The following is a 72,089-nucleotide window of genomic DNA, read 5'->3' as shown; positions in this document are numbered from 1 at the left end:
GAAGTCTCAGTTGCACCATTACGCCTGACAGTAGAATAGGATTTTTGAAAATCCCTAAGGTGCTTGAGAGGCTCTTGAGCAGGTAAGCCATGAAACTTTAGCAGTAGATTGATTAGCGCAGTCTTCAATTCAACATCTGCACCCAGATTTGGATGACGCGCTTGGAAAAGTGGTAGTGTAAAGTTCAGAGCTCCTGCTTCTAGGAGAGTAATCCTCCTGAGAGCTACCATGTTCTCTGCGCGTAAATCAACCAAATCAGTAGAAATAGAGCTTATTTCTTCCTTAAATGACGTTTTAGATTCACCCTCAGAGAGGACTAACCGATGCCGAGCTTGCCTTGTACGTGGAATAGTTCTTTCATACTCAGGATCAAATGTGGGTAAGCTCGGATCAGGTAGCGAACGCGTCATTCAATGAAAGAAACATACAGCTCATAGTAGCAAAATAAAATAAATTTCAACCAATAAATTAGCACACTGTTGCAATTCCCCGGCAACCGTGCAAAAAATTGACGTACAGAAAAATCACCAATCAAGAGTTTATAGAGAAAACAACGTTGCAAGTATAGCTCTTAACCAATGTTAATTCCGCGTATCAATTTAGAAGGGATTGTCACAAAATTTAGAAATAAAATACTGGGAGTATGAATCCCAGGTCGTCTCCCAACGATTTGCGGAAAGAGTGCTATTTTATAAATCAAAGATTTTCCAAGAGATTTTTGAGTCTGAGAAATAGAGCAATAAATGATTGAGAATTTATGTAATTTAAATAAGAGCCTTGACAAGGAGAAGATTAAATGGAAGTTCTATCTCGGTTGAACTCTCTCAAGTGTAATAATAAAAGGGTTGTTATCCTACTTAGTTATCCCTTATATAATAAAGGAAAGTCAAGTACTCTCAAACTAATCCTATCGCTTGCATCCTAATCCTTTCCTAAGAAGGGATTAGAGTCAAAGACAGGAAAATTAGCCAACAACTTCCAATTAATATTAACAATTGAGTATTCCAACTCAAGGTTTTCCTTTTAATCAACTCCCAATCAAGTTAGGGAACTACTCCATTATCATGAATATAACTTTCACAGAATTAAGAGAGGAATAAAAGAAAGACATGATAACTAATAACTAAAATTCAATTAAAAGAAAAATGGTTCTTTTCATTAATAAATCCCAAAATCATGAACATACTTATCTAAACAGAGTCAATGGGCAATAAAAGAGTAAATAGTAGAGAGACAAACTAGAATGAGGAAGCTCCAACAAAGGTAATAAATCTTCTCAATATCCAAAGCAAAGCACTAAAACTCTACAACTATGAATGTGAGGAAAACCTAAAAGAAGAAGCAGAATTCTCTCTAGATTCCCAAAACAAAAGTAAAACTATGCTAATGAGAATGTGTGTTGAGTCTCTGCATGTTCCCTTGCGTCAGTCTGTGTTTCTGGGCCAAATATTAGGTCAAAACATGGCCCGAAATCGCCCTCGGCATTTTTTGTTAATTCTGCAGATCACGCATATCACGCGTATGCGTTAGTCATGCGTTCGCGTCGCTGGTCGTTTTGGCGTGTCACGCGTTCGCGTCAAGCACGCGCTCGCGTCATATTGCAGAACTCCAATCCACACGTACACGTCAAGCACGCGCACGCGTCACTACAATTTTCTCCATGTCATGCGCACGTGTGAGCCATGCGTGCGCGTCGCTGCTCGCTGGTTATCTCCTTAGTTTCTTGTGTTCCTTCCATTTTTTTGCAAGCTTCCTCCCCATCCTCTAAGCCATTCCTGCCCTATAAAGCCTGAAACACTTAACACATGGATCACGGCATTGAATGGTATAAAGGAGACTTAAAATACACAAATTAAAGACTTTAGGAAGCAAGTTTTCAATAACAGAACAAAACTAGGAAGGAATTGTAAAACCATTCAAATCATATGAATAAGTGGGCAAGGATTTGATAAAAACCACCCAATTGAGCACAAGATAAACCATAAAATAGTGGTTTCTTATTGCCTCAACACAGAACACTAAGCTTCAATAAAGAATAATGCTGAGCGGATATTTTATACGCTTTTTGGGGGTAATTTCATGTAGTTTTTAGTATGTTTTAGTTAGTTTTTAGTATATTTCTATTAGATTTTAGGCAAAATTTATATTTCTGGACTTTACTATGAGTTTGTGTATTTTTTTTTGTGATTTCAAGTATTTTCTGGCTGAAATTGAAGGATCTGAGCAAAAATCTAATTCAGGCTAAAAAAGGACTGCTGATGCTGTTGGATTCTGACCTCCCTGCACTCGAAATAAATTTTCTGGAGCTACATGAGTCCAATTGGGGCGCTCTCAATGGCGTTGGAAAGTAGACATCCAGGGCTTTCCAGCAATATATAATAGTTCATACTTTGCTAAAAGATAGACGATGTAAACTGGCGTTCAACGCCAGTTCCATGTCCCATTCTAGCGTAAAACGCCAGAAACACGTTACGAGTTGGAGTAAAACGCCAGAAACAGCCTAGCCACGTGGAAAGCTCAAGTCTCAGCCCCAGCACACACCAAGTGAGCCCCAGAAGTGGATTTCTACACTATCTATCTTAGTTTACTCATTTTCTGTAAACCTAGGTTACTAATTTAATATTTAAACAACTTTTAGAGATTTATTCTGTACCTGATGACATTTTAGATCTGAACTTTGTATTTCTGATGGCATGAGTCTCTAAATCCCATTGTTGGGGGTGAGGAGCTCTGCTGTGTTTCGATGAATTAATGCAATTACTTCTATTTTCCATTCAAGCACGCTTGTTTCTATCTAAGATATTTATTTGTACTTAACCATGATGAATGTGATGATCCGTGACACTTATCACCATTCTCAACCTATGAATGCATGCTTGACAACCACTTCCGTTCTACCTTAGATTGAATAAGTATCTCTTGGGTTCCTGGCTCACAAGTCTGATTGCCTCTCTTGACAACAGAGCATTCAGATCCGTGAGACCAGAGTCTTCGTGATATAAGCTAGAATTCATGGGCAGCATCCTTGAGATCTGGAATGTCTATACCTTGTCTATGGTATTCCGAGTAGGATCCGGGAAGGGATGACTATGACGAGCTTCAAACTCATAAGTATTGGGCGTGTGACAGACGCAAAAGGATCGATGGATCCTATTCTAACATGAGTGAGAACCGACAGATGATTAGCCGTGCGGTGATAGCGCACCTGGACCATTTTCACTGAGAGGATAGATGGTAGCCATTGACAACGGTGACCCACCAAACATACAGGAAGAAAGCAGAGATTCAGAAGACAAAGCATCTTCAAAACTCCAACATAGTCTCCATTACGGCATAACAAGTATTTATTTCATTCTCTTTTGTTCATTTGCAAGTCAACTAATAATTATAATTGATATCCTGACTAAGAGTTACAAGATAACCATAACTTGCTTCAAGCTAACAATCTCCGTGGGATCAACCCTTACTCACGTAAGGTATTACATGGACGACCCAGTGCACTTGCTGGTTGGTTGTGCGAAGTTGTGAAGAATTGTAATTTCCAATTTCGTGCACCAAGTTTTTGGCGCCGTTGCCGGGGATTGTTCGAGTTTGGACAACTGACGGTTCATCTGGTTGCTTAGATTAGGTAATATTCTTTTCAAAAAGTTTTCAAAAATCTTTCAAAATTTTTTTATTTATTTTCGTTTTTCCAAAATTTATTTTCGAAAAATCCACAAAAATAATAAAGTCATAAAAGTAAAAAATATTTTATGTTTCTCGTGTGAGTCTAGTGTCAATTGCATCTTTTTAATTTTCTAAAAATTTTTCGAAAATTCATGCATGTTTTCTTCATGATCTTCAAGTTATTCTTGATAAATCTTCTTGTTTGATCTTCATATTTCTTGTTTTGTGTCTTTTGTTGTTTTTCATATGCATTTTTTTATCCATAGTGTCTAAACATTGAAAATTTCTAAGTTTGGTGTCTTGCATGTTTTCTTTTCTTGAAAATTTTTCAAAAATAAGTATTGATGTTCATCATGATCTTCAAAGTGTTCTTGGTGTTCATCTTGACATTCATAGTGTTCTTGCATGCATCATTGGTTTTGATCCAAAATTTTCATGTTTTGGGTCATACTAGTGTTTTTCTCTCTCCTCATTAAAAATTCAAAAATAAAGAAAATATCTTTTCCTTATCTTACTCATAAATTTCGAAATTTTTAGGTTGACTTAGTCAAAAATTTTTAAAATAGGTTGTTTCTTGTTAGTCAAGTCAAGATTTCCATTTTAAAAATCTTATTTTTTCAAAACTTTTTCAAAAATCAAATCTTTTTCATTTTTCTTTTATATTTTCGCAAATTTTTTAAAATTGATTTTCGTAATTTTTTTCTTAATTTTATTTCATAATTTTCAAAAATTTTACTAACAATTAATGTGATTGACTCAAAAATTTGAACTTTGTTACTTTCTTGTTAAGAAAGATTCAATCTTTAAATTCTAGAATCATATATTTTAGTTTCTTGTTAGTCAAGTAATCAATTTTAATTTTAAAAATCAAATCTTTTTAGTTTCCTTTTCAAATCTTTTTCAAAACAAATTTCAATCATATCTTTTTCAAAATCAATTTCAAAAATCTTTTCTAACTCCTTATCTTTTCAAAATTGATTTTAAAATCTTTTTCAACTAACTAATTGACTTTTTGTTTGTTTTACTATTTCTTATCTTTTTCAAAACTACCTAGCTACCTTCCTCTCTCTAATTTTCGAAAACTCCTCCCTCTCATCTTCTTCTATTTATTTATTTATCTACTAACACTTCTCTTCTACTCAAAATTCGAACCCTCTTCTCCCCTCTACCTGTGTTCGGATTTTCTTCTTATTTTCTTCTACTTACATAAAGGAATCTCTCTACTGTGATAAAGAGGATCCCTATTATTATTTTTTGTTCCCTTCTTTTTCATATGAGCAGGAGCAAGGACAAGAACATTCTTGTTGAAGCAGATCCTGAACTTGAAAGGACTCTGAAGAAGAAACTAAGAGAAGCTAAAATACAACAATCCAGAGAAAACCTTATAGAAATTTTTGAAAAAGAAGAGGAGATGGCAGCCGAAAATAATGACAACAACAATAATGCAAGGAGGATGCTTGGTGATTATACTACACCTACTTCCAATTTTTATGGAAGAAGCATCTCAATCCCTGCCATTGGAGCAAACAACTTTGAGCTAAAGCCTCAATTACTTTCTCTGATGCAACAGAATTGCAAGTTTCATGGACTTCCATCAGAAGATCCTTTTCAGTTCTTAACTGAATTCTTGCAGATCTGTGATACTGTTAAGACCAATGGGGTTGCTCCTGAGGTCTACAGGCTTATGCTTTTCCCTTTTGCTGTGAGAGACAGAGCTAGAGTATGGTTGGACTCTCAACCTAAAGATAGCCTGAACTCTTGGGATAAGCTGGTCACGACTTTCTTAGCCAAGTTCTTTCCTCCTCAAAAGCTGAGTAAGCTTAGAGTGGATGTTCAAACCTTCAAACAGAAAGAAGGTGAATCCCTCTATGAAGCTTGGGAGAGATATAAGCAACTGACCAAAAAATGTCCTTCTGACATGCTTTCAGAATGGACCATCCTGGATATATTCTATGATGGTCTGTCTGAATTGTCTAAGATGTCATTGGACCATTTTGCAGGTGGATCTATTCACCTAAAGAAAACACCTACAGAAGCTCAGGAACTCATTGACATGGTTGCAAATAACCAGTTCATGTACACTTCTGAAAGGAATTTTGTGAATAATGGGATGCCTCAGAAGAAGGGAGTTCTTGAAATTGATGCTCTAAATGTCATATTGGCTCAGAACAAAATGTTGACTCAGCAAGTCAACATGATTTCTCAGAGTCTGCAATGGCAAAATGCGTTGAATAGTACTAAAGAAGCATCTTCTGAAGAACAGGCTTATGATCCTGAGAACCCTGCAATGGCAGAGGTGAATTACATGGGTGAAGCCTATGGAAACACATATAATCCTTCATGGAGAAATCATCCAAATTTCTCATAGAAGGATCAACAAAAGCCCCAACAAGGCTTTAATAATGGTGGAAGAAACAGGTTTAGCAATAGCAAGCCTTTTTCATCATCTTCTCAGCAACAGACAGAGAATTCTGAGCAGAGCCCCTCTAGCTTAGCTAACATAGTCTCTGATCTATCTAAGGCCACTTTAAGTTTCATGAATGAAATAAGGTCCTCCATTAGAAATTTGGAGGCACAAGTGGGCCAGCTGAGTAAAAAAGTCACTGAAACTCCTCCTATTACTCTCCCAAGCAATACAGAAGAGAATCCAAAAAGAGAGTGCAAGGCCATTGATATATTCAAAATGGCCGAATCCAAAGAGGAAGGGGAGGACGTGAATCCCAATGAGGAAGACCTCATGGGACGTCCTCCAGACAGAAAGGAGTTCCCTATTGAGGACCTAAAGGAATCTGAGGCTCATATAGAGACCATAGAGATTCCATTAAACTTTCTTCTGCCATTCATGAGCTCTGAGAACTATTCTTCCTCTGAAGAGGATGAAGATGTAACTGAAGAGCAAGTTGCTCAATATCTAGGAGCCATCATGAAGCTGAATGCCAAGTTGTTTGGTAATGAGACTTGGGAATATGAACCTCCCTTGCTCATTAGTGAACTAAATACATGGGTTTAGCAAACTTTACCTCAAAAGAAACAAGATCCTGGTAAATTCTTAATATCCTGTACCATATGCACCATGACCTTTGAGAAGGCTCTGTGTGACCTGGGGTCAGGTATAAATCTTATGCCACTCTCTGTAATGGAGAAACTGGGGATCTTTGAGGTACAAGCTACAAGAATCTCATTAGATATGGCAGACAAGTCAATAAAACAAGCATATGGATTGGTAGAGGACGTGTTAGTGAAGGTTAAAGGCCTTTACATCCCTGCTGATTTCATAATCCTAGACATTGGGAAGGATGAGGATGAATGCATCATCCTTGGAAGACCCTTCCTAGCTACAGCAGGAGCTGTGATTGATGTTGACAGAGGAGAGCTAGTCCTTCAATTGAATGGGGACTACCTTGTGTTTAAAACTCAAGGATCTTCCTCTGCAACCATGGAGAGGAAGCATGAAAAGCTTTTCTCAATACAGAGTCAAACAAAACCCCCAAAATCAATATCTAAGTTTGGTGTTGGGAGGCCACAACCAAACTCTAAGTTTGGTGTTGAGAAGCCCCCACATTCAAACTCTAAGTTTGGTGTTGGGAGGCCCTTATCATGCTCTGAACATTTGTGAAGCTCCATGAGAGCTCACTGTCAAGCTATTGACATTAAAGAAGTGCTTATTGGGCGGCAACCCAATGTTTATTTATCTATATTTCTATTGTTCTTTTATGTTTTGTTAGGTTTATGATCATGTGGAGTCACAAAACAATTGCAAAAATTAAAAACAAAATAAAAAACAGCAGAAGAAAAAGCACACCCTAGAGGAAGAGCTGTCTGGCATTTAAACGCCAGAAACAGACAGGCAGAGAATAGCTGGAACCGCCTTCTATAACTTTCGAACTCTGGTCAGAGGGAAGATTGTTCACCTCCACCCTGACAAAATAAGAGAGATCTTTAAGCTGCCTCAACTGCAATATGACCCAGACTCCTTTAATAGGAGAATGAAAGGAACAAGAAGAGCAAGGGCGTGAACTGAAGGAATTGAAGTGCCAGAAGCTATCTCTTGAAGGGCCAAGCACCCCACAGACTAAAGGAGCATCCACTTCCCAAAATAAATGTTGAGTCCTAATCTTAGCCTTAACTCTGTGATAATTGTTCTTATTAGGAATTTACCTTAGAAGTTATATATGAGTAGTAGTAATTAGTATCTTTATTTTGATTTTATCTCCAATTAAGCTATAATTTATTTTTCTCATCATCATTAAACATGATTAAAATAGTATATTTTTAGAATAAGGAGGTAATATTTTTTCGAGTTTTTAATAAGAAAAATTAAAATTATTTATATGTGGTGGCAATACCTTTTGTCTTCTGAATGAATGCCTGAACAGTGCATAATTTTGATAGTGGAGTTTATGAATGTTAAATCTGTTGGCTCTTGAAGGAATGATGAACAAGAAAAATGTTATTGATGATCTGAAAAATCATAAAATTGATTCTTGAAGCAAGAAAAAGCAGTGAATAACAAAGCTTGCAAAAAAAAGGAGAGAGAAGAAGAGAAAGCAACCAGAAAAAGCCAATAAACCCTTAAAACCAAAAGGCAAGGCTAAAAAGGATCCAAGGCTTTGAGCATCAATGGATAGGAGGGCCCAAGGAAATAAAATCCAGGCCTAAGGAGCTAAATCAAGTTGTCCCTAACCATGTGCTTGTGGCATGCAGGTCCAAGTGAAAAGCTTGAGACTGATTGGTTAAAGTCGTGATCCAAAGCAAAAAGAGTGTGTTTAAGAACTCTGGACACCTCTAATCGGGAACTTTAGCAAAGATGAGTCACAATCTGAAAAGGTTCACCCGGTTATGTGTCTGTGGCATTTATGTATCTGGTGGTAGTACTGGAAAACAAAGTGCTTAGGGCCACGACCAAGACTCAAAAAGTAGCTGTGTTCAAGAATCAACATACTAAACTAGGAGAATCAATAACACTATCTGTTCATACCCTGGGTCAAGCTGTCGGACTCGGGATGTTCTACAGACAAAGCAACCGACCTCTTCAGGTCAGGACAACCCGACCTCTTTCCAAATAGCTCTGCCAAGTCACCAGAAAAGCCCAAAGAAGGGCCCAAATAGAGGAACACGCCCCAAATCATAAGGCAGCCCAAGCCTACAGAGAGAAGGGCGATTCCCATGAAGATAAGCTGACCTCACCTAGAAGGTAAGATAAGATAAGATAACTAACTTATCTTATCTAAAAAGGTCACGCCTCATCACTATAAATACACTGGAGCACCCAGGTATAACTCATACTCTGATTCTACTCAATACCTGCTTAATACCCTTGCTAACTTAAGCATCGGAGTCCCTTGCAGGTACCCTCCACCCTCCGGGGACGAAGGATCAGCAGCACCGCCAAGTCCAACAAGCCGGACAAATCATCTCCGACCAGCACAAAAGATCTAATCCGAGATCGACCTACAGTTTCTGGTAACCCTCGGAACATTGGCGCCGTTTTCGGGGAACCTGGAAGTCATCCAATCACCATGGCGGACGACCATGACAACAACCACGATTCAGATCTAGAAGATAGAACGCCGCACAAAAACAATGACGCTACGCCTAAAGATACCCCCCGGCCTAGCGGAGACAAGAACGTGCCAAATCAAGAAGCTCTGGACACGCTTCAAGATCGACTAAAGCAACTCGAGAAAGATGCCCAACATCAACGAGCGGCAGAGAAGGACCTGTAAAGGGAGATAAGGCGACGTCGAGAGCTAGAAAGCAAACTCCTACAAATTGAAGCCTATCTCAAAACCAATGCTATTCGATCTCCTGGTGAAGATAACCCCTGCAAGGATCAAGATCCATTCACCAAAGAAATCATGAAGGCCAAGATCCCAAAAGACTTTAAACCCCCGAACATGACTTTGCACGACGGCACCACAGATCCCGGCCATCACTTCAGTAATTTCAGAAGTAGAACGTATCTCACCGATGCTTCAGATGCAGTTCGTTGCAAAGCCTTTCCAGCTACTTTAACAAAAATAGCAATCAGATAGTTTGACAATCTGCCTCCAAGATCCATCTCCAGTTTTGACGATTTAGCCAAGAAGTTTTCAGCCAGATTCTCTATCCAGAAAAACAAAACCAAGCACGCCCCGAGTCTGTTGGGGATTAAGCAGGGAGATCGGGAAAGTCTCCGCAACTACGTGGAAAAATTCAACAAGGCATGTCTAGACATACAAAATCTACCCACTGAAGCGGCCATCTTGGGCCTCATTAATGGCCTCCAAGAAGGGCCTTTAGCCAATCCATATCAAAAAAGTATATCACATCGCTAAATGAAATACAAGAACGAGCCGAGAAGTATATCAACATGGAAGAAAACGCCCGACTAGGAGAAGCATCAAGATCCAAATTCTCCTCCCGAGACAAAGATAAAGAGTCTAAGAAGAAGGAAGACTGACACGGGGATAAGATCAAAAAATACCACAATTACACCCCTCTCCGGGTGTCCCTAGTGGATATATACAGAGAAGTTTGTCACACTGAAAAAATACCACCGCATTAATCTGAAACATTCATTGTCCGATTATAAAGCTACAGATTGGCAAAAGTGAAAATCGAATTCACTGCACGATCACGACAGAAGACCCACAGAGATGAAAACCAAATTCATCGGAGGTCAAACACGCGAGGATTAAAACCCAATTTCTACAAAAATCGGCAAAGATGAAATCAGAATAATGCAAAAAGTTATCGAAAGTGATCCGTAGAAAGGACCTGACGAGGTCTTAAAAAAATGGATTGCTACAAAATAACTTAAAGACGGACCGACATAAAAGTCGGATAAGTCACGTCGACTAAAAGTTATCAGTAAATCCCTGGAAAGAGGTCTGGCCAACCATATAAAAGAGGATTACTATAACTTAGAAGGGCCCAACATGACGAGGTCGACCCACGACAAAGAGTTATAAAGTAATCCCTGAAAGAGACCTGAACCAGGTCCAAGAAAGAAGATTACAGAAATAACTCAGAAGATCCCGACATGACGAAGTCGGCCCAATCGACAAAGAGTTATAAAGTAATCCCTGAAAGAGACCTGAACAAGGTCCAAAAAAGAGGATTACAGAAATAACTCAGAAGAGCCCGACATGACAAAGTTGGCCCAATCGACAAAGAGTTATAAAGTAATCCCTGAAAGAGACCTAAACAAGGTCCAAAAAAGAGGATTACAGAAATAACTCAGAAGAGCCCGACATGACGAAGTCGGCCCAATCGACAAAGAGTTATAAAGTAATCCCTGAAAGAGACCTGAACAAGGTCCAAGAAAGAGGATTACAGAAATAACTCAGAAAAACCCGACATGACGAAGTTGGCTCAATCGACAAAGAGTTATAAAGTAATCCCTGAAAGAGACTTGAACAAGGTCTAAGAAAGAGGATTACAGAAATAACTTAGAAGAGCCCGACATGACGAAGTCGGCTCAACTGAAATGGATTACTAAAGATAACTTCAACAAGGAAAGAAGACCGACGCACAAGTTGAAGTCAACCTCAAAAGAAGTCGGGCTACCAGCATAAAGCAAAGAGGTCCAAAAAGGTCAGACAAAGAAAGTAGCAGACAGATATGTCGTAAAAAGCACAAGTTGCAGTAATAAATGAACTTAAGAAGCTATCTTGGTCAGCCCCAAGAGCTCGGAGACTACTTTGTTTAATGAAAATAAAAGTTGCTAAGCAAAGCAACTAAAAAGTATCAGAGTCAGAAGCATATTTTACAAACATAAAAAGTTCAAAAGCCCATAGGTCGGGCTATACCACAATATACCAAGGATAATTAAAGAGAGTTCGGAGGACCCTTAGTGGCGGCATCAATATGAGGTGAAGGAGGACGAGTTTGGAGAGGCACCGCATCCACCGTCCCGTCGCCCCGATTCAAGATCTGACAATCAGGATTTGGCTCAACTACGGTCGAGGGGGCTGAAGAGATCGGCATAGCAGAAGCTTTAAGAGACGGCGCAGGAAGAGGCTCAACGTCGTCATCATCAGGGTCATCTGGGACAATTTTGCCATCCTTTACCACATTGTCAAGGCTAAAGAGAGTCAAGTCAGCATCAGGGGTAAGAATCCAAACCTGCTCCCTCAGGTTCTCATAAGCAGCAGCTACGCTGCCTACAAGGTGACCCTGGAGCTCGGCATAATCAACCCGAGCAGTTTCCAAGTCATCTCGGAGATGTACCAACTCCCTATAAGCTGAGACATAGCTATCCTTGTGCTTCAATGCCATGTCCTCAGCCAACTTCAAGGAAGCCGCCAAGGCGACAGAGCTAGCCTTCTCACCCTCCAATTCCTTTTCTACCTTCGCCAACTTCACCTCCAACTCCTCCTTTAGACCCTTGATCCGATCAAACTCCAATTTAGCCTCCTCCATGAAGGATTTCGTAACATGAATCGGGATATCCTGAGCAGTTCGGAAAATAGCCGCACCTATATGTGCCATCTTCACACTATTTCTAGTGATGAATTCTAGGTGCTGAAGAAGGGACACATCATCCATGGAAAGTACACCATAAGGGGCAATTTGCTGGTTGACAAACTCGACAGCATCAAAATCTGGGGCATCCAGGTTAAAGGGCTCAGATGTTTTCTGCTTTTTTGAGGGAGGAGTGATGAGCGGATAATTTATACGCTTTTTGGCATTGTTTTTATATAGCTTTTAGTAAGTTTAAGCTACTTTTAGGGATGTTTTCATTAGTTTTTATGTTAAATTCACATTTCTGGACTTTACTATGAGTTTGTGTGTTTTTCTGTGATTTCAGGTAAATTCTGACTGAAATTGAGGGATTTGAGCAAAACTCTGAAGAAGGCTGACAAAAGGACTGCTGATGCTGTTGGAATCTGACTTCCCTGCACTCGAAATGGATTTTCTGGAGCTACAGAACTCCAATTGGCGCGCTCTCAACGGCGTTGGAAAGTAGACATCCAGGGCTTTCCAGCAATATATAATAGTCCATACTTTATTCGAATAATGACGACGTAACTTGGCGTTAAACGCCAAGTTCATGCAGCTGTCTGGAGTTAAACGCCAGAAAAACGTCATTATCCGGAGTTGAACGCCCAAAACACGTCATAACCTGGAGTTTGACGCCAAGAAATGCCTTAGCTCGTGGAATGATCAAGCTCAGCCCAAGCATACACCAAGTGGGCCCCGGAAGTGGATTTATGCATCAATTACTTACTCATGTAAACCCTAGTAGCTAGTCTAGTATATATAGGACATTTATCTATTGTATTAGACATCCTGGATTGTATTTTGAATCCTGTGATCACATTAGGGAGGCTGGCCATTCGGCCATGCCTGGACCTTCTGCTTATGTATTTTCAACGGTGGAGTTTCTGCACACCATAGATTAAGGGTGTGGAGCTCTGCTGTACCTCAAGTATCAATGCAATTCTATTATCTCTTATTCGGTTTCTATCTTAGTTTTATTCCAAGATATTCATTCGTACCCAAGAACATGATGAATGTTATGAGTCAGATTACCCTCATTATCATTCTCACTTATGAACGCGTGTGATTGACAACCACTTCCGTTCTACATGCAACAGAGCTTGAATGCGTATCTCTTAGATTCCCCAACAGAATCTTCGTGATATAAGCTAGATAGATGGCGGCATTTATGAGGATCCGGAAAGTCTCACCTTGTCTGTGGTATTCCGAGTAGGATCTTGGGAATCCGGAAAGTCTAACCTTGTCTGTGGTATTCCAAGTAGGATTCCGGTAATGAATGACCGTGACGTGCTTCAAACCTATAACCTGCTGGGCGTTAGTGACAGACGCAAAAGAGGGATTCTATTCCAGTAAGGGAGGGAACCAACCGGTGATTAGCCGTACTGTGATAGAGTGCGTGAGCATTAGTTTTCACTGCGAGGATGGGATGTAGCCATCAGCCATGGGTGATGCCTCCAGACTGGTTAGCTGTGCGAGTGACAGCCGCACAGGATATTTCCCCGAGAGGAAGAAAGTAGCCACAGTTGATGGTGAACCCCTATACAAAGCTTGCCATAGAAGGAAGTAAGAAGGATTGAGTAGAAGCAGTAGGAAAGCAGGCGTCCCTGGGCTCTACAGCATCTCCATCCGCTTATCTGAAATTCCCACCAATGAATCTGCATAAGTGTTCTATCCCTTTTATCATTCCTTTTATTATTAATTATTCTAAAAAATCATAAACCAATTTAATCTGCCTAACTGAGATTTGCAAGGTGACCATAGCTTACTTCATACCAACAATCTCTGTGGATTCGACCCTTACTCACGTAAGGTTTATTACTTGGACGACCCAGTACACTTGCTGGTTAGTTGAACGGAGTTGTGAAAATAAACAGTGCCCTAAGAGTAAATATATGCTAAAGCTCAAAAGATAGAAATCACAATTTCGTCCACCAAGTTTTTGGCGCCGTTGCCGGGGAACAATCAATTTCGAACAACAATTCAAACAATTGTTTCCAACCCACAATGGTGCCAAGTTTTTAATCCGGCAACAACACCAAGTTTTTGGCGCCGTTGCCGGGGATTGTTCGAGTATGGACAACTGACGGTTCATCTTGTTGCTCAGATTAGATAATTTTCTTTTCAAAAACTTTTTCAAAATTTTTTCTTTTCTTTTTCGTTTTCTCCAACTTTATTTTCGAAAAAATTCATAAAAATACAAAAAAATTAGAAAATCATAAAAATCAAAAATACTTTGTGTTTCTTGTTTGAATCTTGTGTTAATTTTTAAGTTTGGTGTCAATTGCATGCTTTTAAAATTTTTCTTGTATTTTTTCGAAAATCCCATGCATTCATAGTGTTCTTCATGATCTTCAAGTTGTTCTTAACAAGTCTTCTTGTTTGATCTTGATGATTTCTTGTTTTGTGTCTTTTGTTGTTTTTCATGTGCATTTTTGCATTCATATTTTCCATGCATTAAAGATTTCTAAGTTTGGTGTCTTGCATGTTTTCTTTGCATCAAAAATTTTCAAAATTATGTTCTTGATTTTCATCATGATCTTCAAAGTGTTCTTGGTGTTCATCTTGACATTCATAGCATTCTTGCATGCATCTTGTGTCTTGATCCAAAATTTTCATGTTTTGGGTCATTTTTGTGTTTTTCTTTAAAAATTCAAAAATCAAAAAAATATTTTTTCCTTGTTTCCCTCTAAAATTTCGAAATTTTGGGTTGACTTGGTCAAAAATTTTCAAAATTAGTTATTTCTTACAAGTCAAGTCAAAATTTCAATTTTAAAAATCTTATCTTTTCAAAATCTTTTTCAAAAATCATATCTTTTTCATTTTTTTTATAAATTTCGAAAATTTCAAAAATCTTTTTCAAAATATTTTCAAAATCTTTTTCTTATCTTTTTATCAAATTTTCGAAAATTAAGCTAACAATTAATGTGATTGGTCCAAAAATTTGAAGTTTGTTACTTTCTTGTTAAGAAAGGTTCAATCTTTAAATTCTAGAATCTTATCTTGTAGTTTCTTGTTAGTTAAGTAATTTTTTAAAATTAAATCTTTTTCAAAATATCTTTTTCAAATATATCTTTTTATCTTTTATCTTATCTTTTTCAAAAATTTTATCTTTTTCAAAATTTGATTTCAAAATATCTTGTCTAACCTCTTATCTTATCTTTTTCAAAATTTGATTTCAAATCTTTTTCAATCAACTAACTAACTTGTTGTTTGTTCATTATCTTTTTCAAAACCACCTAACTACTTTTCCCTCTCTAATTTTTGAAAATTCTCCCTCCCTTTTTCAAAAATTCTTTTTGTTTTAAATTTTAATTTTAATTATATTTTGTCTTTAATTTTCGAAAATCACTAACCTGTTTTCAAAAATTATTTTCGAAAATCCTCTCCCTCTCCTCTCTTCTTCTATTTAATTATTTAATTACTAACACTTCTCTTCACCCCTCTTCATCTACAGATCCATCCTTCTTCTTTCTTATACCCCTATCTTCTTCTGCTAACAGAAAGGAATCTCTATACTGTGACATAGAGGATTCCTCTTTCTTTTCTTGTTTTCTTCTCTTTCATATGAGCAGGAACAAGGATAAAGGCACTCTTGTTGAAGCTGATCCAGAACCTGAAAGGACTCTGAAGAGAAAATTAAGAGAAGCTAAATTACAACAATCCAGAAATAACCTTTCAGAAATTTTCGAACAGGAGAAGGAGATGGCAGCCGAAAATAATAATAATAATAATGCAAGGAGAATGCTTGTTGACTTCACAAAGCCAACGTCCAAGTTTGATGGAAGAAGCATCTCCATTCCTGCCATTGGAGCCAATAACTTTGAGCTGAAACCTTAGCTAGTTGCTTTAATGCAACAAAACTGCAAGTTTTATGGACTTCCATCTGAAGATCCTTATCAGTTCTTAACTGAGTTCTTGCAGATCTGTGAGACTGTAAAGACGAATGGAGTTGATCCTGAAGTCTACAGACTCATGCTTTTCCCTTTTGCTGTAAGAGACAGAGCTAGAATATGGTTGGATTCACAACCTAAGGATAGCCTGGACTCCTGGGATAAGCTGGTCACTGCCTTCTTGGATAAATTCTTTCCTCCTCAAAAGCTGAGCAAGCTGAGAGTGGATGTTCAAACCTTCAAACAAAAAGATGGTGAATCCCTCTATGAAGCTTGGGAAAGATACAAGCAGCTGACCAAAAGATGTCCATCTGACATGTTTTCAGAATGGACCCTATTAGATATATTCTATTATGGTCTCTCTGAATTTTCGAAAATGTCACTAGACCATTCTGCAGGTGGATCTATTCACCTGAAGAAAACGCCTGAAGAGGCTCAAGAACTCATTGACATGGTTGCAAACAACCAGTTCATGTATACCTCTGAGAGGAATTCCGTGAACAATGGGATACCTCAGAAGAAAGGAGTTCTTGAAATTGATGTTATGAATGCCATATTGGCTCAGAACAAAGTGTTGACTCAACAGGTCAACATGATCTCTCAAAATCTGAATGGATTGCAACATGCATCCAACAGCACTAGAGAGGCAGCTTCTGAAGAAGCTTATGATCCTGAGAACCCTGCCATGGCAAAGGTTAATTATATGGGTGAACCATATGGAAACACCTATAACCCATCATGGAGAAATCATCCAAATTTCTCCTGGAAGGATCAACAAAAGCCTCAACAAGGCTTTAACAATGGTGGACGCAATAGGCTGAATAATAGTAAGCCATATCCATCATCTTCTCAGCAACAGACAGAGAACTCTGATCAAAATAATTCTAATTTAGCCAATATAGTCTCTGATCTGTCAAAGGCCACTTTCAGTTTCATGAATGAAACCAGATCCTCCATTAGAAATTTGGAGGCACAAGTGGGCCAGCTGAGTAAGAAAGTTATTGAAACTCCTCCCAGTATTCTCCCAAGCAATACAGAAGAGAATCCAAAAGGAGATTGCAAGGCCATTGATTTAATCAAAGTGGCCGAATGCACTAGGGAGGAGGAGGACGAAAATCCTAGTGAGGAAGACCTCCTGGGACGTCCATCAAGCAAGAAGGAGTTTCCTATTAAGGATCCAGAGGAATCTGAGGCTCATCTAGAGACCATAGAGATTCCATTAAATCTCCTTCTGCCATTCATGAGCTCTGAAGAGTATTCATCCTCTGAAGAGGATGAAGAAGTGACTGGAGAGCAAGTTGCTCAATATCTGGGAGCTATCATGAAGCTGAATGCCAAGCTGTTTGGTAATGAGACTTGGGAAAGTGAACCTCCCTTACTCATTAGTGAACTGGATACTTGGATTCAGAAAACTCTACCTCAAAAGAAACAAGATCCTGGCAAGTTCTTAATACCTTGCACCATTGGCACCATGAGCTTTGAAAGAGCTCTATGTGATCTTGGGTCAGGGATAAATCTGATGCCACTCTCTGTAATGGAGAAGCTAGGGATCATTGAGGTACAACCTGCTTTGTTCTCATTACAATTGGCAGATAAGTCAATGAGACAAGCTTATGGGATAGTAGAGGACGTGCTAGTAAAGGTTGAAGGCCTTTACATCCCTGCTGATTTCATAATCCTAGACACTAGGAAGGAAGATGATGAATCCATCATCCTAGGAAGACCTTTCCTAGCCACAGCAGAAGCTGTGATAGATGTCAACAGAGGAGAGTTAGTCCTTCAATTAAATGGGGAATACCTTGTGTTTCAAGCACATGGCCATCCCTCTGTGACAAAAGAGAGTAAGCATGAAGAGCTTCTCTCAGTTCAGAGTCAAGAAGAACCCACACAGTCAAACTCTAAGTTTGGTGTTGTGAGGCCACAACCAAACTCTAAGTTTGGTATTCGAATTCCATATCCAAACTCTAAGTTTGGTGTGGAGACAGCACACTAAATTGACCTGATCACCTTGTGGCTCCATGAGAGCCACTGTCAAGCTATTGACATTAAAGAAGCGCTTGTTGGGAGGCAACCCAATTTTATTTATCTAATTTTATTTTATTTTGTTTTAGTGTTATTTTTGAGTTTTATTAGGTACATGATCATGAGGAGTCACGAAAAAAAATCAAAAAATTAAAAACAGAGTCAAAAATAGAAGAAAAAAATTTTTCACCCTGGAGGCAGCGCAGACTGGCGTTCAACGCCAGTAAGATGCATCTGGCTGGCGTTCAACGCCAGAACAGAGCATCTTTCTGGCACTGAACGCCCAAAACAAGCAACAACCTGGCGTTTAACGCCAGGATGTGCACACAGAGGGCAATCTGGCGCTGAACGCCAGAAACAAGCTTGAAACTGGCGTTCAACGCCAGAAACAAGCATTACATGGGCGTTTAACGCCCAGAACATGCACCAATGGGCGTTTGAACGCCAGAATGGTGCATGAAGGCAATTTACATGCCTATAGGGTGAAGGAATGGTATTTCTTTTCACCTCAGGATCTGTGGACCCCACAGGATCCCCACCTCAGGATCTGTGGACCCCACAGGATCCCCACCTACCTTTTCTTTTAATCCTAATCACACTCTCCTAATCCAAATCTCATTTTCAATGTCACACTTCCCAAAAACCTTCACCAATCACCTCAACTCCTCTTCCCAATTTCCCCATGCACCATTCACATCAACCTCCTCTTCCCCATAAATCCCACCTACCCTCATAAAATTCAAAATCAATTTCCCACCCTTTCCCACCCAAAATAGCCGAAACCTAACCCTCCCCCCTCCCTATAAATACCTCTCCTTTCTTCTTCATTTTCGCACACCACAACCCCTTCTTCTCTCATATAGCCGAACCCCCTCCTCTCCTTCTCTACCAAAATTCTCTTCTTCTTCTTCTCCTCTTCTTTTCTTTTTTGCTCGAGGACGAGCAAATTTTAAGTTTGGTGTGGTAAAAAGCCTAAGCTTTTTATTTTTTTTCATTCACCATCAATGGCACCCAAGACCGGAGTTTCTTCAAGAAAAGGAAAAGGGAAGGCAAAAGCTTCCACTTCCGAGTCATGGGAGAAGGAGAGATTCATCTCCAAAAGCCACCAAGACCACTTCTATGATGTTGTGGCAAAGAAGAAGGTGATCCCCGAGGTCCCTTTCAAGCTCAAAAAGAATGAGTATCCGGAAATCCGACATGAGATCCAAAGAAGAGGGTGGGAAGTCATAACCAACCCCATGCAACAAGTCGGAATATTGATGGTTCAAGAGTTCTATGCTAATGCATGGATCACTAGGAACCATGATCAAAGTATGAACCCGAATCCAAAGAACTATCTCACAATGGTTCGGGGGAAATACTTAGATTTCAGTCCGGAAAATGTGAGGTTGGCGTTTCATTTACCCATGATGCAAGGTGATGAACGCCCCTACACAAGAAGGGTCAACTTTAATCAAAGGTTGGACCAAGTCCTTGCGGACATTTGTGTGGAAGGCGCCCAATGGAGAGTAGACTCCAAAGGCAAACCAGTCCAACTAAGAAGATTGGACCTCAAACCTGTAGCTAGAGGATGGTTGAAGTTCATCCAAAGATCCATCATCCCTACAAGCAACCGATCTGAAGTTACTGTGGATCGGGCCATCATGATTCATAGCATCATGATTGGAGAGGAAGTAGAGGTTCATGAAGTCATCTCTAATGAACTCTACAAAATAGCTGACAAGCCTTCATACATGGCACGGCTAGCCTTCCCCCACCTCATATGCCATCTATGTTATTCAGCCGGAGTTATCATAGATGGAGATGTCTCCATTGAAGAAGACAAGCCCATCACCAAGAAAAGGATGGAGCAAACAAGAGAAGTTCCTCACGGCCCTCAAGAAGAACATGAGGAAGTTCATCATCAACAAATGCCTCAAGGAATGCACTTTCCTCCCAACAACTATTGGGAGCAACTTAGTACCTCTTTGGAAGACTTGAGCCATAATGTTGAACAACTAAGGGTGGAACACCATGAACACGCCCTCACTCTCCAAGAAATAAGAGAAGATCAAAGAGCAATGAGAGAGGAGCAGCAAAGGCAAGGAAGGGACATAGAAGAGTTGAAGAACATCATTGGTCCTTCAAGAAGAAGACGCCACTAGAGGTGGATTCATTCCTTGTTCTTTATTTCTTTCTGTTTTCGGTTTTTAAGTATTATGTTTATCTATGTTTTTGTGTTTCTACTTCATGATCATTAGTGTGTAACCATGCCTTAAAGCTATGAATAAAATCCATTAGTCCTTCACCTCTCTTAAAAGAAAAATGTTTTAATTCAAAAGAACAAGAAGTACATAATTTTCGAAATTATTAGTGAATTTAATTTAATTATATTGATGTGGTGGCAATAATTTTTGTTTTCTGAATGAATGAATGAACAGTGCATATGTCTTTTGATCTTGTTGTTTATGAGTGTTAAAATTGTTGGTGCTTGAAAGAATGATGAACAAAGAGAAATGTTATTGATGATTTGAAAAATCATGAATTTGATTCTTGAAGCAAGAAAAAGCAGTGAAGAAGCAAAAGCTTGAAAAAAAAAATTGGCGAAAAAAAATAGAAAGAAAAAGAAAAAGCAAGTAGAAAAAGCCAATAGCCCTTAAAACCAAAAGGCAAGGGTAAAAAGGATCCAAGGCTTTGAGCATTAATGGATAGGAGGGCCCAAGGAAATTAAAATCCAGGCCTAAGCGGCTAAATCAAGCTGTCCCTAACCATGTGCTTGTGTCATGAAGGTCCAAGTGAAAAGCTTGATACTGAATGGTTAAAGTCGTGATCCAAAGCAAAAGAGTGTGCTTAAGAGCTCTGGACACCACTAACTGGGGACTTTAGCAAAGCTGAGTCACAATCTGAAAAGGTTCACCCAGTTATGTGTCTGTGGCATTTGTGTATCCGGTGGTAATACTGGAAGACAAAGTGCTTAGGACCACAGCCAAGACTCATAAGTAGCTGTGTTCAAGAATCAACATGCTTAACTAGGAAAGTCAGTAACACTATCCAAAATTCTAAGTTCCTAGAGATGCCAATCACTCTAAACTACAAAGGAAAAAATGAGATGCCAAAACTGTTCAGAAGCAAAAAGCTACAAGTCCCGCTCATGTAATTAAATTAATATTCATTGATATTTTGGACTTTATAGTATATTCTCTTCTTTTTATCCTAATTGATTTTCAGTTGCTTGGGGACAAGCAACAATTTAAGTTTGGTGTTGTGATGAGCGGATAATTTATACGCTTTTTGGCATTGTTTTTATATAGCTTTTAGTAAGTTTGAGCTACTTTTAGGGATGTTTTCATTAGTTTTTATGTTAAATTCACATTTCTGGACTTTACTATGAGTTTGTGTGTTTTTCTGTGATTTCAGGTAAATTCTGACTGAAATTGAGGGATTTGAGCAAAACTCTGAAGAAGGCTGACAAAAGGACTGCTGATGCTGTTGGAATCTGACCTCCCTGCACTCGAAATGGATTTTCTGGAGCTACAGAACTCCAATTGGCGCGCTCTCAACGGCGTTGGAAAGTAGACATCTAGGGCTTTCCAGCAATATATAATAGTCCATACTTTATTCGAAGAATGACGACGTAACTTGGCGTTAAACGCCAAGTTCATGCAGCTGTCTAGAGTTAAACGCCAGAAAAACGTCATTATCCGGAGTTGAACGCCCAAAACACGTCATAACCTGGAGTTTGACGCCAAGAAATGCCTTAGCTCGTGGAATGATCAAGCTCAGCCCAAGCATACACCAAGTGGGCCCCGGAAGTGGATTTATGCATCAATTACTTACTCATGTAAACCCTAGTAGCTAGTCTAGTATATATAGGACATTTATCTATTGTATTAGACATCCTGGATTGTATTTTGAATCCTGTGATCACATTAGGGAGGCTGGCCATTCGGCCATGCCTGGACCTTCTGCTTATGTATTTTCAACGGTGGAGTTTCTGCACACCATAGATTAAGGGTGTGGAGCTCTGCTGTACCTCAAGTATCAATGCAATTCTATTATCTCTTATTCGGTTTCTATCTTAGTTTTATTCCAAGATATTCATTCGTACCCAAGAACATGATGAATGTTATGAGTCAGATTACCCTCATTATCATTCTCACTTATGAACGCGTGTGATTGACAACCACTTCCGTTCTACATGCAACAGAGCTTGAATGCGTATCTCTTAGATTCCCCAACAGAATCTTCGTGGTATAAGCTAGATTGATGGCGGCATTTATGAGGATCCGGAAAGTCTCACCTTGTCTGTGGTATTCCGAGTAGGATCCTGGGAATCCGGAAAGTCTAACCTTGTCTGTGGTATTCCGAGTATGATTCCGGTAATGAATGACCGTGACGTGCTTCAAACCTATAACCTGCTGGGTGTTAGTGACAGACGCAAAAGAGGGATTCTATTCCAGTAGGGGAGGGAACCAACCGGTGATTAGCCGTACTGTGACAGAGTGCGTGAGCATTAGTTTTCACTGCGAGGATGGGATGTAGCCATCAGCCATGGGTGATGCCTCCAGACTGGTTAGCTGTGCGAGTGACAGCCGCACAGGATATTTCCCCGAGAGGAAGAAAGTAGCCACAGTTGATGGTGAACCCCTATACAAAGCTTGCCATGGAAGGAAGTAAGAAGGATTGAGTAGAAGCAGTAGGAAAGCAGGCGTCCCTGGGCTCTACAGCATCTCCATCCGCTTATCTGAAATTCCCACCAATGAATCTGCATAAGTGTTCTATCCCTTTTATCATTCCTTTTTATTATTAATTATTCTAAAAAATCATAAACCAATTTAATCTGCCTAACTGAGATTTGTAAGGTGACCATAGCTTGCTTCATACCAACAATCTCTGTGGATTCGACCCTTACTCACGTAAGGTTTATTACTTGGACGACCCAGTACACTTGCTGGTTAGTTGAACGGAGTTGTGAAAATAAACAGTGCCCTAAGAGTAAATATATGCTAAAGCTCTAAAGATAGAAATCACAATTTCGTCCACCAAGGAGCACCAGAAGTAGCAGCAGAAGTTTGTGGAGGATCGGCAAGGCAAACCCGAGGAGTAGGGATTACCCTCCTCGGCCCAGGGGAACTCGGCACGGGCAGTTTCATGATGGTTTGAGAAGACCCTTCTCCAGCCTTGACCGATATGTTTTGTGCAACAGCTGCCTTCCTGGCTTTTTTGAAAGCCTTCATGGATTCGTTGTTTTTTGACATTTCTGAAAAACAGAAAAGACAGAATCAACAACAAAAGTCATGGATCACAAAGGTAAAATAGAATAAAAGTGAAAACACGTTAGTCAGTACCTAACACATCTCGGACCAAAGATGGGTCCCCCAGGAACTTCTTAGTATCCAGATGCGGAGGCTCCCCCCAAATATCTTCCAAGACACTCACAAAGGCCTGTTCGACCTCGTCCAACATCTCCCAAGTATATCGAGACACCATTACATTCTTTTGCCACTCAAGAGGAAAAGTAGGTTCATCATTTTCGTCAAGAAAAAAAGGGGCAGACCCCTTCAACAGCTCGAACTTTAAAGAAATAGTTTTTAAAGTCCTTAAAGTACTCGTCATACATAGCAAAGACTTTGTGCCCTTGAGCAGATCTAAAAGAAACCCAAGAAGCTTTCTTTTTTGAAGAAGCCCCAGGCTTGGCCGAGACAAAGAGATAGAGGAAAATAGTCAGAGAAGGCTTAATGCCTAACTCTCGACACAGCAGCTGAAAGATTTTTATAAAACCCCACGAATTGGGATGAAGCTGGGATGGAGCAATGTTACACGACCACAAGAAGTTGGTCTCAAAAGTGGAAAAAGGAAAAGTAATGTCCAACAGACTAAAGAAGTATTCATAAGCATAAAAATAGGGACGCTCCCCCTCGATTGGAGTAGGAAAACAAACTCTCTCATGGGAATAAGGTGCTACCAGCTCGTAATTCCCTTCCTGGGCACCACTACCACAAACCCTATAATGTTTTTGCAGCTCTTTACAGAATTCAGAATCCACCACCGAAAGACACAGAAGAACCATGGAATCCACCCAATCGGCCATGCCCTCAGGGACTTGGGAAGACGTCTCAACAATATTCTTGTGAGAAGCCATAAGACCAACTAGTCCTACAATAAAGAAATAAAATATTGGATTACTAAAACACATCTCGGGCAACAGCAAAAAAACTCGGCTACACAACCTAGCACAATACAAGCAACAAAAAGGAGACCCCAGGACTTACATCCTGGGGCATCCTTTGGAGGCAGCCACAGAACAAGAACCCAAGAGGATTTACAAGATTCACACCCCAGCAACAATCCTTCCCTTTCAAACCAGAAACAACAACCGAAGCAGAAATCATCAAGAAAACATCGTTGAACCTAAACCCACTAAAGGAGCAACCTTTTTTCAAGCAGCGACAACATGCAAAACCCTAGAGACACTAAACGTAAGGGCGAAAAGAGGACCAAAACACGTACATCACAGGGGCAGTCAAGCATGGCAATATGAAAAGAGTCAAGCTTTCCAACATAGATACAGGCAAAATCAAAACTTTATTGAAGAATCACATTCCAAAGCAAGTAAAGAAGCAGGGAAAAGAACCAACCTGAGGAAAAGAGGAACACTAAATGATCGCCAAGCAAACGTCGCAGAAGGAAATGAGAAAATCACAGAGAAAATAGAAAAGAGAGAAAGAAGGTTACGAAGAAGAGAAATCGTTTTTCAAATACGAAGTTTAAAAATAAAGAGACCCAGAGAAAGCGGAGCATTAAAAGCCCATTAATGAGGGTGTTAAACCCTCACACGTTTCCAAAGCTAGAGCGCTAATGCAAAAGTGCACGCTTAAAGAAGCAGAAACGTTCCACATTCAAAAAGGAGCTATACAAAGATAAAGCGACAAAATGTTCGAGTTCGGCTTTACCCAAGCAGGCTCGAAGACCAAGACTCGACCTCCAGATAAAGACCGAGCTCGAGCAGGGGCACTGTTCATACCCTGGGTCAAGCTGTCCAACCCGGGATATTCTACAGACAAAGCAACCGACCTCTTCAGGTCAGGACAACCCGACCTCTTTCCAAAGAGCTCGGCCAAGTCACCAGAAAAGCCCAAAAGGGCCCAAATAGAGGAACATGCCCCAAATCCTAAGGCAGCCCAAGCCTACAGAGAGAAGGGCGGTTCCCACGAAGATAAGATGACCTCACCTAGAAGGTAAGATAAAATAAGATAACTAACTTATCTTATCTAAAAAGGTCACGCCTCATCACTATAAATACATTGGAGCACCCAGGTATAACTCATACTCTGATTCTACTCAATACCTACTTAATACCCTTGCTAACTTAAGCATCGGAGTCCCTTGTAGGTACTCCCAACCCTCCGGGGACGAAGGATCAGCAGCACCGCCAAGTCCAACAAGCCGGACACGTCATCTCCAACCAGCACAAAAGATCTCATCCGAGATCGACCTACAGTTTCAGGTAACCTCGGAACACTATCCAAATTCTAAGTTCCCATAGATGCCAATCATTCTAAACTTCAAAGAATAAATTGAGATGCCAAAACTGTTCAGGAGTAAAAAGCTACCAGTCCCGCTCATCTAATTAGAATTTATGCTTCATACAGAAACTCTGAGATGATTTTGCCTCTTAATTTTCTTTCTATCCTATTTTATTTATCTCGTTGTTGAGAACAAACAACAGTTTAAGTTTGGTGTTGTGATGAGCGGATATTTTATACGCTTTTTGGGGGTAATTTCATATAGTTTTTAGTATGTTTTAGTTAGTTTTTAGTATATTTCTATTAGTTTTTAGGAAAAATTCATATTTCTGGACTTTACTATGAGTTTGTGTGTTTTTCTGTGATTTCAGGTATTTTCTGGCTGAAATTGAAGGATCTGAGCAAAAATCTGATTCAGGCTGAAAAAGGACTGCTGATGTTGTTGGATTCTGACCTCCCTGCACTCGAAATGGATTTTCTGGAGCTACAAGAGTCCAATTGGCACGCTCTCAATTGCGGTAGAAATTAGACATCTAGGGCTTTCCAGCAATATATAATAGTTCATACTTTGCTCAAAGATAGATGATGTAAACTGGCGTTCAACGCCAGTTCCATGTCCCATTCTGGCGTAAAACGCCAGAAACACGTTACGAGTTGGAGTAAAATACCAGAAATAGGTTACAACCTGGCGTTTAACACCAGAAACAGCCTAGGCACATGGAAAGCTCAAGTTTCAGCCCAGCACACACCAAATGGGCCCCGGAAGTGGATTTCTGCACTATCTATCTTAGTTTATTCATTTTCTGTAAACCTAGGTTACTAGTTTAGTATTTAAACAACTTTTAGAGATTTATTCTGTACCTGATGACATTTTAGATCTGAACTTTGTATTTCTGACAGCATGAGTCTCTAAATCCCATTGTTGTGGGTGCGGAGCTCTGCTGTGTATCGATGAATTATTGCAATTACTTTTTTTTGGCATTCAAACATGCTTGTTTCTATCTAAGATATTTATTCGTACTTAACCATGATGAATGTGATGATCTGTGACACTTATCACCATTCTCAACCTATGAACGCGTGCCTGACAACCATTTCCGTTCTACCTTAGATTGAATAAGTATCTCTTGGGTTCCTGGCTCACAAGTTTGATTGCCTCTCTTGACAACAGAGCATTCAGATCCGTGAGACCAGAGTCTTCGTGGTATAAGCTAGAACCCATGGGCAGCATCCTTGAGATCCGGAAAGTCTAAACCTTATCTATGGTATTCCGAGTAGGATCCGGGAAGGGATGACTGTGGCGAGCTTCAAACTCATAAGTATTGGGCATGTGACAGACGCAAAAGGATCGATGGATCCTATTCCAACATGTGTGAGAACCGACAGATGATTAGCCGTGTGGTGACAGTGTAGCTGGATCATTTTCACTGAGAGGATGGATGGTAGCCATTGACAACGGTGACCCACCAAACATACAGCTTGCCATGGGAGGGGACTTGCGTGCGTGAAGACGAAGACAGGATGAAAGCAGAGATTCAGAAGACAAAGCATCTCCAAAACTCGAACATATTCTCCATTACTGGTGGCCAAAGTTGGCTCACCAACATTGCCATGAACGTTGCTTGTGGAGAAGGAAGCAACGTTGGTGGCCAAGTTGGCTCACCAACGTTGCCACAAACATTGGCATTAGATAGAAAAGGCAATGTTGGTGGCCAAAGTTGGTCCACCAATGTTGCCGCAAATGTTCCAAGCATGAAGAGCAATGTTGGTGGCCTAAAGTAGCTCACCAACGTTGCTAACAACGTTGCTAGCAAGTGAGGTGCAACGTTGGTGGCCAAGGTTGGCTCACCAACGTTGCCCTCCAACGTTCCAAGGCTTAACAAGTAACGTTAGTGGCCCAAGGGTGGCTCACCAACATTGCTGGCAACGTTGCAAGCTAAGTAGATGCCAACGTTGGTGTGCAAATGTTGCCACAAATGTTGCACACAATGTCTTTGATAAAATCTGAAGTTCGAGCTGGAAAAATTTGATGTGAGGCGTACACAAGAATGACGCATATGCGTGATAGTGGAAAATTAGCAAGTCTCGCGCACGCATGGGCGATGCACACACGCAAAATGGAAAAAAAATAGCTTTGACGCGTGCGCGTGGGTGACGCGCACACGTGACCAGACGAACGTTGGTGCACCAACGTTGAGCCCAACGTTAGTCGCAATGCCCAAATAGGCTTTTTGCATGCAACATTTGTGCCACCATTATTGCACAAACGTTGGTCACCAACACCAGCACCAACTTCAATTCAAAATGGCACCCATGCAAGTGTGAACGTTACTGAATTAACGCCTATGTCAACGTCACAAAGAGTCACTCCTAACTTGCTTCAACTGAAGGCCAAAGCCCACATCCAAAGTCTTGAAGATTAATCTAGGAAGTGTATAAATATGATAGATTTTGAAGTTAGAAAAAGGCTGGGAAGCAAGGACCCTAATTGGGAAACCCTGAAATCATTTTCCTTGTACTTTTCTCTACTTTCATGTACTTTTCATTTCCTTTTTGTTTTGCTGAGCAATGATGAACTAAACCCCAAATCATTAGGGGGAGGAGCTCTATTGTAATTCACATGATTGAATAAAATTCATCTTCTTCTCAATTCGCTTGTTGTAGCTAAGGGATACCTTCTATGTTTATTGTGATTTACTCACTTCGGAAGAGGGTTTGAATCAATTGAATCTCTATGTGAGCCTCAGAAGGGAAATCATAGAGATTAGAATTAAAGCTCTATCCCTCACAGTTCTCTTAACCAACACCATTCGAGAGGAATTGAGGTCTTGAGAATTTGTGTGGCTTATGGCTAAGAGAATGCACTTAACCTCTTCTCATGACAATTAGAACAAGGAATTGGCAAAATTGGTTATGTTTAGAGAGATTGAGTAGCCAAGGAATTGGGACTCAATCAATTTCAATCTGCCATAGATCTACTTTATATGATTGAGAATGAAATTGAGACCCATTTGATTCATGATGGATTATGATATCTCCAATCCCTAATGAATCTTTCTCTTTGATATTTCTTTATTTTGGTTACCTTGAATTCACCTTAATTGCTTTGATTAACTGCTTTCTTGATTTACAGCACCCAAGACCCCTTTTAATTTACATGCAATTTAATTTTCATTCTATCTTTTTACTTTCTTGCAATCTAAGATTCAACCTATTTTCATTTCTTGTCATTCAAGTTTCTGTCATTTACTTTTCAGCATTTATTTCTACAGCACTTTACATTTTATACCATTTAAGTTTCTGTCATTTACTTTCCAGCATTTACTTTCTTGCAATTTATATTCTGTCCATTAAATTTCACCAAGCTCTATTCAATATTCGCTTGACTAGAATCATCACCTAACTAAAATTGCTTGATCCATAAATTCCTGTGGGATCGACCTCACTCTTGTAAGTTTTACTACTTGATATGACCCGGTATACTTTCTGATAGTTGTGTGGATGTGATTTTCCGCCATCACCTCTTCTCTGGATTTCTTGTTGGATCTTTGGGTACTCATTCTTTTTGAACCTGAAAGGGACCTCGGGGATCACCTTTATCTTTGCCACTACTTCACATAAGTGATCTTGATGAGTCTTGGTGAGGGATCTCCTCATTTTCTAGGGATCGGAGGCGGAAGCAATGGCTTTTCCTTTCCTCTTTCTTGAGGACTCTCCGACTTTGGGTGCTATACTTAGAAATGGTAGAAGTCAAAAGGCAAAGCTTTTGCAACACCAAACTAAAGAACTTTGCTCGTCCACGAGCAAATATGAATGAAAGAGAAGAAGAGAGTAGAAGATGAAGAGAATAGTAGAGATGGAGAGAGAGGGGGATTCGGCCAAGTGGGGCTTATTGGGTATGAGGTGTGTGTTTTGAAGGGTTCTATGAAGAGTTATTTATAGTGGTGGGTTATGGTTAGGTTTCAGCCATGAGGGGAGAATATGGGTGGAAAAGATTTGAATTTGAAATGGGTTGGTGGGAATGGATGGATAGGAGTGATGAAGGTTGTTGGGAAGAGAGAAAGATGATGTGGATATGATTGGTTGAGGGTGTATCAGGAAGAGTGTACATGGGGAAGAGGGAAAGTAAAAGAGAGAAGAAGATAGGGTAGGTGGAGATTCTGTGGGACCCACTAATCTTGAGAGGCTAGGGAATTTGAATTTCATGCCCCCTTGTGAGCGTTGAACGCCCATCCTCTGCTTCTTGGCTGGCGCTCAACGCCAGCTTCTTGCTCTGTTGTGGACATTGAACGCCTAACCTCTGCTCCCTGGCTGGCGTTCAACGCCAGCTTCTTGCTCCATGTAGGGTGTTAAAAGCCCTATAGGGACTCCTCCCTTGGTGTTCAACGCCAGCAATGCTGCTCCCTCTTTGGCATTGAACGCCCACACCTCTCCTTGTGTGGCGTTCAACGCTAGCTTTTGCACCCATTTGGGGGCGTTGAACGCCCCTCTGGCCTCCTGGTCTGGCGTTCAATGCCAGCAAGGGGTCTACTCCAAGGTGTTCTGTTTCCATCTTGGAATGTCTTTGTCTCTATTCTACTGCACATGATCACAAACTCTAAAAGGGAAATAATTCTGAAAATAACTTAATATAACTCGAAAGAAATAACTAAAAATAAGAATACTAAAGTTATGGTTTGGTTGCCTCCCAACAAGCGCTTCTTTAACGTCACTAGCTTGACGGTTAGCCCCTTTACGGGGATGGAAAGGGGCTCAAAATTTTGCCCCTTACAGTGAACTTCTTCCCTGTGCTCTCATGGAAGAGCTCCACGTGTTCTAGAGATAGGATCTTGTTCATAGTGTGTGGAATCACAGGGCTATCTGTGAAGACAACTCTCAGGCTAGGTGAGAGGCCTTTAGTGGTGATTTTCCTATCCATCCAACCTTTAGGTACCTTTCCCTTAGTACCTTCATTCTCATTGCTTGATGATGGTTTCTCAACATCAAACTTAGATTCGGTATATGGGGACTCTGTAAAGCTCTGCACAGAGAGAGAAGGTTGGAACACTAAGTGTTACACAGTTGTCTCTCCTTTCGGGAGGGAGTTAGGTTTAGTCATCTTGAACAAAATGTGATCTTCCCATAAATGCAAAACGAGCTCTTCCCTTGCCACATCAATTATGGCATTGGCAGTGGCTAGGAAAGGTCTTCCAAGGATGATGGATTTATCCTCATCCTCTCGGGTATTTATGATTATAAAATTTGCAGGGATGTAAAGGTTTTCAACCCTTACTAAGACATCCTCTACCAGGCCATATGCCTTTTTCAGTGATTTGTCTGCCATCTCTAATAAGATCTTGACAACTTGCACCACAAGAATTCCCAGCCTCTCCATTACAGAGAGAGGCATGAGGTTTATGCTTGACCCTAGGTCGTATAAAGCCTTCTCAAAGGTAATTGTTCCTATGGTGTAGGAAATTAGAAAGCGTCTAGGATCTGGCAACTTTTGAGGTAGTTTCTTCTGAACTATGGCATTGAGTTCCTTGGTGAACACCGGAGGTTTGACCTCCAATGTCTCTGTTCCAAATAATTTGGCATTCAGCTTCATCAAAATTCTAAAGTACCGAGCGACTTGCTCTTCCCTAGTTTTCTCTTCCTCATCAAAGGAGGAGTATTCTTCAGATTCTATACATTGCAACAAGGCATTCAAGAGAACCTCTATGGTTTCCTCATGAGTGCTGGTTTCTGTTAGTTCTTCAATAGGGGTGTCATTAGGGGGCACAGAACACTCATCCTCCCCCCATTGTGGCGTTTAATGCCAAGACATGCTCCTCCTTGGGCGTTGAACGCCCGACCTCTACTACCTGGCTGGCGTTCAATGCCAGAAACTTCCCTTCAGATTCGGCCCCAGCTGCTATAGTGAAGGCCTTGCACTCTTCTCTTGGGTTTACTTCAGTATTACTTGGAAGAGTGTTAGAAGGGATTTCAGGGATCTTCTTACTCAGCTGACCATTCTGTACCTCCAGATTCCTAATGGAGGACCCAGTCTCTATCATGAAACTGTGAGTGGTCTTAGAGAGATCGGAGACTATAGTGGCTAAGTCAGATAGGCTCTGCTCAGAAGTCTCCATCTGTTGCTGAGAAGGTGAGAATGGTTTGTTATTGAACCTATTTTGGTTCCTTCCACCTTGGTTGTTGTTGAACCCTTGTTAAGGGTTCTATTGATCATTCCATGAAAAGTTAGGGTGATTCCTCCATGATGGGTTGTAGGTGTTTCCATAAGGCTCATTGTTGGGATTCCCCATATAATTAACCTTTTTCATCATCAATTGATCTGGATCATAAGCATCTCCTTCATAGGAGGGGTCTTGAGTGCTGCCAACTACAGCTTGTAATCTAATCAAATGCTGAGAGACTTTGTTGACCTGTTTGGTCAGGATCTTGTTTTGAGTGAATATGGCATTTAGAGTGCCAACCTCCAGGACTTCTTTCTTCTGAGCTGCCCCATTGTTCACAAGGTTTCTTTCAGAAGTGAACAATAATTGGTTGTTTGCAACCATTTCAATAAGTTCTTGTGCCTCTTCAGGCGTTTTCTTTAAGTGGAGTGATCCACGAGCAGAATGGTCCAATGACATTTTGGACATCTTAGATAGGCCATCATAGAAGATTCCTACGATAGTTCATTTGGAGAGCATGTCAGGAGGACATCTCCTTATTAGTTGCTTGTATCTTTCCCAAGCTTCGTATAGGTATTCACCCTCTTTTTGTCTAAAGGTTTGAACTTCCACCCTGACCTTGCTCAGCTTCTGAGGTGGAAAGAACTTAGCCAAGAATGCATTGACCAAGTTTTTCCACAAGTCTAGACTTTTCTTGGGTTGAGAATCCAACCATATCCTAGCTCTGTCTCTAACAGCAAAAGGAAAAAGTATAAGCCTGTACTCCATTGGTCTTAACTGTATCACAGATTTGCATGAACTCAAATAAGAATTTATGTGGATCTTCCTGAAAGTCCATGAAATTTACAATTCTATTGCATTAGAGTAACCAATTGAGGCTTTAGCTCAAAGTTATTTGCACCAATGGCAGGTATAGAGATGTTTTTTCCATAGAATTCATAAGTGGGTGCAGTGAAGTCACTAAGGACCTTTCTTGCGTCTCCTCCATCATTTAGATTGGCTGCCATGTCTGTATTCTCAATTTCTTGTTCGAAAAGCTCTGTGAGGTTTCCTCTGAAGTGTTGTTGTCTAACTTGTTGTAAACGCCTCTTTAGTCAGGTTCAGGATCAGGATCAAAGAGAGGTTCTTTATCTCTGTTCATGTTCATAAACAAAAAGAAAGAATGCAAGAAGAGAAGAAAATAAAAAATTTTCTATGTCAGAGTATAAAGGTCCTTTGTTAGAGAGAGATATCAAGAAGAAAAGAAAAGAAGATGTCCTTTAAAAATAGTTAAATTTTTTTAAAGTAAATTTTGAATTTTTTTAACATTATCGAATAAAAAAATATGCAGATATTATTATTGTATTAAAAATTTTATTTGGTCGGTTGCCCCGTTTTCCATAAAAAGAATTAAAAATTTGTAGAATGGCAGAGTCACATGTCACAATCTGTTTCAAATTTTCAATATGTAAAAGCGTTTGGGTATTCTCTCCTTCCTCCTTTTTTTTTTTTTTTTTTTTTTTTTTTTTTGGATACTATTGTGATGAGGATGAGCGAGTTACTCTTGTTTAATAATAATATGTTATAAATACATGCATCTTCTCAAAAGTTATCTTTTTGGGCATAAAATATGAATTATATATACATGTTCACTTATATTTGCCTAAACTGAGCTTTTATATGTAAACATAGCACCACAACAATGATCATATTTTAGATTTATTATGATAAAATTCTAATAACATATAGATTTAATTTGTCAAAGTCCTAAAAAATATATTGGATAAAAAATAAAAATAAAAATAAAAATAATAACAAAAATCTCAATTCATACATCAGATTTTATCAAATAACAATTAAATTACATCTGATTTATCATTTATATATTGAAATCTCAATTCATCCATTGAATTGATAGAATTTAACATTAAAAATCGGTCAATAACAGTTAATTTTTTTAATTATATTTTTATTCTAAATTTTAAATTTTAAATTTTAAATTAAAAAATTTTAATAAAAATTAAAAATAATTCTACAATAAAAAAAGTTGACTAATATAATATTATTTTAATTAGAAATTAATCTCTTGATTTAACTATTAAACTTTTTTGATATAATAATTTTGAATGAGAGAATTCATTTTATAAATAGTAAATCAAATAATATTATTCTAAAAATCTTGATTTTTTTGTAAGTTGAAGATGATTTTTGTGAGTTTACAAATCCTATAAACTTACACTCAAATTTACAATGTAATGTATGAAGATGAAGCCATTGACAACATTGCCAAAAATCTGAAGCAATCATGGACACTCCTTCATATTACCCTCTCTCACTCCTTCTCGTACTCCTCTCCCTTCCGCCTCTTCTCACATTCTTCCTCCTCCGCCGCCGCCACTCCTCCTCCAACCGCCACCCTCCAGGACCACCAGGATGGCCAATTTTTGGCAACTTATTCCAGCTCGGAGACATGCCACACCGCACCCTCGCCAACCTAAGCCATACCTACGGCCCCGTTGTGCGCCTCCAGCTGGGAGCCATCAACACCGTCGCCATCCTCAACGCCAAAACCGCCACTGAGTTCTTCAAGTCCCACGACCACAACTTCGCCGACAGGACAATCATTCAAACCATGCGAGTCCACAACTACGACAAGTCCTCTTTAGCCCTTGCCCCTTACGGCCCTTACTGGCGCCTCATGCGCCGCCTCGTCACGGTGGACATGCTCGTGGCGAAACGCATCAACGACACCGCTCCCGTCCGGCGCAGGTGCGTCAACGACATGGTTTCCTGGGTAGCAAAAGAAGCTAAAAAACTCAAAGCCGGCGAAGGTGTCCACGTGGCAAGATTCGTGTTCTTGATGTCGTTCAATCTGTTCGGGAACCTTATGCTTTCCCAAGACATGTTTGACCCGGAATCGGAAACAGGGTCGGATCTGTTTAAAGCAATCATGGGGCTTTTGGAGTGGACGGGGCACGCGAACGTGGCGGACGTGTTCCCGTGGCTTGTGTGGGTGGACCCGCAGGGGCTGCAGCGGAGGATGAAGAGGGACATGGGAAAGGCCATTGAGATTGCTTCCAAGTTCGTGAAGGAGCGGTTGCAGCTGCAGCATAGTGATGATATGGCTAGAAAGGATTTCTTGGATGTGCTGCTTCAATTTCAGGGCGGTGGCGGTGAGGAGGCACGGAATATCTCCGACAAGGACCTCAACGTATTCATTTTGGTAGGTACCATAGTATTATTTTCCGTTGACTAACATTTCATGTGAATAATCATCTTATTTTTTTCATTTACACATTTAATCAATTTTGTTAGGAAAAAATTGATCAATAGTTTAAAAGACTAAAAATGGACGAAGAATCAACCTAGAAAAAAAAATACAAATAACTTTTCAGTCAATCTCTAATAAAATTTTATTTTTAATAGATTTTATACTGAATTTATTTGATAATTTTATTTGGTGCATTCTGTAGTGTAGTGGCTTGTATAATTTGGTGATTAAGGTGACCTCAACGTTAAAACTAATAGGAGAGGGACGTGTGTAGTCTCACACTAGGAGTTAAGTTGACTTTCTTGATAGCACTATAACTCAACTAAGAAGCACACTACAAAAAAAATAAGTTTTTTGTCACGCTTTTAAAACGTGTTAAAAAGTGTAAAAAAAGTGTTGATAATTTTTTGGCATATTTTTTAAGCTATTGATACACTTTTAAGAGAATCACATCTGTAAGTGTGCTGGTTGATCTATCACCAAATTTTTATTGATATATTGGTACGTTTTATTTTTTTGTCACACTTTTAAAACTTGCCAAAAAGTGAAAATTTGTCGTTACACTTCTAGAGCGTGGCCTAATCCTTTTCAAATAAAAAAAAATCAAAAATCAAATAGGAATATAAATAAGTTAATCTTTTAAATAAAATAAAATAATAAAAAATTAATCTTCCATGTATATATTTGAATTATATATGTACATAATAAAATATGAATGAAACCTTTAAAAAAAAATAAATTCAACATTTAAAATAAACATTTAAAAAATTATAATTTTATATTAGAAAAAAATTAATTTAATTCCTAAACAACATTCGGACTAATTTGTAGTACATGAATGGTTGCATGCAACTCTTGTATAGCTGTCAGAGGTGGAGAAGTTATTGAGTGACAGTAACCTGTATGCATGAGAACTATACAACAAATTGTAAAATTAGTACTAATTTCAAGCATGTTAAATTTGTCACTTAGTAATCAAAATTAGTAGCCTTTTTTTATAATAATGCATACCTGCAACAAGATCAGAGTCATATGTGTAGACATCAATTCTCTATTGCTGGCCATATCTAACCTGAACATATTAATATTAACTCTTAAGACTTAGTATAACATTAGAATTCAGACACTAGAGGCTAAAATCTTATTTCAATTTCATACACTAGGTTCCCAAATAAAAAATATAGGTACATTTTTCTAATAGCAAAGTGATCAAATGAAAATTTTCATCTCATCTCATTAATCATTTCATTAACTGAATTAATGTAAAAATTCATGCCAGTATCAAGGAAGCATTAGTGAAAAGTATGCATTAAAATCACATAAAACATTGACAAATTGAATGTAAACATTGCATTGGCTGCAACGATAGCAAGTAGCCATAATGAATCAAAATTAAAAATCTTAAGCTTCCTCAATATAGAAGAAGGCTGGAACTATGGTGTCTATATGTCACAAATAGAGCGTGTATCAATTTTAGCATATTTCAAGTCAAGCTTACCTCTATATAGCAAGGTCTTTGTGTCACAATTAAATCTATTTCATGCCAGTTTTTCAGTCTTCATTGATTTTGTTATCTTTCCAATAGATCTGATCTCAAAGATAAGACTATAGATTTATGCTGAAGATATAACACAACCAGTTGGTCTTCATAAACAATAGTGCAATACAATTAAATATAAAATATAAACCACTTTTGACATAATACAAATTTACTAATTTACTAAGGAATTCAATAGCCGAAAACCATTCCTTGGTGTCAACATGTAACATCTTGACTAGATCTTTGGCACTACTCGATATGGAATGCCAAGAATCCGAAGAGAAATCAATGCGTCCATGAAGAATAGCATCAAATATACCATGTTTATTTTCTTTATACAAAAGACAAGAATAACATGTGAATAAGATTAGAAAGCAAAACTAGTTTCTAATCAATACAAAATATCTAATAATGAACAAGAAAACAAGCTTCCAAACCAGCACACACATCTGAACTGAAGTGAAGCTCAAGAATCAATAGCCACTAAAAATTTGAGCCAATGGCTGAAGTTAGGACTTAGAATAGGATATTAAAATAGTATGTTTACCTTCTTGGAAAGAAAATACATGGATATTGATCACACTAAAAATTGCACAAAAGATGATATACTATTTAAAAAAAATTATGATACCTTAATAGTCTCACTTAAATTTCCAAAACCATGTAAGCTGTGCAAAGCGGCAGAACTACCAGCGGGCAGCTACTCCAAGAGCACAAATTGTAATAATCTCATCAAAATCATATTTCTTTTTTTCTCAAGATGATCAAGGTTATCAATTATGTTAAGAATCAATCAATTTTCTAACAATTTTTGTATGAATAAGTATGACATCAATATATCATCATTAATCGTCACGGGACTACCAAGAACTTCAATGCAAACAATAGTACATAAGCCTATTATATATCTTGAAGGTTGAAACTTCTTTAATGGAGTTACCTGCAACTGAAACTCTATTATCTAACTATTCAATTCCATTAGACAACTATCAAATACAAAAACGAAAACGAATTGAGCACTCACAAAGTTGCATAGAACTTCCAATACACCTTTATCACGGATACACTACTGCACCAAGATTGTTCTAGGTGGCGGTGCACCAGACACTTTCACACCCTCAAGATGCATGGTGGACGAAATTGTGATCACTATTCTTTAAGTTATACTTTTATGGAATTTGAAATTGGCACGAGTGGACACAACTCCGTTCAACTAACCAGCAAGTGTACTGAGTCGTCCAAGTAATAAACCTTACGTGAGTAAGGGTCGATCCCACAGAGATTGTTGGTATGAAGCAAGCTATGGTCACCTTGTAAATCTCAGTTAGGCAGATTAAATTGGTTTATGGTTTCGAAAATAGAAATAAGAAAATAAATAATAAAAGGGATAGAATACTCATGCAGATTCATTGGTGGGGATTTCAGATAAGCGAATGGAGATACTGTATGGCTCAAGGACGCCTGCTCTCCCACTGCTTCAACTCAATCCTTCTTACTCCTTTCCATGGCAAGCTGTGTATAGGGGTTCACCATCAGCGGTGGCTACTTTCAATCCTCTCGGGAAAATGATCCTATGCGGCTGTCACTCGCATGGCTAATCGTCTGAAGGCATCACCCATGGTTGATGGCTACATCCCATCCTCGCAGTGAAAACTACGCTCACGCGCTCTGTCACAGCACGGCTAATCACTGGTTGGTTCCTGCGCCTACTGGAATAGAATCCCTTGATTCTTTTGCGTCTGTCACTAACGCCCAGCACTTGCAAGTTTGAAGCACGTCACAGTCATTCATTACCGGAATCCTACTCGGAATACCACAGACAAGGTGAGACTTTCCGGATTTCCAGGATCCTACTCGGAATACCACAGACAAGGTGAGACTTTCCGGATCCTCATAAATGCCGCCATCTATCTAGCTTATACCACGAAGATTCTGTTGGGGAATCTAAGAGATACACATTCAAGCTCGGTTGCATGTAGAACGGAAGTGGTTGTCAATCACGTGCGTTCATAAGTGAGAATGATAATGAGGGTTACTTATCATCACATTCATCATGTTCTTGGGTACGAATGAATATCTTGGAATAAGAATAAGAGAGATTTGAATAAAAGAGAATAGAATTGCATTAATACTTGAGGTACAGCAGAGCTCCACACCCTTAATCTATGGTGTGCAGAAACTCCACCGTTGAAAATACATAAGTAAAAGGTTCAGGCATGGCCGAATGGCCAGCCCCCAAAACGTGATCACAGGATTCAAAATACAATCCAGGATGATAATATGATAGTAAAAAGTTCTATTTATAATAAACTAGCTCCTAGGGTTTACATGAGTAAGTAATTGATGCATAAATCCACTTCCGGGGCCCACTTGGTGTATGTTTGGGCTGAGCTTGATCAATCCACGAGCTGAGGCTTTTCTTGGAGTTGAACTCCGAGTTATGACGTGTTTTGGGCGTTCAACTCCGGATCATGACGTTTTTCTGGCGTTTAACTCCAGACAGCAGCATGTACTTGGCGTTCAACGCCAAGTTACGTCGTCAATCTCCGAATAAAGTATGGACTATTATATATTGCTGGAAAGCTCTGGATGTCTACTTTCCAACGCCGTTGAGAGCGCGCCATTTGGAGTTCTGTAGCTCCAGAAAATCCATTTCGAGTGCAGGGAGGTCAGATTCCAACACATCCGCAGTGCTTTTGTCAGCCTTCTTCAGAGTTTTGCTCAAGTCCCTCAATTTCAGCCAGAATTTACCTGAAATCACAGAAAAACACACAAACTCATAGTAAAGTCCAGAAATGTGAATTTAACATAAAAATTAATGAAAACATCCCTAAAAGTAGCTCAAACTTACTAAAAACTACCTAAAAACAATGCCAAAAAGCGTATAAATTATCCGCTCATCACAACACCAAACTTAAATTGTTGCTTGTCCCCAAGCAACTGAAGATCAAATAGGATAAAAAGAAGAGAATATACTATAAATTCTAAAATATCAATGAATATTAATTTAATTAGATGAGCGGGACTTGTAGCTTTTTGCTTCTGAATAGTTTTGGCATCTCACTTTTTCCTTTGTAGTTCAGAGTGATTGGCGTCTCTGGGAACTCAGAATTTCAGATAGTGTTATTGACTTTCCTAGTTAAGCATGTTGATTCTTGAACACAGCTACTTATGAGTCTTGGCCGTGGCCCTAAGCACTTTGTTTTCCAGTATTACCACCGGATACATAAATGCCACAGACACATAACTGGGTGAACCTTTTCAGATTGTGACTCAGCTTTGCTAGAGTCCCCAGTTAGTGGTGTCCAGAGCTCTTAAGCACACTCTTTTGCTTTGGATCACGACTTTAACCACTCAGTCTCAAGCTTTTCACTTGGACCTTCATGACATAAGCACATGGTTAGGGACAGCTTGATTTAGCCGCTTAGGCCTGGATTTTATTTCCTTGGGCCCTCCTATCCATTGATGCTCAAAGCCTTGGATCCTTTTTACCCTTGCCTTTTGGTTTTAAGGGCTATTGGCTTTTTCTGCTTGCTTTTTCTTTTTCTTTCTGTATTTTTTTTGCCATTTTTTTTTCGCAAGCTTCCTTTTTCACTGCTTTCTCTTGCTTCAAGAATCAATTTCATGATTTTTTTTCAGATCATCAATAACATTTCTCTTTGTTCATCATTCTTTCAAGAGCCAACAATTTTAACACTCATAAACAACAAGATAAAAAATATGCACTGTTCAATCATTCATTCAGAAAACAAAAAGTGTTGTCACCACATCAATATAATTAAATTAAATTCAATGATAAATTCGAAATTCATGTACTTCTTGTTCTTTTGAATTAAAACATTTTTCATTTAAGAGAGGTGAAGGATTAATGGATTTTATTCATAGCTTTAAGGCATGGTTACATACTAATGATCATGAAGTAGAGACACAAAACATAGATAAACACAATACTAAAAACCGAAAACAGAAAGAAATAAAGAACAAGGAATGAATCCACCTTTAGTGGCGTCTTCTTCTTGAAGGACCAATGATGTTCTTCAGCTCTTCTATGTCCCTTCCTTGCCTTTGTTGCTCCTCCCTCATTGCTCTTTGATCTTCCCTTATTTCTTGGAGAATGATGGAGTGCTCATGATGTTCCACCCTCAATTGTTCCACATTGTGGCTCAAATCTTCTAAGGAGGTGTTGAGTTGCTCCCAATAGTTGTTGGGAGGAAAGTGCATTCCTTGAGGCATCTCAGGAATTTGTTGATGATGAGCTTCCTCATGCACTTCTTGAGGGCCGTGAGGAGCTTCTCTTGCTTGCTCCATCCTTTTCTTGGTGATGGGCTTGTCTTCTTCAATGGGGGTATCTCCTTCTATGGTAACTCCAGCTGAGTAACATAGATGGCATATAAGGTGAGGGAAGGCTAGCCTTGCCATGGTGGAGGACTTGTCGGCTATTTTGTAGAGTTCATTGGAGATGACCTCATGAACTTCCACTTCCTCTCCAATCATGATGCTATGAATCATGATGGCCCGATCCACAGTAACTTCAGATCGGTTGCTAGTAGGAATGATGGAGCGTTGTATGAACTCCAACCATCCTCTAGCCGCAGGCTTGAGATCCAGTCTTCTTAGTTGAACTGGCTTGCCTTTGGAATTTATTCTCCACTGAGCTCCTTCCACACATATGTCCATAAGGACTTGGTCCAACCTTTGATTAAAGTTGACCCTTCTAGTGTAGGGGCATTCATCTCCTTGCATCATGGGCAAGTGAAACGCCAACCTCACATTTTCCGGACTAAAATCTAAGTATTTCCCCGAACCATTGTGAGATAGTTCTTTTGATTCGGGTTCATACTTTGATCATGGTTCCTAGTGATCCATGCATTGGCATAGAACTCTTGAACCATCAAAATTCTGACTTGTTGCATGGGGTTGGTTAGGACTTCCCAACCTCTTCTTTGGATTTCATGTCGGATTTCCGGATACTCATTCTTTTTGAGCTTGAAAGGGACCTCGGGGATCACCTTCTTCTTTGCCACAACATCATAGAAGTGGTCTTGATGGCTCTTGGAGATGAATCTTTCCATCTCCCATGACTCGGAGGTGGAAGCTTTTGTCTTCCCTTTCCCTTTTCTAGAGGATACTCCGGCCTTAGGTGCCATTGATGGTAATGGAAAAACAAAAAGCTTATGCTTTTACCACACCAAACTTAAAATATTGCTCGCCCTCGAGCAAGAAAGAAAAGAAGAGAAGAAGAAGAAGAAGAGAATATGGTGGAGAGGGAAAGAAGTAGGTTCGGCTATGTGGGAGAAGAAGGGGTTGTGTTGTGTGAAAATGAAGTAGAATGGAAGGGTATTTATAGGGAGAGGGGAGGGTGGGTGTTCGGCTATGTTGGGTGGGAATGGGTGGGAAATTGAATTTGAATTTTATGAAGGTAGGTGGGGTTTATGGGGAAGAGTGGTTTGATGTGAAAGGTGAATGGGGTAATTGGGAAGAGGAATTGAGGTGATTGGTGAAGGTTTTTGGGAAATGTGATATGGGAAAGGGTGAAATGAGATTAGGATTAGGAGAGTGTGATTAGGATTAAAAGAAAAGGTGGGAATATGGTAGGTGGGGATCCTGTGGGGTCCACAGATCCTGAGGTGATCCTGTGGGGTCCACAGATCTTGAGGTGAAAAGAAATACCATTCCTTCACCATATAGGCATGTAAAATGCCTTCGTGCATCATTCTGGCGTTTAAACGCCCATTGGTGCACGTTCTGGGCGTTCAACGCCCATGTAATGCATGTTTCTGGCGTTGAACGCCAGTTTCATGCTTGTTACTGGCGTTCAGCGCCAGTTTGTCTCCTCTAGGCACATTCCTGGCATTCAGCGCCAGGATGTTGCTTGTTTCTGGCGTTCAGCGCCAGAATGGTGCTCTGTTCAGGCGTTGAACGCCAGCCAGATGCATCTTACTGGCGTTGAACGCCAGCCTGTGCGTCCTCCAGGGTGAAAAATTTTTTCTTCTGTTTTTGACTCTGTTTTTAATTTTTTTTATTTTTTTCGTGACTCCTCATGATCATGTACCTAATAAAACACAAAATAACAATAAAATAAAAATTAGATAATTAAAATTGGGTTGCCTCTCAACAAGCGCTTCTTTAATGTCAATAGCTTGACAGTGGCTCTCATGGAGCCACAAGGTGATCAGGTCAATTTTGGTGTGTAGTCCCAACACCAAACTTAGAGTTTGGATATGGGGTCTTAACACCAAACTTAGAGTTTGGTTGTGGCTTCACAACACCAAACTTAGAGTTTGACTGTGTGGGCTCTTCTTGACTCTGAACTGAGAGAAGCTCTTCCTGCTTACTCTCTTTTGTCACAGAGGGATGGCCATGTGCCTTATTCACAAGGTAGTCCCCATTCAATTGAAGGACTAATTCTCCTCTGTTGACATCTATCACAGCTCCTGCTGTGGCTAGGAAAGGTCTTCCTAGGATGATGCATTCATCATCTTCATTCCTAGTGTCTAGGATTATGAAATCAGCCGGGATGTAAAGGCCTTCAACCTTTACTAGTACGTCCCCTACTATTCCATAAGCTTGTCTCAATGACTTATCTGCCAATTGTAATGAGAACAAGGCAGGTTGTACCTCAATGATCCCCAGCTTCTCCATTACAGAGAGTGGCATAAGATTTATCCCTGACCCTAGATCACATAGAGCTTTTTCAAAGCTCATGGTGCCAATGGTACAAGGTATTAAGAACTTGCCAGGATCTTGTTTCTTTTGAGGTAGAGTTTTCTGAATCCAAGTATCTAGTTCACTAATGAGCAAGGGAGGTTCACTTTCCCAAGTCTTATTACCAAACAACTTGGCATTCAGCTTCATGATAGCTCCTAAATATTGAGCAACTTGCTCTCCAGTTACATCTTCATCCTCTTCAGAGGAAGAATAGTCTTCAGAGCTCATGAATGGCAGAAGGAGATTTAATGGAATCTCTATGGTCTCTATATGAGCCTCAGATTCCTTTGGATCCTTAATAGGAAATTCCTTCTTGCTTGAGGGACATCCCAGGAGATCTTCCTCACTAGGATTTTCGTCCTCCTCCTCCCTTGTGCATTCGGCCACATTGACTAAATCAATGGCCTTGCACTCTCCTTTTGGATTCTCTTCTGTATTACTTGGGAGAATACTAGGAGGAGTTTCAATGACTTTCTTACTCAGCTGACCCACTTGTGCCTCCAGATTTCTGATGGAGGATCTTGTTTCATTCATGAAACTGAAAGTGGCCTTTGACAGATCAGAAACTATATTGGCTAAATTGGAAGTGTTTTGTTCAGAATTCTCTGTCTGTTGCTGAGAAGATGATGGATATGGCTTACTATTGCTCAGCCTATTGCGTCCACCATTGTTAAAGCCTTGTTGAGGCTTTTGTTGATCCTTCCAGGAGAAATTTGGATGATTTCTCCATGATGGGTTGTAGGTGTTTCCATATGGTTCACCCATGTAATTAACCTCTGCCATGGCAGGGTTCTCAGGATCATAAGCTTCTTCAGAAGCAGCCTCTCTAATACTGTTGGATGCATGTTGCAATCCATTCAGATTTTGAGAGATTATGTTGACCTGTTGAGTCAACACTTTGTTCTGAGCCAATATGGCATTCAGAGCATCAATTTCAAGAACTCCTTTCTTCTGAGGTATCCCATTATTCACGGAATTCCTCTCAGAGGTATACATGAACTGGTTGTTTGCAACCATGTCAATGAGTTCTTGAGCCTCTTCAGGCGTTTTCTTCAGGTGAATAGATCCACCTGCAGAATGGTCCAATGACATTTTCGAAAATTCAGAGAGACCATAATAGAATATATCTAATAGGGTCCATTCTGAAAACATGTCAGATGGACATCTTTTGGTCAGCTGCTTGTATCTTTTCCAAGCTTCATAGAGGGATTCACCATCTTTTTGCTTGAAGGTTTGAACATCCACTCTCAGCTTGCTCAGCTTTTGAGGAGGAAAGAATTTATCCAAGAAGGTAGTGACCAGCTTATCCCAGGAGTCCAGGCTATCCTTAGGTTGTGAATCCAACCAAATTCTAGCTCTGTCTCTTACAGCAAAAGGGAAAAGCATGAGTCTGTAGACTTCAGGATTAACTCCATTCGTCTTTACAGTCTCACAGATCTGCAAGAACTCAGTTAAAAACTGATAAGGATCTTCAGATGGAAGCCCATAAAACTTGCAGTTTTGTTGCATTAAGGCAACTAGCTGAGGTTTTAGCTCAAAGTTATTGGCTCCAATGGCAGGAATGGAGATGCTTCTTCCATCAAACTTGGACGTTGGCTTTGTGAAGTCACCAAGCATTCTCCTTGCATTATTATTATTATTTTCGGCTGCCATGTCCTTCTCCTGTTCGAAAATTTCTGAAAGGTTGTTTCTGGATTGTTGTAATTTAGCTTCTCTTAATTTTCTCTTCAGAGTCCTTTCAGGTTCTGGATCAATTTCAACAAGAGTGCCCTTTTCCCTGTTCCTGCTCATATGAAAGAGAAGAAAACAAGAAAAGAAAGAGGAATCCTCTTTGTCACAGTATAGAGATTTCTTTATCTTAGTAGAAGAAGAAAGGGGTTAGAAGAATGGAGATGGGGATTCAGATTTTTGGATGAAGAGAGGTGAAGAGAAGTGTTAGTAATTAAATAATTAAATAGAATAAGAAAAGAGAGGGAAAAATTTGAAAATAATTTTTGAAAAAGGGGTTAGTAATTTTCGAAAATTAGAGATAAGATAAGTTTAAAACAAAAAGAATTTTTGAAAAAGGGATGAGATATTTTCGAAAATTAGAGAGGGATAGGTAGTTAGTTGGTTTTGAAAAAGATAAGAAATAAACAAAAAGTTAGTTAGTTGATTGAAAAAGATTTGAAATCAAATTTTGAAAAAGATAAAATTTTGAAAAAGATAAGATAAAAGATAAAAAGATTTAATTTTAAAATTGACTTAACTAACAAGAAACTATAAGATAAGATTCTAGAATTTAAAGATTGAACCTTTCTTAACAAGAAAGTAACAAACTTCAAATTTTTGAACCAATCACATTAATTGTTAGCTAATTTTCGAAAATTTAGACATAAAAGCTAAGAAAAAGATTTTTGAAAAATACTTTTTAAAATTTTCGAAAATAATAATAAAAAAAATGAAAAAGATATGACTTTTGAAAAAGATTTTGAAAAGATAAGATTTTTAAAATTGAAATTTTGACTTGACTTGTAAGAAACAACTAATTTTTAAAATTTTTTGACCAAGTCAACCCAAAATTTCGAAAATTTGGAGGGAAATAAGGAAAAGATATTTTTTTGATTTTTGAATTTTTTAATTATGAGAGAGAAAAATAACAAAAATATTCAATGTATGAAATTTTTAGATTAAAACAATGAATGCATGCAAGAATGCTATGAATGTCAAGATGAACACCAAGAACACTTTGAAGATCATGATGAACATCAAGAACATAATTTTGAAAAATTTTTGATGCAAAGAAAACATGCAAGACACCAAACTTAGAAATCTTTAATGCATGAAAAATATGAATGCAAAGATGCAATTGACACCAAACTTAAAAATTAACACAAGACTCAAACAAGAAACACAAAATATTTTTTTATTTTTATGATTTTCTAATTTTTTTTGTATTTTTATTATTTTTTTTCGAAAATATTTTTGGAAAAACGAAAAATAAAAGAAAAATTTTTGAAAAAGATTTTTGAAAAGAAAATTACCTAATCTGAGCAACAAGATGAACCGTCAGTTGTCCATACTCGAACAATCCCCGGCAACGGCGCCAAAAACTTGGTGGACGAAATTGTGATCACTATTCTTTAAGTTATACTTTTATGGAATTTGAAATTGGCACGAGTGGACACAACTCCGTTCAACTAACCAGCAAGTGTACTGGGTCGTCCAAGTAATAAACCTTACGTGAGTAAGGGTCGATCCCACAGAGATTGTTGGTATGAAGCAAGCTATGGTCACCTTGTAAATCTCAGTTAGGCAGATTAAATTGGTTTATGGTTTCGAAAATAGAAATAAGAAAATAAATAATAAAAGGGATAGAATACTCATGCAGATTCATTGGTGGGGATTTTAGATAAGCGAATGGAGATACTGTATGGCTCAAGGACGCCTGCTCTCCCACTGCTTCAACTCAATCCTTCTTACTCCTTTCCATGGCAAGCTGTGTATAGGGGTTCACCATCAACGGTGGCTACTTTCAATCCTCTCGGGAAAATGATCCTATGCGGCTGTCACTCGCATGGCTAATCGTCTGGAGGCATCACCCATGGTTGATGGCTACATCCCACCTCGCAATGAAAACTACGCTCACGCGCTCTGTCACAGCACGGCTAATCACTGGTTGGTTCCTGCGCCTACTGGAATAGAATCCCTTGATTCTTTTGCGTCTGTCACTAACGCCCAGCACTTGCAAGTTTGAAGCACGTCACAGTCATTCATTACCGGAATCCTACTCGGAATACCACAGACAAGGTGAGACTTTCCGGATTCCCAGGATCCTACTCGGAATACCACAGACAAGGTGAGACTTTCTGGATCCTCATAAATGCCGCCATCTATCTAGCTTATACCACGAAGATTCTGTTGGGGAATCTAAGAGATACACATTCAAGCTCGGTTGCATGTAGAACGGAAGTGGTTGTCAATCACGTGCGTTCATAAGTGAGAATGATAATGAGGGTTACTTATCATCACATTCATCATGTTCTTGGGTACGAATGAATATCTTGGAATAAGAATAAGAGAGATTTGAATAAAAGAGAATAGAATTGCATTAATACTTGAGGTACAGCAGAGCTCCACACCCTTAATCTATGGTGTGCAGAAACTCCACCGTTGAAAATACATAAGTAAAAGGTTCAGGCATGGCCGAATGGCCAGCCCCCAAAACGTGATCACAGGATTCAAAATACAATCCAGGATGATAATATGATAGTAAAAAGTTCTATTTATAATAAACTAGCTCCTAGGGTTTACATGAGTAAGTAATTGATGCATAAATCCACTTCCGGGGCCCACTTGGTGTATGTTTGGGCTGAGCTTGATCAATCCACGAGCTGAGGCTTTTCTTGGAGTTGAACTCCGAGTTATGACGTGTTTTGGGCGTTCAACTCCGGATCATGACGTTTTTCTGGCGTTTAACTCCAGACAGCAGCATGTACTTGGCGTTCAACGCCAAGTTACGTCGTCAATCTCCGAATAAAGTATAGACTATTATATATTGCTGGAAAGCTCTGGATGTCTACTTTCCAACGCCGTTGAGAGCGCGCCATTTGGAGTTCTGTAGCTGCAGAAAATCCATTTCGAGTGCAGGGAGGTCAGATTCCAACAGCATCAGCAGTCCTTTTGTCAGCCTTCTTCAGAGTTTTGCTCAAGTCCCTCAATTTCAGCCAGAATTTACCTGAAATCACAGAAAAACACACAAACTCATAGTAAAGTCTAGAAATGTGAATTTAACATAAAAACTAATGAAAACATCCCTAAAAGTAGCTCAAACTTACTAAAAACTACCTAAAAACAATGCCAAAAAGCGTATAAATTATCCGCTCATCAATGCACAACACAGAGTAATAGCAAAAATAAATCTTATTCTGTATTAATCAATACTTTAGCAGAAGAACAAAGGAACAATCTTAATTACATGTAACAGATTCACAAGAATCAATAAGGCACAGGAAAAGTAACAAAAGTCCAAATTTTATAACGAGAACATCAGAAAGAAAACAACACCAGCATAATCAGCAATCAGAGTTCACCGCCACGGAGCCTCAAAATAAGATGGTGGGTGGACTCCATCTGAATGTTGTAATCGGCCAGGGTGCGTCCTGTATCTTTGCCTTCATAGCAAAGATTATTCGCTGTTGGTTCGGTGGAATCTTTTCTTTGTCCTGTATCTTTGCCTTCATGTTATCAATAGTATTAGAACTTTCCACCTCTAGCATTATCGTCTTCCCGGTTTGAGTCTTCACGAAAATCTGCATCCCTCTACGCAAATGGTTTTCTAATGTAGATCCCACTGATGACAAGGGTTCCATTTAGCAAAAAGATATCAGAACAAATAATTAGAACCAACAAGAAATAATCAGAAATAAAATCATAAAAACAATCAAAACAAAAATAAATTCTCAGAAAAAGAATCAGAACAAATAAGTAAAAAATCATAACAAAAAATTAAATAATTTAAAGCTTAGCAAAATGAGAAAAAATCAAATAATTAGAAGTTTAGACAAATAAAAAAAATAGAAAATCAAGTTTAGAAAAAAAAATCATAAACCACGAATTGAAGCTTTACCGCCGACGCCAGCGATGCATCCAGTGCTGAGCTCGACGAAGATGACACCGATTTTTTTCCTTCCAAATCCTGCCGCGGATTCATGGATAAACACTAGAGACACCAGCACTGGCAATGATAATGGAGTAGGGAGAATGAGAGTTCATGTAGAGAGAAAAAGAGAGAGTAGCAGAATGACGGTGGCGCTGGCAGTTGGCACTGACGAGTTAGTGCTGACAGGTGGCGCGACGCGTGTGGGTGAGGGAGACGACGGCGCAGGGAATGAGCGACGATGAAGGGATGGACGGAGGTGCTGCGACGGGTTAGAGGGAGGGGTGACGTTAGGATTTTTGCTAGTAAAGAATTTTGTAAAAATATAGTCGCGTTGTGAGTATAGATTCTAAAGCAACAGAAAATCCCTTCGTACAAACGTTTTGGTTGTCACAAGTAACAAAACCCAATAAATTTATAAACCGAAGTATTCAAACCACGGGTCGTCTTCTCAAGGAATTGCAGGAAAGTATGATTTATTATTAGTTATGGAAAAAACAATGTTTGGGTTTGAAAAAGGTTTTAAGCAGGAGAAATAGATTGCAAGAATTAATAAATTAATAACTAATAAAACTCTTGGCAAGGTATGAAAACTGGAAGTCCTATCCCAGTCATCCTTATCAATTGTGATGAGAATTGGATTTTTCTCCCACTAAGTTAACCTCTAACTATGAAGGTAAGTCAAGTGGATGGAATAAGTTTGGTTCCTCAGGTCCTAGTCTTTCCTTGGAAAAGGCTAGAGTTATTGGAACTCGAGTTAATTCTTGAAGAATTCCAATTTTCAGTCGACAATGAGTTTGACAACTCAAGAGTTACCAATTAATCAATTAAAGCCATGAATATAAAAAGCTTGATAAAAATCATAGATCTGAAAATACCTCATATTATATTATTTAAGAAAATCCTAACATGAATGGTGCATAAGCCAAATAGGCAACATAAGTAATACAAGCATCAAAGTATCTGAAGGTAAAAGAGAAATACAAAGTAAAAAGAATGCAATGAATGTTATGCAAAATTCCAGGTTCAATCAAAACTCAAAAACAGACTAAAATTTAAACTGAAAAAGGAACGGTCATACCATGGTGGGTTGTCTCCCACCTAGCACTTTTAGTTATAGTCCTTAAGTTGGACATGTGGCGAGCTCCTTGTCATGGTGGCTTGTGCTTGAACTCATCTTGAAACTTCCACCAATGATTGGTCTTCCAATAAGCTCTATCCATACTAAGTAAATTCCTCAAGCTTTGATGGAGTTCTTCACAAGCTTTGAGCCCCCAAAATTGATCATCATATATTCCCGGATCCCAAATCTTGTTTCTACACCCGTCTTCAAGTTGATTAGCATGATGCCATCTGGGTGGTTCAGCTTTAGAATTCTCACTAAAATAGCCAAACAACTTCTTAGACCCAGTCAGTTGAGCTCTACACCAACCTTTGCGTTTAAACTTAAAGCTTCCAACCATAATGAACCTTGCAGGACAATTCTTACCACTGACCATCTTCTTTTTACTCTTAATGCCACAAAGAGCTCTAAGTTGACCATCCATCTCCAGTAGCCCGTATTCAAGTGGAATTAGAAAGCTAAGGGATATGAATTTTACCCACTTGAATGTTGTGAAGGATGATGGAAACTTAGGGGGAGGTGTTTCTAATGAACGTGCAAGCTCCACTCCATTCAAATGTAGATAAGAATTCATTAATAATTGAATCCATCTCTTGATTGTCTCCTTCAAAGTCTTCAACCATGATATGCTTTGGAGGTTGTATACCCTCCTCAACATCAGTTTCAAACATCTTTGAAGGAGGCTCTATGACTTGACTTTTCCATGGAGGTTCAGCATCTCCTAAGTCTTCAACCACTGCCTCCTCTTCTTTTTCAATAATTCCGGCTTCCTCCACTTGTTCCAATATGAAGTTATGCTCTCTGTTACCCACTGGAGTTTCTAGCGTCTTCCTTGTAATGCGTTCTTCATTGGATTCTCCACATGAAGCTGTGGGAGTCTGTTGAGGGGCTAAACGTCTGGAAGATAATTGATTTATTGCTTGCTCCAGTTGATGAAGGGTTGCATTAAATTGGTTTACTGATTCTTCGAAGTGAACCTGTGATTCTTGGCTTGATGGATATGGACATGGTGTATAGGGGAGTGGTGGTTCTTGGGAGTAATTGGATTGGCATTGGAGTGGATAAGGGTCATGTAGTAGTGAATGGTGAAAAGAAGCTTGTGAGTATGGTGGGTTGAAACTATGTTGAGAGGATGGTCTCTGAGCATAGGGTGGGGCTTGTTGGTAGCTACAAGGGGTCCACCAAATCTATCAGTTGGGTATGCATTGTAGAATGGTCTTTGTCCATGATATCTAGGAGGTTGTTGTTGCCAAAAAGGGTGATCAGATCCTCGTGGCTCCATCCATCTTTGATTGCTTAGACCTTGATGCATAGTCCTGTTATAGCTTGCATTCCTTGCAACAAAATTAGAACCAAACTCAAAGCGAGAGGGGTGAGAATTCATAGTAGTTATCAGAAATAAAGGGGAAAGAGAAAAAACAAATAAACAAGTAAAAGAAAAATATTTACAATAACCAATAATAAGACACACGTTTGCAATTCCCTGGCAACGGCGCCATTTTGACGTTAGGATTTTTGCTAGTAAAGAATTTTTTAAAATATAGTCGCGTTGTGAGTATAGATTCTAAACCAACAGAAAATCCCTTCGTACAAACGTTTTGGTTGTCACAAGTAACAAAACCCAATACATTTATAAACCGAAGTATTCAAACCTCGGGTCATCTTCTCAAGGAATTACAGGGAAGTATGATTTATTATTGGTTATGGAAAAAACAGTGTTTGGATTTGAAAAAGGCTTTAAGCAGGAGAAATAGATTGCAAGAATTAATAAATTAATAACTAATAAAACTCTTGGCAAGGTATGAAAACTGGAAGTCCTATCCCAGTTATCCTTATCAATTTTGATGAGAATTGGATTTTTCTCCCACTAAGTTAACCTCTAACTATGAAGGTAAGTTAAGTGAATGGAATAAGTTTGGTTCCTTAGGTCCTAGTCTTTCCTTGGAAAAGGCTAGAGTTATTGGAACTCGAGTTAATTCTTGAAGAATTCCAATTTTCAGTCGACAGTGAGTTTGACAACTCAAGAGTTACCAACTAATCAATTAAAGCCAAGAATATAAAAAGCTTGATAAAAATCATAGATCTGAAAATACCTCAAATTATATTATTTAAGAAAATTCTAACATGAATGGTGCATAAGCCAAATAGGCAACATAAGTAATACAAGCATCAAAGTATCTGAAAGTAAAAGAGAAATACAAAGTAAAAGGAATATTGAACCTGATATGAAGATGAGATAAATCCTAATCCTAAATCCTAAGAGAGAGGAGAGAACCTCTCTCTCTAAAAACTACATCTAAAACCTAAAATTGTGAGTAATGATTGAATCTCCAATCCTCTTTGAGTCTCTGCATGTTCCTTGACTTTAATATGTGTTTTTGGGCCAAAAACTGGGTTGAAATGCGGCCCAGAATCTCTGCCAGCGACTTTTGTAATTCTGCAGATCGCGCATGTCACGCATCCGCGTCGTCCACGCGATCGCGTCACTCAGTGTTTTTTCGTACCACGCGTGCGCGTCGTCCACGCATTCGCGTTGTTTGTGCAGCTTCCAATCCGCGCGGTCGCGTTAGACACGCGAACGCGTCACTCTGATTTCTTCCATTTTGCGCGGTCGTGTGAGTCATTCGACTGCGTGACTTCTCGCTGGTCATCTCCTCAATTCCTTGTGTTCCTTCCATTTTTGCACGCTTCCTCTTCATTCTCTAAGCCATTCCTACCCTATAAAGCCTGAAACACTTAACACACAGATCAAGGCTTCGAATGGTAATAAGAGAGGATTAAGATTAGCTAAATTAAGACCAAAGAAGCATGTTTTCAATCATAGAACTATAATGGGAAGGAATTGTAAAATCATGCAAATCCTATGAATAAGTGGGTGAAAACTTGATAAAACCACTCAATTAAATACAATATAAACCATAAAAAAGTGATTTATCAAGGGGCTGTGACTGTAACACCCTACTACACAGAGTTTTACGCTTAAGTCGTAGAACAGAGGTAGTGTGGTGTTACGGACCTCTAAACAGCAAAATAAATGCATAATAGAGAAGAGAATAATACACTAGGAGCCTTGAGACAAAACGGGTGAAAAAAATCGCAAAATGAAAAGCGCAACGCTCAAAAGAAAGGATTACTTGCATACTAAGAAACCTAATCGGAAAATGATAAAGATGAGTAAAAGGTATAGGAAAACCAAGGAAACAACATAACTAGCCCTTGACTTAGCCTGCGAAGCTAAGGCTGGCCGGGGGATATATATATAAACATACATAAGTATCCCCAAAATACATCAAAATACTAGAATAAACTCCTATCTCTCCTTCAACCTCTAAGAGGAGCAGCATACATAAGTTACTTGGAGAGTAAGCTAAATACATATTTACATATATACAAACAGAAACCCAAAATACACCCAAGAACTACTTCGCTTCAAGGATCCAGACGCCTAGCGAGGAGCCTCTCGACCTGTATCTGAAAAACAACAACAGTATGGAATGAGAACTGGAGGTTCTCAGCATAGTAAAAGTGCCATGCATTTAATAAATAAGGTCTTGAGAATGCTTTAGGTAATCCTAGAACTCCGTTATTCAGTTATCCAACTTAATTACTAAATAGAAACCATAAACAGGGGTAGGTATTCTAAATCTGCTTAACTTAATACCTAACTTACTTAATTTCAATCCTAACCTATCACCAAACCATTTCTCCATTTCCTCCATTCCTCCATCATCCGTAATGCAATAGAAACAAGCAACAAAACAAGTTTACGCACAAGTAATGAGCAGATAGCACAAGTAGCAAGTATAACAGGTAGAAGGTGGTATATATCAATTAGGCAAACCAAGGAAATGCATAGCAATCAAAACAAACAAATGCATATGATGCATGCCTGTCCTATGGCTGATGAGGCCTATCTGTCGGTTATCCAGCCAACCCGACAAGTCCAAAAACCTTAGACTGTCCCCTGTCGCGCATCCCCAAGAGTCTATGCATAGAGTTCACATTCATTTATCATATAATCACTCAATGTGGGCTATCCATACCCGGAAATTTATACGTGCCCAGTCACCCTTACGACATAGGGTCAACAGAGTATCGAGATTCAACCTGGAACACATGGTGGCGAGCCACGAATTTTTCAAAAATGGGCAGAATGCCTAGAAAGCTTACTGCAACCAGTTTTTGCCATCCTGTAACACAGATTCATACATCAAACTTTCAACGTCCATAACTTTCTCTACAAAATTCTATTTTTCATAAAATTGTATCAATCAAAAGCTCATAGAACCATCTTTCATTTGCAATAAATCACAACTCAATCCGAAATTTGGGGAGTAAATTATGGATGCCCAAATTTCATCAAAATCACTTTTTTACCAAAAGACTTCCAACCCTCATTTTCACCACATTCATAAATCCTTATCTCTAAAACATGAATATTGCTAACATATCCATTTCCAACTCATCAACAACCACTTCAAACTACCTTTGACCAATCCAATGAGCCATAATCTCAACTTTGCATGAGCATATATCACCTATACATATATGAATAACCCTTCACAAATACCATTCCATTAATGCAATTATCAACCCTTCACACAATATTCCATCAACTCACACAACAACTCTTTATTAACAAACACCAACCATAATCCATCAATATATATCAACACCAACACAATCCATCATAAGCAAGTCCAAGAGCATAAAATTAATAACTTCAATACCTCATAATTCCAATATATTTTCATCAACAATTTATTCCAACAACATTACAAAACTACTCATTAAATGCAATAACAAATTCAACTTATCCTATGGTTCCTCTAACCTAAGTTTTCACAACACCGTAAATATTAAACGTGCAAAACTTAAAACATACCTTGGCCAATCACTTAGTTTCACCCAAGGCAGCCTCACAACACCAAACACAGCCCCTCCAAGCTCAATTAAAACAGCCACAAAGCAAGCCTTGATCACCAACAAGCCTCCAAATACTCCCAATTCAATTCCAATGCATATATACCCACTTAATCTACACCCAATTCATATACATGTTCCAATTTCAGTATTTTCATTATAAATACAATATTGAGCTAGGGTTAGGGTGTCCTTAACATACCCATATGCTCAATAACTTGGGCCCATAAGCTTCGAAAGCTAAATCGAACCTAAAACACCGATTTTGGCAACATTTCATCACAAGAGCTTAATTTCACAAATAGAAAGGGGAAATGAGAATCTGAAATAAAATTGAGGCTTACCCATGAAATTGATCCGATAGAAACATAGAGCTCGATGCGCTGGACGCGTGGCCGCGAACGGCGCGGCGATCGGAGAAGTTACCGCGTTTGGAAATTGAGACAAAGGTTTCTTCCCTTCCCTTCTTCTCCATGCGTTTAGCACCGCTTCTACTATGTTCTTAGAAGAGAAAATGAGCTTTAGCTCATTTATATGCTGGGCTAGTTGGCCCATGGGCCCGGTTTGGGTTCGGTCCAACCGGTTCGACCCATCTAGTCTAATTTCGGGACAAATTTTTCGAAATTGGTATCAAAATTCTCGATTTAAAGAGCTTTATCCTATTTTGATATTAGTTTTGTATTTTTAATTTTTCTAATTAAAATTCAATTTATTTACTAATTATTTACCGATTTTAGCGGGGTTTACAGTGATGGATTGAGAGAGGGAGATAGCGGCGTTGTTGGGAGAGAGGTAGTTATAGCTATGTTAGGGTTACAGAGATGAGAAGAGTGAGTGATGTCAAAGTGTTTAAGAGAATAGGGTTTTCAAATATCAATATATCAGTATATATAATGGGGTAGGAAATTGGTATGCTTTTAAAAAGTGACGAAAATAAAAACAAAATAGCCACGCCTCAAAAGCGTGCCTATTGATTTCTTTAAGCCACTCTTTTGAAGCGTAGCAATAAAAAGCATGGCGACAGCATTTCAAAAATGTCACCATAATGTAAATCTATAGGCATGCTTTAATAGCGTGCCTGTTGCTCTCTACAAATGGGTGGCAAAAAAAAGTATGACAAAATCTCTAATCAATCGCCACCCTTATAAAAGCATGGCCATTGACCCCTTTCGACATGCTTTTAAAGTGTGGCAAAAGAAATGTGGTCAAATCTCTAATCGATTGCCACCCTCATAAAAGGGTGGACATTGACCCCTTTTGGCCACGCTTTAAGAGCGTGGCAAGAAAAAAGTGTATCGACAGACCTTTTTTCTTGTAGTGGGAGTTCACGTGTAGGATTGCTTTGAATTTGGAAAAAAAATGAAAATTGAACCGAATAAATTTTAATTGGTTGGAGTTGGTTTGTGTTTTGAGGGTTATCTTAATTAAATTGTATTTGGACCTAGATATGAAGTCCAGGTTTCTTTGGTGACAACATTCAACTTATACTAGTGTCGAGGTACCACCGTCCGAGTTCCTCGTGAAGGAGGCAGGGGTAGTATCTGCAAGGAACTCTGATGTCTAAGTTAGCAAAGGTTCAAAGCAGGTTTTTCAGTAGATTCGGTTCCAATTATAGTTGAGTATATCCGTATATGTATAGTAGAAAAGATAACCACCTTTTAGAGTAGTTCCACCTTGAATGGTGGATCGCTGTTCCCTTTTTCTTGGGAAGTTGTTTAGATCTTCCTTCTATATGGGTAGGAGATATCTTAGAAGTTAGTTGCTCATTCAAATATGTAAGGCTGAATTCTTCAATTGTTGTCATTGCGCCCGACCTCTATAAGGTCGGGTAGGAGTAGATGACGCCACTTTCGTTGGATGGGTTTTTATTACTTTTGGACCTGGTTTTATTTTGGGCAAGGGTATGAACAGAGGCCCTGTTTGAACCCAAAATTTTATAAGGTTGGACTCGAGCATTTGTAGATTTAGCCTCCCATGTCCGGTATACTGCCTTTGGTAGGTCAGATACTCGTCGCTTTTTTGAAAAAATTTTGAAATGTTGTGTCCCTTGATGGTATGGCGTACGTTACTTTTGCAGTTGCCTTGGGAACCGCGCTTGTCATTAACAAGGGCATGTGGATTTACTCTTTTGCCCCTTGTGTCTTATAAATACCCAAAATATTTCTCTTTCTCTTTTTTCAATTCTTCTTCTGAAATGTTTACCCATTACTTTCTTTCAAAAATTTCTTGAACTTCATTTCCGCATCCGTTCTTGAATTCAAAGTTTTTTTCCATCTTGAATAAAAAGGATTTTGTCTTTGTATTTGGAGTGAAATGTTTGTGTCTTTGTTGTTCAAGCACTTTTTTTTATTCCCATTCCTTCAAGGTTAGATTTTCTTATCTTTTTTAATTTATGTCTCTATTTTCTTGTTCTCTGAGTGGTGTTGTTGCTTTATTTATTGGAGATGTTTTGAAAAAAAATTTCTTCTTTTTTTTTGTTGAATCTGAACTTTTGATTGTTACCGTGAGTCTTGAGTGTGGGGTTTTTGCTGTATTACCCCCAAATGGTGTCAACTTAGCTATTGAAGGTGGCACCATTTCTGTTTCTGGTAATGTGATTGTAGTTGTTGGGTGTGTGAGATGGTATTACATGTTTATTGGGTGTGTGGGATGTTATACGTGTTTGTTGGTAAAACAAATAGCTCTTTCCTCACCCACCCAATTCCGAGCCGAAGTCTAAAAAATAGAAGACCACCGACTCAGGGAGTGTCTATGAGCAGGGCTTTGATGCGGTAGCCTGGACTAAAAATTACATCCTTCCAAATAGTTCTATTAGTATGGACGATGTTTTCATGAAGAGCCACCTTTAAATACTTGCCCGAGGTGGAATTTGGGTGGCTGGGGTGTGTGCTTCATTATTCAAGGAGTTAGAGAAGAATTTCCTTGGTGCCACCCAGCATGCTTTGGCTGACCTTCAAGCTGTGGTGGCGTCCTTAAGGGAAACAATCAGAATTGGAGGACGAGAAGGAGTCACTTTTTTCCAACCTTGGAAAATCTTGGGAAAGAGTAAAACTGGTGGAAGCTACCATAGCCATAGCGAAGGACTTAAAAAAGAAGGCTGAGGAGAGTTATACCAGAGTCTCCAAGGAGAAGCTTGACTTAGTAGATGAGTCGCCAACTCCAAGGAGAAATATGCGGAGGTTGAGAAGACCATAGTCAAAGGTGTGGACGAGATGGTGGAAAATCTAAAGGCTCAGTTCTAGGTTGTTGCTCCCAAGGCAGACCTCTCCCTTATTTGTTCTGATAACATTGTGGTTGATGGAAAGATTGTTCCTTTACTTCAAGACAATGAAGACACTCTCGTACCCAACCCGAAGACCTCAAAAGTTCGAGTTGAGGAAGCTTCTCTGAGCTTTCCAACACGGATGAAAGATGAGCCAATCTTTTCTCATATTAAAACTCTTTCGACCTCTTCCATGTAACCCGAAGATATTTCTAACATGACTTTGAACGAGCAAATTCCTCCTCCTTAGTCTTTACTTTCTAAGTATTTGGATGACCCGGCCTATAGGTCATTTAATGAACAATTATTTTGTATTAGTTGTAGCTTAAACAAATTTTATTCTGTTGTTTTAAAAAACTTCTTTTCACTATTCTGATAGTGGCTTTTCGCCTGAATAATTGCAGTGTTAATTAGTTGGTACAGTTGTTAGCTCTTTGTGACCCAGTAGAAATTTCCATTAAGTCGCTTTGATAACTTTTGATGTTTTTTTCGCTAAGTTGGGAAAGATGTCGGTGAAGTAGGTCGGTCATTTCTGGACCTTTCATATGTAAATATTGTTTTCCCTCAAAAGTTTGCATTCTGTTTTTAAGTAGTTGGGCTTATCAAGTTCCTCTTACATTTCATTTTAGATCTAACTCTTTTAAGGCCGGACCATGAACTGCTTATATAACTTTTTACACTAATTTGTACCTCGTCCCTTCATTTTGTCATCCACTCAGATCAGGCAATAATTTTCACGATTTTTCGAGCTTATATTAACTATTTGGATGGAAATTTTGGTAGAAAAAGTATTGTTATTAATAAAAGAAAAAGATTTACATAAGTCCTCTTGCTATTAAGGATTTTTCTTTTTACCCTTAGCCCTTTCTATGGTGCCTCGTTAAAACCACCTTCAGAAAAATCTTTTTTGGGAGAAAACCATGAAGTCGGAAAAAAAAGTATATCAGGGAGCAAGGTGCACTTTCTAACTGTAGTACCTCTTTAACTTACATGCATGCCACAACCTTGGGAGCTCGTTCCCTTTTAGGTTAGACACTTTATAGTGACCTTTTTCATAAGACTCCAATAACTTTATAAGGTCCTTTCTAGTTTGCAGCCAACTTTTTCTCATCCGACTCCTGAACTCCGATGTCGTTTCGGATTAGTATGAGGTCATTTGTGGCAAAGCTTCTTCTGATGACTTTCTTGTTGTACCTCAAGGCTATCCTTTGCTTCAATACTTCCTCTTTTATCTGAGCTTGTTCTCGAACTTCTAGGAGAATATTGAGTTTTTCCTTTTGTGCTTGGACATTTATCACTTCATTATAGAATCTAACCCTTGGAGATTCCTCAGTGATTTCTACAAGAATCACGGCTTTTATGCTGTAAGCAAGTCGAAAAGGTGATTCTCCAATCGTTGAGTGGAGAGTTGTCCAATATGCCCACAAGACTTGTGGGAGCTCGTTACCCATGCTCCATTAGCTTGGGGGTGTTCTACCGACATGAACTGGTGCTTCTAAAGATTAAGTTGGTGAACTGAGTTCTATTATTCATGGTAATAGAGTGTGGGACTCCAAATCGGGTAACAATGTGCTTGTAAGGAAAATTTTAACTTCTTTGAGCTATGATGGTTGCCAAGAGTTATACTTCAATCCATTTGATGAAATAATCAATCCCAACTATGAAGTACTTTACCTGTTCGGATGCTTGTGAAAATGGATGAAAAGGTGAAGACCCCATTTTTCAAATGGCTAAGATGAGGTGACACTGATTAGTTCCTCTAGAGATGCTGCATGGAAGTTATCATACTTTTGATAAGGCGGACATTTTTTGACGAAGTCGAACGCCTCCTTTTGCATGGTCGGCCAAAAGAAGCCAGCTTGGATCACTTTTTTAGCTAGTGATCTTACTCCTAAGTGATTTTCACATATGTCATTATGAACTTCTTCTAAGACCACATTACTCTTGAAGGTCGGGACACACTTCAATAGAGGTGTAGACATTCCTCTTTTGTAGAGAACATTATAGACCAGGGTATAGTTTTGTGCTTCTTTTATGAGCCTCCTTATTTCCTGTTCTTCTCCAAGAATGATATCAAATTTAAGATATTCGATTATGATGGCCATCCATCCTAGGGTTTGGTTGGATATGGTCATTATGCCCGACTTGTCATCTTCCTTTAATATTGATGGTGTGTAGAGAGTTTCCTAGTTCAGGCTTCTATTGTTGCCCCCTGGATTGGTGCTGGCCAGTTTGGAGAAGGGGTCAGCTTGTATATTGGATTCCTGAGCTACATATCTGACCTCTATCTTCGAGAATTGAACTAAATATTCTTGTGCTTCTTCCAAGTATTTCTCCATATTGAGATCTTTAGCCTTCCACCTGAGTTCCTTCTTTACTCTCCAAAATTACTCCTGCTCCAGTTCTAGCTTTTTTGGATGATCCATCTACATATAGATTCTAGGTAGTAGGACTTCCCTGGGCTTTAGTGTATTTGGCCACAAAGTTGGCTAGATACAGGGATTTGATTATTGTTCGAGTTTGATACCTTAAGTTGAACTCAGATAGTTTTATGACCCATTGTAGCATCCTTCCTACAATGTCTGTCTTCTGTAAGATATGCTTCATGGGTTGGTTAGTTTGGACTTTTATAGTATGAGCTTGAAAATAAGGTCAGAGCCTTCTGGAAGGGATGATAAGGGCATATGCAAACTTCTCTATCTTTTGATAGTTTAGTTCTGCCCCTTATAGAGCTTTACTAACAAAGTAGATAGGTTGTTGTCCGTGTTCGTCTTCTCAAACTAACGCTGAGGCTATAGCCCGGCTTGCAACTGCTAGGTAGAGAATGAGCTCCTCCCCTAGAACAGGTCGGATAAGGATTAGAGGTTGGCTCAAACAGTATTTATTTACATTAAAATGACAGTGTTTATGTGGTTTATTCAAAACAATATGAATATTATTTAAAAGTTAGTTAAATTTCTTTTGCAAATATTTTTTATTAGCAAAATATAAGAATAAAATGTAGGATCTACTTGATTGAAGAGTATATAAATTTAAAATTATAAGATTTCTAAATATATGTTTTAGTAATAATTTTTATTTGAAACTAATTAAAGTCTTTTTTATAAGTTATTTAAGAAATAACTTTTATTAAAAAATTTTAAAATACTAAACATTTGAAATCATTTGTTTATATTATTCATTATTTCATAGTTAGATTTTTTACATCTTTGGTTATGTTCTACATAATTTGATGTCAATCCTTGTGTTATCAAAATAATCATCATGTAGGGTGTTTTCTCATATTTTATGTAATTTTTTTTCTTTTTTTCCCACCTTTTGTTAAAGATATCGTTAAAAATGTAACCCTCACTAAACATGTAATACCCTACTAGACAGAGCTTTACGCTTGAACTGTAAAATAGAGGTGGTGTAGTATTATGACCTCTAAAATAAAATATATGCATAATAGTAGTTGAAAGAATTTAATAATTGATGAGTCTTGAAGAAAAAGTTTAAGTAAAATCATTAAAAGAAAAGCGCAATGCTCACATAACAGAAATTTGCGTACGAAGAAAAGTAAATGCACATATATATAACAAGAGCGGAATGTCAAAAGATATAGAATGTCAAGCTCCGTGCTCAACCTGTGAAGCTAAGGCCAGCCGGAGAATATCATATATAAATATACATCCCAAAAGTACTCAAAATACATAACATAAACTCCTAGTTCTTCGTCAAGCCTCTAAGATGTACAAAAGTGAAACATACACAAAGGAGAGTCTAAACATATATATATATATATATATATATATATATATATATATATATATATATATATATATATATATATATATATATAATACATCAGCCCGACTTTGCCTATAAAAGAAACTCTATACGCCTAGCGAGGTGCCTCTCGACCAATACCTGAAAATAATAACATATGTATGGAATGAGAACCAAGGGTTCTCCACATGGTAATGGTGGCAACATACATAATATATAAGGCCTCGGAAAAGTCAGAGGTGATTCTAGAACTCCGACACTCAGATAAGTTATCTAAGGCCCTTAGGTTCTAACCAAATCCTAACTTAACCCCTCATTTTTCACTTTCCTCCAACCTTCCAAGCTCCAGTGGAATAACTCTTGTCATTCCTCTGCCAGTCAGGGGATCTCTCAATTGCATAGACATATAATACATGCAAGAAAAACACAAATAGATTATAGTTATAGCAAACAGAACATATAATAGTTAAGCATAGATTATCAAGTAAGCAAACCCAAGTAATGCAAACTCAAACAAAACAGACAAATGCACTTGATGTATGCCCGCTCTATGGATGATGAGTCTCATTTGTCGGTTATATAGTCAAACCCGACATGTCTGGTAGCTAACCTTGGACAATCCCTCCGTGCACGCATCCCTAAAAGTCTATGCATAAATTTACAATCAATTATCAAAATCAACTCATTGGAACTATTTCTGGGGAGTTAAAGTGTCCGACCACATCTTGCGACATAGGGTCAATGGAGTATCGAGTCTCAACTTGGAGAAAGTGGTGGCAAGCCAATGCATCTACCCAAGGAAACTCATATCTTAGATAAAAAAAGTGCACAAGCCAAGTCATTATTCGAGTTCAATTATTCTTTTTCATCTTAGCCATTATTCATCACATATTTAGTGTTTCAGCACTTCACAATCATAATTCACCACTTCACAAACTTTCTTCACTTCCAAGTTACCTCTCTTTCAAGGTTCACCCACTTTACTGTGATTAAAACTAAGTTTTAGGATATTAGAGAGTCAAAATAGAGGTTTAGAGGTTAGAGAATAGGCTAAAGTTCATAAAAATGCATTTTCCCAAAAATAAAGGATCTCATATATGTGAGATCTGTCCGCGTACGCGAGTACACTGGACAGAAGCGAATGGTCACATACGCATGCCATGTCTCGCATTTGCGGGGGTCTAATACGCTCGCGTACCCGAGTTCCACAAGATAGTGGCAAATTCTCACATACGCAGCCATATGTCCACGTATGCGGGCCCTGTATTTTCTCAAAAACCTGTTACAAATCTGCAGAAACACTTTTACACACCAAACTTCTGACATGATAACTTTTTCATTGGAAAATATTTTTAGTCCATTCTTCAAACAACGAAAACTTCATGGACCAGATTTTCATATGAATCAAGTTTGGTGAAGTTTGAGGGTCCGGAAGCCGAGTTATAGCCCGCCAAAGTTTGATAAAAAATTGGATTTCTCATCAAAATCACAAACCTCCATTTTTTACAAATTTCCATTTCAAAACCAAGGTTTCAAGTTCCAATTCAAACCAACCATATCCAAAACATGCCTAAACACTCTTCATTTATTCCACAATATGTCAATACTCAAAATTCGTACTCCTCTCCCAACAATCCAAAATCAAGCAACATAATTCATCAATATATCAACAATTATAGTTCAAATTCATCATCCTCATCACAAGCATCGATCATCAATTCATTCTCAAGCTAACTCAACATTGTTAATCAAGATTACTAAACATTAACATAATTGTACATTCCAACTTATCCTATGATAATCTAACCTAAGTTTTCACAGAACATTATATATTACCTACAAGAAACCAAAACCATACCTTGGCCGATTTCTCCCTAAGCCTGGAATGCCACAAATACCACCATTCCACTAATGTACCAAACACCAAAATGCACACCAACAGCAAGTCTGCTTCCATGGCCTACCATCAAGCTTCCATTACAACCAATTTGATCCCAACAGATATAATCTAAACCAATACAAATTAATATCACACAAAATCAACTAAGTTAGCTTGATCCTGAACACCAAAACATCACAATTTCAATAACAAATGTCCAATTTTTTTAAATTTAGGGGGAGGAGAGGCTGAGAATGAATTTGAGTTTTCCTTACCACAATGTTTGGTGGGTTTTGTAGAGTTCGACGCAGTGATCATGTGGCCGCAAGCAATGCGGCGATCAGAGCTCCGGATTGGAAGTTATATGAGATTGAATGGAAGGTAGGGTTTGGTTTCACAAGTTCTTCTCCCTCTTGTGTATTTCAGCGGGCATGCATATAAAGAAGGGGAAGGGAGGCTGAGTTCACTAAGTGTGGGTTGGATTGGGTTGGGCCTTGGGTCCAACGTGGGCCCAATTCAACCGATTTGGCCCGTTGGCTCGGTTTTGGGCTAAAATCTTTAAAATTAGTGTTAAAATTTGTATTTTTAATATTTCTACCCGGTTGGATTAATAAAATTTAGTTTCATAATTTTTTGATTAATAATTAATTTATTAACTAATTATTCACTAATTATGCAGAGTTTACAAAACAGATCCGAATTAGATATGATTTTCATTGGACAACCCGAATCCACACACAAGCACGGATAGAAATGTCATCCTCTTTCTTGTTCAGTGACGATTCATGGTATTCGTTGCTGCCTTCTATTTCTACTGCTAAGACCGCCTTCGATGACCACCACAATGACAGATAAAATACCTTGGCTAGATGCCACATATCCCGAGTCATCGCTGATGATCTTTGAATCGAAAATCTTCAACGCTAAATCACTACCACATTCTAACTCTTCATCATTCCTAGGAAGCTCATCTTGAATCTATCCTAAGTCACTGATTGGACTATTTCTCCAACTAGAGTGCCGCTTCCCTACAGAATTCCAATGACTACGAAGCTTTTTCAAAAGATAAGTTTCTTCTGCCACCAAATCCCCATCAAATGGATGTGCCCCGATCACCGCCTTTCACGGTTTCACATTAACACCCTTTTTTGGGCTAATAATGGTTCATTTTTCATGTTTTTGTCGCCCCACTTGATAGTCCTCACTATAAGACTCTATTTTTTGCATTCACTTTCTAGTCTTGTCCTCATGGTAATAATGAATTAGTTAAGCACCAATCACCAATGTGATTCTCCCCACTAAGTAGACAAACTTTCCTTTAAAATTTATTTGCCATGTGTGTCACACATCTACTGGTAGGTTAATCTCTTACCATCCTTAGCCACCATTCTTTATGCCACCATTGAACTGATCAATTTGTTATAATGTTGGTTAAAATTGACACCTAGAGCATCTCTAATGCATAATTTTAATTTCATTTTATGGTCCTACAAAGTGCCATATAAGTATTTGTGGGACCATATATCATAAAATTTGATTTGAAACTCAATGTGAAATTTGTCATTCCAATGCGTAGTCTCATTTTACTAATAACAATACAATAACATTACAATGTTCATTTAATAAGAATTTAATAAAGTATTCAAGTAGCATTATTTTAATGATCTTTCTTTAAAATGATACGGTATCTCCTTTTTGATACCAATATCATTTCAGAATTGGTATCCAAACTAAATTTTAAATCATTTCAATTACAGTAAAAGTAAAAAGTGATACCCAAAATTGATTTCATTGGAGTTGCTTTTCTAATGTTATTATAGCTTAGTTGTCTAGCATTATTCATAAAATTATTATTTCAAATTAAAATGTAGGAAATATTCATGGCCGGATCAGAAACTACAAGCAGCACGATAGAGTGGGCACTCACAGAGCTTCTGTGCAACTGCAACTGCTTAATGACGGTAAAATCTGAGCTCAACAGAGTGGTTGGAACCGCAAGGGAACTCGAAGAGAGTGACATAGAAAATCTCCCATACCTTCAAGCTGTGGTGAAAGAAACACTTCGCTTGCATCCTCCCATTCCCTTGCTTGTTCCTCGAAGGGCTATTCAAGACACAATGTTCATAGGATACTACATACCAAAAGACACGCAGGTCTTCGTGAATGCGTGGGCCATTGGAAGGGACCCAGATGTTTGGAAAGACCCTTTGACCTTCAAGCCCGAGAGGTTTATTTTTTGTGATGCTGGGTCAAAGGTAGATTATAAAGGTCAACACTATGAGTTCATTCCATTTGGTGCTGGGAGGAGGATGTGCGCGGGGGTTCCACTGGCCCACAAGGTCCTCCATTTGGTGCTGGGGTCACTGCTACATTGCTTTGATTGGGAGCTTGATAGCCATGTCACGCCATCAACCATGGATATGAGGGATAAATTGGGAATTACAATGAGGAAGCTTGAGCCCTTGCTTGCAGTGCCGAAGCTTGTTGCTCCATCGTGAGTCTCAAGGTTAATTCATCAAGACGTCAACTGCATTTCGTATGGGTTAATCTATTATATGTATGTCTTGTCACTTTCTTTGCTGTTGTTTGGTAGCGAAATATTTATGTCATATTCACCCTTTTAATGTATTATGTACGTGGTTTGATATGTTGGTGTCTATGTTAAAAAAGACACGCTATGTGTTCATTATTTCAATTCATGCACGAACACATCAAAATGGAGAATTTGGATGGAATGAAAACTAATTGTATGAATTTTATTGGGATAGAAAGTAACTGTCAATATTCTGTCTAGCTTTCATTTAAACATTGAGAGTTTATGAATTATGATTTATGAGGTATTATGCAAAAGTAGTGAAATATTTATCATCTTCACCCTTTTAATGTATTATATACGTGGTTTGATATGTTGGTATCTATGTTAAAAAAAGCATTGTATGTGTTCATCATTTCAATTCATGCATGAATGATACAGATTTTACAACCACAAACTACTGATAAGTGCTCTAGGTCATATCAAGTAATAGTCAATCGATTAAGTAAACAATAGTTATCAATTATTCTAGTCAGACAGTCAAAATTTAGGGTTTTTAGAAAGATTTGACATTAACAATTGAGGCGGAGTGAAATCGTCGGTTCGGAATTTTCACGAAATAGTCACGTTGCAAGTATAGTTACAAACCAATAGATAACTCACAATCAAAGTTTAATTTGTTTGTCAGTTAAGTCAAACCAATAAAAATACCCAGAGTATTAGATCTTGGGTCGTCTTGACGTTGGAATTTTTGCTAGTAAAGAATTTTATAAGAATAGTCGCGTTTTAGATATAGATTCTAAACCAACAAAAATTCCTTCGTGCAAACGTTTTGGTTGTCACAAGTAACAAATCCCTTTAAAATTGATAACCGAGTATTTAAACCTCGGGTCGTCTTCTCAAGGAACTGCAGGGAAGTATGTTTTTATTATTGGTTATGGAGATTGTAAATTGGGGTTGAGAATGAAGAATTAATATAGCAAATAATTTAAATGGCAATTAAAATAAATAAATACTATAAAGCAAACCCTTTGGCAAGGTACAAGAAATTGGAAGTCCAAACTTAGTTATTCTTATCAATAATAATGAAAGTTGAATCTTAATTCCACTTGGTTAACCTTTGCTAAAGCAAAGGGAAAGTCAAGGGACTAATTAGTTTGACCTTCGAATCCTATTTATTTCCTAAGAAAAGGTTGGGATTATTGAAGTTCAGTTCAATTAGCAAAGATAACAGTTATCAATTATGTGGAGCTAAGATAACTCCTGAGTTACTGATTTCTTAACCAAGACCAAAAGGAAAAGGAATTAAATCTACTAGAATAAAAATGTCTTCAGATTGGGAATAATCAATAACATAAATAAAAGAAAGCAATATTAACTGGAATACCTCAAATAACATTAATTCGAAAGAGTAATATGTAACATAGAAGAATTCATAAACTGATTTGAAAAGCAAGTAATGAAAAAGGAATATTGAACCTGATAAGAAGATGAGATAAATTCCTAATTTCTAAAAATCCTAATCCTAAATCCTAAGAGAGAGGAGAGAGTCTCTCTCTCTCAAAACTACATCTAAAACTAAAATGATGAATTATGAGACCATTCTTATGAATGAATGGATTTCCCTACTTTATAGCCTCTAATCTGTGTTTTCTGGGCCGCAAACTGGGTCGAAAACAGCCCAGAAATCGCTGGAGAAGAAATCTGCCACGCTGATTTTTGTAACTGCGATGCATCCGCGCAGATGACGCGTTTGCGTCGCCTAGCGTTAGGGCAACTATGGCATATTATATATCAAATCGAAGCCCTGGACGTTAGCTTTCCAACGCAACTGGAACCACGTCGTTTGAACCTCTGTAGCTCAAGTTATGACCGTTTTAGTGCTAGAGGGTCAGGCTGACAGCTTTGCAGTTCCTTCAATTTCCTGTATTCCTTCCGCTTTTGCATGCTTCCTTTCTATCCTCCAAGCCATTCCTGCCCTATAATCCCTGAAATCACTGAACACACATATCATGGCATCTAATGGTAATAAGAGAGGATTAATATTAGCAAATATAAAACCAAAGAAACATGTTTCCGATCATAGTACAAATTTCGGAAGGAAAACGTAAAACATGCGATTAGTATGAATAAATGGGTAAAGAGTTGATAAAAACCACTCAATTGAGCACAAGATGAACCATGAAATAGTGGTTTATCACGTCTCTCAAAGGAATTGTAAGGAAGTGTTCATATTATTAGTTATGGGATTTTTTTTCGGAGTTTTGATAACATGAAACAAGAAATGAAAAGTGCAATATTCAATTCATGGCAAACTATATGTGACTAAACCCTAATTTCTTAGACCTTTTTAGTCTCCTCTAACCTTCATCAACCGCCAGTTCTAGTTTATATGCCACAAAAATCCTAATTATCCAAATATAAGAGGATTATATGTCACGTATCCCATTAAGTCAAGATAATTAGAAATTTAGGAGAAATTATTTTCAAGCTGTTGTTCAAGAAAAGAGTTTTTTCAAGTTTTACAAAAACTCAATTAGAACAAGGATCATACTTCCGTTCCACCCAAATTCATAAGATAAAGAACGAAAACAATTCTTGAAATTGAAATCAATACATGAATTAAAATAGAACAGTAATAGTATTAATCCATAGAATAAATAGAGCTACTAACTTTAATAGTGGAGGTTAGTTGCTCATGTTTCAGAGAAAAAACTAGGGTTCTGTAAAATTGTAAAGTGTAGAATGCGGTAAGAGAGAAGAGAGCCAAGCTTGAAGGCCTGATTCTTTTCCCTTTTATATCTAATCCTAATTAATGTAAAATATATTTTCTAAAACTAAATAATATCGTTTCTAATTTATAAAAAAATTAAAAGTTTTAATCAAAATAAATAAAATCTTTGTTGATGCCTTGATTTGGCGTGGGGACCATGCTGTAGTAATGAACTGGTGCCTAACTTGGGAAATTCCAAGTTAGACGCCACCCTTGCACTACCTCCGGGGAGTGCTTCACGTTGAACTAGAGCCTAACTTCACATTCATGGCGCCTAACTTCGCTGGTTTGGCCTTCCTGGCGCCTAACCTCGAAATCATGGCGCCTAACTTGAGAAATTCCAAGTTAGGCGCCACCTTGGCCGAACAAAATGAAGAAAAAAGGTATACTATTATATATCATTGGAAAGCTCTGTAGCTCAAGTGGACCTCTGTAGCTCAAGTTATGTCTGTTGGAGTGCAGGAAGGTTAGAGTTGACAGCATCATTCACTTTCTTCTTTTTTTCTACAGAAACTCCATCAAATCCAACCAAATGCTATCTGAAATAAATAGAATTACACACAACTCAAAGTAGTATGCATAGTGGCTAAAAGATATTTAAATCTTGATTAAACTTAGCAATTTTAATGCAAATTCTCTAGGAAAAGATAGAAAAGATGCTCACGCATCACAACACCAAACATGAATTGTTGCTTGTCCTCAAGCAACCAAAACTAACATAGGCTTAGGATGTGAATTTTCATGAGAAGTGAGTGTTCAATTAAGCTCTTTGGTGCACGAAATTGCAATCACACTTTGCAATCCCGCACAACTAACCAGCAAGTGCACTGGGTCGTCCAAGTAATACCTTACGTGAGTAAGGGTCGATCCCACGGAGATTGTCGGCTTGAAGCAAGCTATGGTTACCTTGTAACTCTTAGTCAGGATATCAAAGATTATCAGGATTGATTGTAAAAAGCAAAAGAACATAAAACAGGTACTTGAATTGCAGTGATGAGAATAGGTTGAGGTTTTGGAGATGCTCTGTCTTCTGAACCTCTGCTTTCCTACTGTCTTCTTCTTCAAACACACAAGGCTCCTTCCATGGCAAGCTGTATGCAAGGGTTTCACCGTTGTTAGTGGCTACCTCCCATCCTCTCAGTGGAAATGTTCAACGCACCCTGTCACGGCACGGCTATCCATCTGTCGGTTCTCAATCAGGCGGGAATAGAATCCAGTGATTCTTTTGCGTCTGTCACTAACGCCTAGCCCTCAGGAGTTTGAAGCTCGTCACAGTCATTCAATCATTGAATCCTACTCAGAATACCACAGACAAGGTTTAGACCTTCCGGATTCTCTTGAATGCCGCCATCAGTTCTAGCTTATACCACGAAGATTCTGATTAAAGAATCCAAGAGATATCTACTTAATCTAAGGTAGAACGGAGGTGGTTGTCAGGCACACGTTCATAGTTGAGAATGATGATGAGTGTCACGGATCATCACATTCATCCGATTTAAGAACAAGTAATATCTTAGAATGGAAGCAAGCATGATTGAATGGAAAACAGTAGTAATTGCATTAATCCATCAATACACAGCAGAGCTCCTCACCCTCAACCATGGGGTTTAGAGACTCATGCCGTGGAAAGTACACAAAGAAACGTATAAAGTGTCATGAGGTCCAGATACAATGTCAAAAGATTCTATTAATAGTCAGCTAGTAACCTAGGATATACAGAAATGAGTAAATGACGTAAAAATCCACTTCTGGGTCCACTTAGTGTGTGCTTGGGCTGAGCAATGAAGTATTTTCGTGTAGAGACCTTTTCTGGAGTTAAACGCCAGCTTTTATGCCAGTTTGGGCGTTTAACTCCAAGTTTTATGCCAGTTCCAGCGTTAAACGCTGGAAATTCTGAGGCTGATTTGCCACGCCGGTTTGGGCCATCAAATCTTGAGCAAAGTATCGACTATCCTATATTGCTGGAAAGCCCAGGATGTCTACTTTCCAACGCCGTTGAGAGCGCGCCAATTGGCTTCTGTAGCTCCAGAAAATCCACTTCGAGTGCAGGGAGGTCAGAATCCAACAGCATCTGCAGTCCTTTTCAGTCTCTGAATCAGATTTTTGCTCAGGACCCTCAATTTCAGCCAGAAAATACCTGAAATCACAGAAAAACACACAAACTCATAGTAAAGTCCAGAAAAGTGAATTTTAGCTAAAAACTAATAAAAATATACTAAAAACTAACTAAATCATACTAAAAACATACTAAAAACAATGCCAAAAAGCGTATAAATTATCCGCTCATCACAACACCAAACTTAAATTGTTGCTTGTCCCCAAGCAACTGAAAATCAAAATAGGATAAAAAGAAGAGAATATACTATAGACTCCAAAATATCAAGGAAACTTAGCTCCAATTAGATGAGCGGGACTAGTAGCTTTTTGCTTCCGAACAGTATTGGCATCTCACTCTATCCTTTGAAGTTCTGAATGATTGGCATCTATAAGAACTCAGAACTCAGATAATGTTATTGATTCTCCTAGTTAAGCATAATGATTCTTGAACATAGCTAGTGTATGAGTCTTGGTTGTGGCCCAAAGCACTTTGTCTTCCAGTATTACCACCGGATACATACATGCCACAGACACATAATTGGGTGAACCCATTCAGATTGTGACTCAGCTTTGCTAGAGTCCCCAATTAGAGGTGTCCAGGGTTCTTAAGCACACTCTTTTTGCCTTGGATCACAACTTTATTTCTTTCTTTTTCTTTTTCTCTCTTTCTCTCTTTTTTTTGTATTCACTGCTTTTTCTTGCTTCAAGAATCAATCTGATGATTTTTCAGATCCTCAATAACAGTTCTCTTTTTCCTTCATTCTTTCAAGAGTCAACAATTTTAACATTCTTAGAACAACAAACTCAAAAGACATATGCACTGTTCAAGCATTCATTCAGAAAACAAAAAGTATTGTCACCACATCAAAC

General features: G+C 38.6%; 1 protein-coding gene and 1 non-coding gene across 2 annotated transcripts; one reads left to right on the top strand and one right to left on the bottom strand.

Annotated features, from left to right (window-relative positions):
• Nucleotides 1–5,482: 5,482 nt before the first annotated feature.
• On the bottom strand, nucleotides 5,483–5,590 carry LOC112699670 (small nucleolar RNA R71). The gene has a single exon (XR_003152615.1). It is a non-coding gene; the product is annotated as a small nucleolar RNA R71 (small nucleolar RNA).
• Nucleotides 5,591–33,922: 28,332 nt separating this feature from the next.
• On the top strand, nucleotides 33,923–66,607 carry LOC112696614 (cytochrome P450 76A2). Its single transcript, XM_025749444.3, has 2 exons — nucleotides 33,923–34,927; nucleotides 65,688–66,607. Exons 1-2 carry the CDS (start codon nucleotides 34,010–34,012, stop codon nucleotides 66,312–66,314), a joined length of 1,545 nt encoding a protein of 514 aa, XP_025605229.1. The 5' UTR covers nucleotides 33,923–34,009; the 3' UTR covers nucleotides 66,315–66,607.
• The last annotated feature ends 5,482 nt before the right edge of the window (nucleotides 66,608–72,089 follow it).

This window comes from Arachis hypogaea, chromosome 6, assembly GCF_003086295.3.
Source record: "Arachis hypogaea cultivar Tifrunner chromosome 6, arahy.Tifrunner.gnm2.J5K5, whole genome shotgun sequence".
Taxonomy (NCBI): Eukaryota; Viridiplantae; Streptophyta; class Magnoliopsida; order Fabales; family Fabaceae; genus Arachis; species Arachis hypogaea.
The sequence above is the reverse complement of the archived record's forward strand: the minus strand, read 5'-3'. Positions and strand labels throughout refer to the sequence as shown.

What these genes read in the sequence shown, in the direction of transcription:
- LOC112696614 (XM_025749444.3), top strand. Translation starts at nt 34,010, where the DNA reads ATGGACACTCCTTCATATTACCCTCTCTCACTCCTTCTCGTACTCCTC. An exon ending in ACCTCAACGTATTCATTTTG is followed by an intron (nt 34,928 to 65,687) that starts GTAGGTACCATA and finishes ATTAAAATGTAG; the next exon opens with GAAATATTCATGGCCGGATC.